At 41.4% G+C, this 72089-nt stretch overlaps 2 protein-coding genes across 3 annotated transcripts in view; one reads left to right on the forward strand and one right to left on the reverse strand.

Moving 5' to 3' along the window:
- The window catches only part of cdk10 (cyclin dependent kinase 10), a 41064-nt gene extending 30670 nt beyond the window's left edge, over positions 1-10394 (forward strand). For both annotated transcript variants that reach the window (XM_072595969.1, XM_072595970.1), the window contains 6 exons: positions 3273-3332; positions 3505-3628; positions 5254-5393; positions 6306-6358; positions 9114-9236; positions 9926-10394. In XM_072595969.1, the coding sequence (XP_072452070.1) occupies positions 3273-3332; positions 3505-3628; positions 5254-5393; positions 6306-6358; positions 9114-9208 (472 nt within the window). In that variant the 3' untranslated portion in view covers positions 9209-9236; positions 9926-10394. The remainder of the gene's footprint in view (positions 1-3272; positions 3333-3504; positions 3629-5253; positions 5394-6305; positions 6359-9113; positions 9237-9925) is intronic.
- Positions 10395-22657: 12263 nt separating this feature from the next.
- Positions 22658-37067, reverse strand: spata2l (spermatogenesis associated 2-like). Its single transcript, XM_072595971.1, has 4 exons — positions 36963-37067; positions 31347-31648; positions 24452-24761; positions 22658-24136 (listed from the first exon to the last, which is right to left on the reverse strand). The coding sequence occupies exons 3-4, from the start codon at positions 24758-24760 to the stop codon at positions 23108-23110; spliced, it is 1338 nt and encodes a 445-aa protein (XP_072452072.1). The 5' UTR covers position 24761; positions 31347-31648; positions 36963-37067; the 3' UTR covers positions 22658-23107.
- Between the last annotated feature and the right edge of the window lie 35022 nt (positions 37068-72089).

Consider the following 72089-nt stretch of genomic DNA (forward strand, 5'->3'; position numbering starts at 1 on the left):
ACCTTTTCCAAGCCATGTATTATTTTGTACGTCTCTATTAAGTCTCCCCTTAATCTTCTAAACTCCAACGAATACAATCCCAGTATCCTCAGCCGTTCCTCATATGCTAGACCTGTCATTCCAGGGATCATCCGTGTGAATCTCCGCTGGACACGTTCCAGTGCCAGTATGTCCTTCCTGAGGTGTGGGGACCAAAACTGGACACAGTACTCCAAATGGGGCCTAACCAGAGCTTTATAAAGTTTTAGTAGTACATCTCTGCTTTTATATTCCAACCCTCTTGAGATAAGAGACAACATTGCATTCGCTTTCTTAATCACGGACTCAACCTGCATGTTTACCTTTAGAGAATCCTCGACTAGCACTCCCAGATCCCTTTGTGCTTTGCCTTTATTAATTTTCTCACCATTTAGAAAGTAGTCCATGCTTTTATTCTTTTTGCCAAAGTGCAAGACCTCGCACATGCTCACGTTAAATTCCATCAGCCATTTCCTGGACCACTCTCCCAACCTGTCTAGATCCTTCTGTACCCTCCCCACTTCCTCAGTACTACCTGCCTGTCCACCTAACTTCGTATCATCGGCAAACTTCGCTAGAATGCCCCCGGTTCCCTCATCCAAATCATTAATATATAATGCGAACAGCTGTGGCCCCAGCACCGAACCCTGCGGGACACCGCTCATCACCGGCTGCCATTCTGAAAAAGAACCTTTTATCCCAACTCTCTGCCTTCTGTTAGACAGCCAATCCTCAATCCATCCCAGCAGCTCACCTCGAACACCATGGGCCCTCACCTTGCTCAGCAGCCTCCCATGTGGCACCTTATCAAAGGCCTTTTGAAAGTCTAGATAGACCACATCCACTGGGTTTCCCTGGTCTAACCTACTTGTTACCTCTTCAAAAAATTCCAACAGGTTTGTCAGGCATGACCTCCCTTTACTAAATCCATGTTGACTTGTTCTAATCAGACTCTGCTCTTCCAAGAATTTAAAAACCTCATCCTTAATGATGGATTCTAGAATTTTACCAACAACCGAGGTTAAGCTGATTGGCCTATAATTTTCCATCTTTTGCCTTGATCCTTTCTTGAACAAGGGGGTTACAACAGCTATCTTCCAATCATCCGGGACCTTTCCTGACTCCAGTGACTCTTGAAAGATCTCAACCAATGCCTCCGCTATTTCCTCAGCCACCTCTCTCAGAACTCTAGGGTGTATCCCATCGGGGCCAGGAGATTTATCAATTTTAAGACTTTTTAACTTTTCTAGCACTATCTCTTTCGTAATGGCAACCATACTCAACTCAGCCCCGTGACACCCTTTAATTTTTGGGATATTACTCATGTCTTCCACTGTGAAAACTGACGCAAAGTACTTGTTAAGTTCTCCTGCTATTTCCTTATCTCCCATCGCTAGGCTTCCTGCATCAGTTTGAAGTGGCCCAATGTCTACTTTTGCCTGTCGTTTGTTTCTTATGTACTGAAAGAAACTTTTACTATTATTTCTAATATTACTGGCTAGCCTACCTTCATGTTTGATCCTCTCATTTCTTATTACACTCTTTGTTATCCTCTGTTTGCTTTTGTATCCTTCCCAATCTTCTGATTTCCCACTGTTCTTAGCCACTTTATAGGATCTCTCTTTTTCTTTAATACATTTCCTGACTTCCTTTGTCAGCCAAGGTTGTCTAATCCCTCCCCGGTTAATCTTTCTTTTCTTGGGAATGAACCTCTGTACAGTGTCCTCAATTATACCTACAAACTCCTGCCATTTTTGCTCTACTGTCTTCCCGGTTAGCCTCTGCTTCCGGTCTATTTTAGTCAGTTCCTCTCTCATGCCCTCATAATTACCTTTATTCAACTGTAACACCATTACATCCGATTTTGCCTTCTCCCTTTCAAACTCCAGACTGAACTCTACCATATTATGGTCGCTACTTCCTAAGGGTTCCCTTACTTTAAGATCTTTTATAGAGTCTGGTTCATTGCAAAGCACTAGGTCCAGAATAGCCTGCTCTCTTGTGGGCTCCATGACAAGCTGTTCCAAAAAGCCATCCTGTAAGCATTCCATGAATTCCCTTTCTTTCGATCCACTAGCAACATTATTTACCCAGTCCACCTGCATATTGAAGTCTCCCATGATCAATGTAACCTTGCCTTTCTGACATGCCTTCTCTATTTCCCGGTACATGTTGCGTCCCTGGTCCTGACCACTGTTAGGAGGTCTATACACAACTCCAATTATGTTTTTTTTGCCTTTGTGGTTCCTCAATTCCACCCACACAGACTCCACATCATCCGACGCTATGTCATTCAATACCATAGATTTAATTTTATTCTTAACTAACAACGCAACCCCACCCCCTCTGCCCACCTCTCTGTCTTTTCGATAAGTTGAAAAACCATGGAGGTTTAACTGCCAGTCCTGACCCCCCTGTAACCAAGTCTCTGTGGTGCCTACTACATCATAATCATTCACTATTATCTGTGCCATTAGTTCATCAGCTTTGTTATGAATGCTACGAGCATTCAGGTAAAGTGCCTTAATGCTAACTTCCTTATCATTAGAGATGTTGGAAGTCATATGTCCTAAGTTATCCTTGCTTTTTTCTGCATTCTCAGTCTGCCTCAATTTTAAATCCGCCTGGATACATGCTATCCTGCTGCTTATCTTTCCATTTACCTCCATACTCCCTGTTGCTTTCACTTTCCCTTCCCCCCAACTCAGAAGTTTAAAGTCCTACTGACCACCCTATTTATCCTCTTCGCTAGAACATTGGTACCTGATCGGTTCAGGTGGAGACTGTCCCAACAGTACAGATCCCCCCTGTTCCAAAACTGATGCCAATGCCCCATGAAGTGGAATCCCTCTTTCCCACACCAATCCCAATCCCTAAGGTGGCACGCATCTTGGATACTTCAACACTTCAAGCAGCATAATCCTGCCATCAGCATGAAAGATCTCTGAGAGGTTTTCTTGGCCTATTGTTGCAAGTGTTATGGTTTGAATGTTCATCCTCACAGCAGCACTATCAGTAATTAGTCAAAGAAACTAAATGGACAATTTGTCAATCAGAATCCACAGACTTGTAGCAATATTACACTTCCATGTTTGCAACTTCTGCCATGTTCCAGTTGCAATTATTTTACAAAACCAAAGACCCCATGACTTATTTTGCCTATTTTGACTTGTGAAGTGTTTAAAAATAGAAGATGCTTGTGAATATTTGGGAGCTCTGAAATTCTGATTGAATATTGCATGCTTTGTTCTTAGGTACAGAGCTCCAGAACTACTATTAGGAACAAAGACTCAGACTACAGCTATTGATATGTGGTAGGTATCTTATTTAGTGTAAGATAAGCAATATAATACCATGGAAATTATCAGTAAATGAGCAGCATCTGTGGCAAACAAGGTATTCTTTTACTGGGCCTTACTCCGACTTTTGTTTGTTGCAAACCTTGTTGCAGATTTTCTCATAATTTGTTCTTTTTGTTGTTTGTAGGGCAGTGGGTTGTATTCTTGCAGAACTGCTGGCTCACAAACCTTTGCTTCCTGGAAGCTCTGAGATCCATCAGATTGATCTGATCGTTCAGTTATTAGGGACTCCGAATGAGAATATATGGCCAGTAAGTCTTGGTGTGAACTCATCAGAGATTTGCCACCTCACTGTAAAAATGTTTTAATAACATTTATTAAGATACAGTGAATACTGTAGAGCATAACTCTCTAAGTGTGGTAAGTTACAGCTTGAAAGTGTAATTTCAACTTGTTAGCTTTTAAGTCATTCTTCCCTCGTATAAAGTCAAGGCTTTGTTAGAAAATTCAGATACAAGCATCTCTTGTACTAGTGATCATTCTGACTAATTACATGCAATGGGGGTATGGAGGTTTAAAGATCTTGTCTCTGTATCATAGATGACATAAAAACAAAGTATAAAAGCAAAAAATAACTCAACACGTGAGGCAGCATCTGTGGACAGAAACAGAGTTAATGTTTCAGGTTTATGACCTTTCATCAGAACTAAAATTGGAAAGGCAACAGTTTTAAGCTGAGGGAAGATGGGGCGGGGGGAGGAAGAATGCATCAAGGTATGAAGCAGGAGTAGGTCATTCAGCCCCTTGAACTAGCTCCGACTTTCAATAAAGTCAGGGTCAATCTATTTGTGTTCCAAATGCCACATTTCTATCTTTGCCTAACAACCTTTTGATTCCCTTGCCTAACAAGAATCTATCTACCTCTGCTTTTAAAAAAAATTAATGATTCTACCTTCACTGCTTTCTGAGACAGAGTTCCTAACGTGGTACAACCCTCTGAGAGAAAAGTATTCACGTCTGAGTCTTATAAAAGTGACTCTTAATTTTAGCACAGTGCCTCTAGTTCTGGACTTACCAACAAGAAGAAACATCCTTTTCACATCCACCTTAGGCCCACCCTTTGAAGACTTATTAAAGACTTAAAATGAAATGAAGTTGCAGCTTCCAGGCCATCATTGTTGAAGGTGTGTCCCTGTAAAGGACGACTTGTGGCTGCAGCTAGCACAATCTTGCAGTTGTGTCCACAGAGAGAGAGAGAGAGGTATAGAGAGACACACAGAGGAAGTGGAGTGAAAATTTATAGCAAGAATGGTGGCCCTTTTTGGAATTTTGCTGGTATCCAGCTCATCCAAGATTCAGTCATCATGTGATGCCTGACTGCCAACTGAAAGATTCAAGTCAGCATTTGTGCTGTAATCTTAATGGCACATTAAGGGGTATAATTGGCTTTCCACCAATGTGTGCAAGTAGCCATTGCCTGCCAAATTGACATGTTTCTAGAAGTTTCCTTAAAGTGGGAACATTCCATATTATCTGCTGGTGGTGGGAAATTGCAGGCCATCCACCTCCATGATCAGTAAAATCTTTGGCCCTTTAACTCTGTTTCTCTCTCAGATGATCCTACATCTGCTGACTTAATTGCAAGAATTTGTGCTATTATTTCAAGATTTTCAGCAACTGCACTATTTTTCTACATTATCATTTAAAGTAGGTTTGAATGTAGCTACTAGTTTTTTAAAAAAAATAAAAGTTACTTTTCCACATATTGAAGTCTGTTCAACCTTTCATTTCTGTGCTTCTGCTCTAAGATTTCCTTTTTGTCTAGTTTTGGGAGTATTTCCCTGATTAAGTGGTCATGTAGATGTTAACACACTGCTTTTGATACTCCTCCCATTTTGTTGAATTGCTATTTGTCTGTATTTATGATGTGCTCTAGGGTTTCTCCAACTTGCCGTTAGTGGGTCAGTACACTCTGAGAAAACAGCCTTACAATAACCTGAAGCACAAATTTCCATGGCTGTCAGAAGCCGGTCTCCGACTTCTCAACTTCCTCTTCATGTATGATCCAAAAAAGAGGTATTCCAACATCTCTTTTATATATGGTGATGGATTTTTTTTTGTGTCCTGATGGAAATAGGGTATTTGGGGAAGTTAGTGCTTCCATGTATTATATCACTATTTTTGTTGAGATAGCACAGCAAAAGAAGATTAGACTACATAGTTCAGCATAGGGTCAGGTCGGAATATTGGTTGATATTGGATTACATGTCCTGGTCTAAAAGTATTTTACTCTTTACGACAAAAGTTACTACGAAACTTCCAGTTGTAACACCTATCCTTTAGAAATTTTCAACTGATATGATGTTGAAATAAATATTTTTGTCACAGTAATAAACCAATATAAATGCTGTAATAAATACTTTATTATCACATTTATGGTATTTGATGAATTTAAAATAATATTACTTTTGACCTTTTAGTATTACTGTAGTATTAACACCACTACGAACAAAAATAAACTTTTAGTCTGCTGCTATAAATGTGAAGGTTGGGATCGTTGTTTCATTGTAACAGAAAATTCAATGCGATTCATCTTGTCCCATAAAGCCCACTTGATCCTGAATATAACCATGTGAATTTTATCTTGGATATCCACCATCTCTGTATCTGAGGATGTTTGTTTTTTGGTTTGGGCTTTTAGTCTGGGTTGAGTTTGTTGATGAAGATCATTGCGTCTCATACATGTTTGTTTTTAACATTTTTCCCAATGTTCTTTCACTGGTCAAACTGCTGCAAAGTTACCCTAAGCATGCATTTCTGTTTGCTGGGTTGTTGATTATTCAGCAACTTGAATAAGTAATTGTGAAATGAAGATAGAATTTTACAAAGCATTGTGCAGATCTGCAGGATTGTGCATGTGTATTTTATAGCACTGTGCTTGTGTGTTTAGCATGTGATACAAGATGACGGATACTATTCTATGTTTAGGGCAACAGCAGAGGACAGTCTGGAGAGTTCCTATTTTAAAGAAAAGCCATTACGTAAGTAATTTCAGACATCTTTTGCATTTTCTTTTTATCATATAAAAACACTACAGACTTCATTCTGAATATGCTCATTCCTTTTGCAGAAATTATAGGTATCTCAGTGGATCTTGTATAGACTAGATTAAATTCCCTACAGTGTGGAAACAGGCCCTTCGGCCCAACCAGTCCACACTGATCCTCTGAAAAGTAACCCACCCAGACCCATTTCCCTCTGACTAATGCACCTAACACTATGGGCAATTTAGCATGGCCAGTTCACCAGACCTGCACATCTTTGTACTGTGGAGGAAACCGGAGCACCTGGAGGAAACCCACGCAGACATGGGGAGAATGTGCAAACTCCACACAGACAATCACCCAAGCCTGGAATCTAACCTGGGACCCTGGTGCTGTGAGGCAGCAGTGCTAACCACTGAGCCACTGTTCCTTTTGAGTTGTGAGGTAACAAGCAACAAGTCATTGCTTTTGATGGGCTGTCTAGATCTCCCCTTGCTCCTGTCCAGATTTTCAAAGTTTCAAACCCAGCTTCCTTGTTGAAAAACAGCAATATTTAGCAGTGAGGGAATTGAAATGTTAAATGCAAAATTACTGTTCCAGATTGACTAATACTGCATCCTTCATTCCTGATGAAGGGCTTTTGCCCAAAACGTCGATTTTCCTGCTCCTCGGTTGCTGCCTGACCTGTTGTGCTTTTCCAGCACCACTCTAATCTAATACTGCATCAGGTCATTAGCGAGTAAAATCAGAGTGTATGCATGTGAATATTTGGTTTCTAAAGGCCTGTTTCTTTATATATGCTGTTAGAGCTAGCTATTAATATGCTATTATTGTTCTTTTAATCAACTTGTTCAAAAATTTAATAAAGACTGTCATGACTGCTCAGGCCTAATTTACCAACTAGATTTGGGGTTCTTATTTAAGGTGGGTACTGTCAGCTATTGTATTGATTCCCCACCACAATCTCAAAACATTTTTAAAGAGAATGGCTTAGTGTTGGAGCAGCAACACTGTTAACAAGCGGCAGGTGACTTTTTTTTAAATCAGCAAATTAATTTACTTAAAGAGCTTATCATAATCTCATTTCCATACTAACTGGGATTTCCAGTCAGTAATATGGGCACAATAACCTTGTGGGTGGCACAGTGGCTCAGTTGTTGGCACTGCTGCCTCAGTGTCAGGAACCCAGGTTCAATTGCCTATGTGAAGTTTGCACATTCTCCTCGTGTCTGCGTGCGTTTCCTCTGGTTACTTTGATTTCCTTCCACGGTCCAAAGATGTGCAGATTAGGTGAATTGGCCATGCTAAATAGCCCACAGTGTTAGGTGCAATAATTAGAGGGAAATGGGTCTGGGTGGGTTACTGTTCGGAGGATCAGTGTGGACTTGTCAGGCTGAAGGGCCTGTTTCTACACTGTAGGGAACTTAATGTAAAAGAAAAATCCAATCATGTGTTTAGAATGGGGGACATAGTAGCTCTGATTCTTTGTGCAAGGACCTATCTCACCACTGCGTATGTAAGGACCACTGGGCCATGCCTGGAGGGCTTCCTCTCCAGGATCAGGCAGGGCAGCTGTAGCCTTCTTTTTAAAAAAAAAACAAGAAGTTAACTTCTCCTCTCGTGCTCCATAGCTGGCAGGCTACATCCTATCCAAGGGGCTGCTAATCCAAACGATTAGCCCTCTAGCATCATGAGCCCCCCCACACTCACCTTAATTAGACGGTGAGGCCACTCTGTTCTTTAATTGTCTCCCCTTTTCAAAGTAGTAGTGGGCATATATGTAACACATGTCAGGTTCTTGACCCTGAATGAAAATTTAGCTTAGTATAATATAGACATGCTTTAAAATAATGCAAGGATGGGGCAGGGTAGACACAAGTAGGTCTGTATTCCATTGTTGTAGAATCTAGAGAGAGCAACCATAGACGTGAGCTGAAGTGCAAGAGATAAAGAAGAGAGTTTGGTGAGTGGTGAAGCTGTGGTAACACTTCCAGAGTTGAAGCAGAAACTTTTGTTAATATTTAAGTTAATATTGGATAGCTGGATATGGAAACATAACTGATGCTAATCACAGTTTCTTAGTAAGCTAATTAGCCAGTTTCACGATTGTAACTGGACGGTTGATTGAAGGGATAGTTCCATAATTCTACTTTAATCTCAATCTCACATTAGAAAAAGTAGTTTCTGAAAGGTACAATCACATCTGAAAATGAATGGGAGTAACTGTCACTGACCAGCAGAAAATCCTACATATTTAGCCCTTGGTGTTCAAACAAAAATGCCAGATTTAAAAGTACACAGCTGCAGAAACACCATCATTGACATTTCAATGCAGCACTTTTGAGTTCTGGGAGTAGGTTGAACAGGATCTTGACGAGGGCAATTAGGGATTGGTAGGAAGTGTTACCTTAGCTGGCAACACAATTATTTAATTTTTTAATGGCAACTTCATGCCTTCCCATCTATTTCAATAAAGAATCATTGAAGGACAGTCAGGTATAGGAAAGATTTTGGAGAAAGAGTAACTTAGACTGTAGCTTCCTGATATTCTTGTCATTACAAGTAGGGACCGTTGCAAAATGAGTTCAACATCTTGAAATGCCTTTTCAACATTAAGTGTGGTAAGTGTCAGGTTTGAATTGCCAAATTCACTACTGTTCAGGACAGAATGGAAAAAAGAGAGAAAAAGATTGAAATTCAGGGAGGTGCTATTTGATCTATTATGAACTAAACCAAAACTATTTCTCTTAAGCATGTGAACCAGAGCTGATGCCTACCTTCCCCCATCATCGTAACAAGCGGGCAGCTTCTAGCATGGACAATCAACAAAAACGTGTGAAAGTGTAATGTAAGGAACCTGCTGAAACAGTCGCAGGTACAGGGCTGATTTTTGCATTGACATGCAGTAGTTTTGTCTTTTGTTGGGTCTATTGTTTTCTGTCTGCATTGCAGTATTTTGAATGCAAGTAATATGGCATCTGTTGCTGTAGTCCCATTCTAAACATTCGTTTTTTTTTAAAAAACGTTCTCTGAATCGGATGTCTCTCTCATTGTTTGGTTTCAAATTTCACAGATCCCATTCCTTATTTTTCCCCTCGAACTGAATTGTATTTATCAATCGGTAGCTCATTTTTAAAAAGCATTCAAATAAAATGATCGATTGCACTATTAAGAATTAACCTTTCTTTGATAATGTGCATATTTTCCACTAGTCTATGACTTGATTTTTATTTTACTCATTTGATTTTAGATAGTAATTAAATGCAAGTTTATTTATAATCAAGAAAAGTCTGATGGCTGGTTTTTGCTTGCAGTAGTTTTACTGTTCTTCTACTTTTCAAATTTTGTGCCAACTTCTGTGCAAATCTTTCATATACTATTATAGATTACATATCTAAATAGTACATCAAAACTTTATTTTCTATGTGAAGATATTAGAGCATTATAACATTTGACTAAAAGCTTACTACTGCAATAACTTAGTGTCTATAATTATCGATCTGAAGTAAATTATCAAAATATTGTAATTTTTAAATTCTATATATTATTTATTCTTTTATTCAGATTATTATTCAAGGGACAAGGAAGAATGTGCTTTATTTGATGGTAACTGGGTTGAAGTGACTCTTGCTATGAGCAACCTAAGGAAATGATCTAGCGAAAATCAGTGCTCGGAATTGAATGTGATCTAATGGAGAAAAAATTAATCAAGGATGTGACTGTATCCAAAACATGGTGGGGGGAAGAAAAAGAAACATTTATACGAACAAATAAAAGACTTTAAAAAACTTCATTGTTGTATAAAATTAATCCACAATCTTTTAAACTTTGCTATTCTGTTGCCTGACAAAGTCCACAAACTGAACAATTTGCCAACGTTTTGTTTGACTACATTGTCATGAGGTGATTACGTTGAAAACTATGCTGTGTCTGGATGTAACATTTTTGAAAAGTAATTTTAGGATATTTTTGTATATGTAATGTTACAGAATGTTTTGATCAGAACTTAATAAATCTGCTATATGCTTAAAAATGCATTTTGCTTGTCATTTTTCTACATGTTGTGGCATTCATTTCTATAATTTGTTTAGCAAGACTTGAGGAATATTCAGCATCATATTTGAGGACAATACTATAAAAGTTGCTGAAATCTATTACTTACTTAACAGGGATCAACAGAATATGATAACCTTGATTCAGTCTTGAGCCAAAAAGCAGAAGTGACAGAACAGTCCTAATAATGTTTCTGCTCTTAAATTTGATTGGTCATATCAGAAGTTAATATGGATTTGGGGACGATGATGTCAGATTTATTTGAAAACATTACCAAAAACTTTGAAAATCCTAATGTACCCATCTACACACCAGAGGTTAGTAAGCAAAATTAAAGTATGTGAGATTCAAGTAACATATTAGCACAGTTTTTAAGGATTGCTTAATAGGTGGAAAGCAGAGAGAGTAGGAATAAATGAGTCATTCAGGTTGGCAGGCTCTGACCAGTGGAGTGTTGCAAGGATCAGTACCCACTCAGACTGGAGGCCTGTGACCAGTGGAGTGCCACAAGGATCGGTGCTGGGCCCTCTACTTTTTGTCATTTACATAAATGATTTGGGTGCGAGCATAAGAGGTACAGTTAGTAAGTTTGCAGATGACACCAAAATTGGAGGTGTAGTGGACAGTGAAGAGGGTTACCTCAGATTACAACAGGATCTTGACCAGATGTGCCAATAGGCTGAGAAGTGGCTGATGGAGTTTAATTCAGATAAATGCGAAGTGCTGCATTTTGGGAAAGCAAATGTTAGCAGGACTTATACATTTAATGGTAAGGTCCTAAGGGGTGTTGTTGAACAAAGATACCTTGCAATGCAGGTTCATAGCTCCTTGAAAGTGGAGTCGCAGGTAGATACGATAGTGAAGAAGGCGTTTGGTATGCTTTCCTTTATTGGTCAGAGTATTGAGTACAGGAGTTGAGAGGTCATGTTGCGGCTGTACAGGACAGTGGTTAGGCCACTGTTGGAGTATTGCATGCAATTCTGGTCTCCTTACTATTGGAAAGATGTTGTAAAACTTAAAAGGGTTCAGAAAAGATTTACAAGGATGTTGCCAGGGTTGGAGGATCTGAGCTACAGGGAGGGGCTGAACAGGCAGGGGCTGTTTCCCCTGGAGCATCGGAGGCTGAGGGGTGACCTTATAGAGGTTTACAAAATTATGAGAGGCATGGATAGGATAAATAGGCAAAGTCTTTTCCCTGGGGTTGGGGAGTCCAGAACTACAGGGCATAGGTTTAGGGTGAGAGGGGAAAGATATAAAAGAGACCTAAGGGGCAACATTTTCACACAGAGGGTGGTACATGTATGGAATGAGCTGCCAGAGGAAGTGGTGGAGGATGGTACAATTGCAACATTCAAGAGGTATTTGGATGGGTAGATGAATAGGAAGGGTTTGGAGGGATGTGGACCGGGTGCTGGCAGGTGGGACTAGATTGGGTTGGGATATCTGGTTGGCATGGACAGGTTGGACCGAAGGGTTTGTTTCCATGCTGTACATCTCTATGACTCTATGATCCCTAACTTTTCAAAATCTGTACCAATGGTGTGAATGTGAGAGCTAATTGCAATATATTTCCAAGTTTCTAGATCATACAAAATATGGTGCGAAAGCATATTGAGAGGAGGGTAAAGAGACTTGTAAATTCTTAGTTACTAACAACATCAAGAAATATGGGGATATCGTCGAAAAAAAACCACTGAAGTGAATGTTCCTGGAGCTCTGCTTTTTGCAGCAGAGAGCGGTGGGAGCTGGGCAGAAGTGATGTCGGAGCGCAGAGGCGGCTGGGAAGGTGGGTGACTGTTATTTAAGTAGGTGTGTTCTAAACCCAAGGTCCTACACGGTAGGGCATCCTCTAACCTAAATTAAAAGTCTGCAGACTTGACCCAAAAAAAGGGGGTCCAGAGAAGTTTCTGTTGAGAAAAGAGTGAGTCTTTGGCTCAGGAGTCTTTGACAAGGAGGTTGAGTGAAGTGATTACGCCACAGTTGGAGAGGGTGAAGACATGACTGCCAAGCTGATTCAGTGTACTGCGTGCATGATGTGGGAGATCAAGGACTCTGGTGTATCTGGCTCGTATAACTGTGGAAAGTGTGTACAAGTTCAGCTTCTGTCAGAGCATATTGCAGCACTGATGAAAGAACTCGATTACCTCAGGCTCATCGGAGAGAATGAAATCTTTCTGGACAAGACCTTCAGTGAGGTTATTACACCGACCATACCAGAAGAGAGTAGAAGGGAGAAGACGATGAGGAAGGCAGAGAGGAGACAAGTGCAAGAGACCCCGGGGAATGTACCTGTCAGGAACAGGTTGAATCTCTTGGAAACTTGAAACTTGGAATCTCTTGAATCTCTTGAATCTTGGAGACAGATGATACTGCCAGTCCGAGAGGCGGTCAGGTCTGCCAATCAAAAGTTGGCGTGGAGGCAGAGCCGAGGAGTCAGAGATCGCACAGATCCGTGGTGATAAGGGACTCCATAGTGAAAGGGACTGAACGGGGTTTCTGTGGCAACAGGCGGGATTTGAAGATGATGTGTTACCTTCCTGGTACCAGGATTAAGGACATCGCAGACAGAGTGCAGGAAATCCTCAAGGGTGAAGAGCCAGAGGTGGTGGTGCATGTCGGCACAAATGATGTCGGGAAGAAGAGGAGGGACATTCTACAGCGGGACTTCGGAGAAATTGGAAGAAGGCTGAAAAGCAGGACATCCAGGGTGGTTATCTCCGGTTTGCTTCCAGTTCCTCGGGCTGGTGAGGACAGGAACAGGGAGATAATGGACTTGAATGTGTGGCTGGGGAACTGGTGCAGGAAGCAAGGATTTAAATTCTTGAATCACTGGGGTATGTTTTGTGGTAAGGATAAATTATACAAGAGGGACAGGTTGCACCTTAATAGGTGGGGATCAGCATTCTGGCAGGCAGGTTTGTCACTGCAACACAGCTATGTTTAAACTAAATAGCGGGGGGGGGGGGGACAAACTGAAAGTTTAAGAAGGAAATTGAAGGGAAAGTTAGAACAAGAGAAGTCAAGAAAGACAACGGTATCAATGGAGCAGAATTGGGGGATGTAGAGTCAGTATGGATAGAGCTGAGAAATTCTAAGGGTAGAAAGACCCTAAAGGGAGTTATCTACAGGCCCCCAAACAGTAGCCTGGATGTAGTGTGTAAGTTGAATAAGGAGCTGAAATTGGCCTGTCGCAAAGATATTACTACAGTTGTTATGGGGGATTTCAACATGCAGGTAGACTGGGAGGATCAGGATGGTACTGGACCCCAAGAATGGGAGTTTGTGGAGTGCCTCCGAGATGGATTCTTAGAACGGCTTGTGCTGGAGCCTACCAGGGAGTAAGCAATTCTGGATCTGGTGTGCAACGATCCGGATTTGATCAGGGACCTCGAAGTAAAGGAGCCATTAGGAGGTAGTGATCACAATACAATAAGGTTTAATCTGCAGTTTGAAAGGGAGAGGGTAGAATCAGAAGTAACAATATTTCAGTTGAATAAAGGGAACTATGGAGCTATGAGGGAGGAGCTGGCCAAAGTTCAATGGTGCAAAACCCTAGCAGGGATGGCAGTGGAGCAGCAATGGCAGGTATTTCTGGGTATAATGCAGAAGATGCAGGATCAGTTCATTCCAAAAAGGAAGAAAGATCCTAAGAGGAGGCAGGGGTGGCCGTGGCTGACAAGGGAAGTTAAGAAACATATAAAGTCAAAAAAGAAAAAGTATAACATAGCAAAGATGAGTGGGAAAACGGAGGACTGGGAAGCTTTTAAAGAACAACAGATGATAACTAAGAAGGAAATACGCAGAGAAAAAATGACGTACGAAGGTAAACTGGCCAAAAATATAAAGGAGGATAGTAAAAGCTTTTTTAGGTATGCGAAAGGAAAAAAATGGTTAAGACTAAAATCGGGCCCTTGAAGACAGAAATGGGTGAATTTATTACGGGGAATAAAGAAATAGCAGAAGAGTTGAATTGGTACTTCAGATCTGTATTCACTGGGGAAGACACAAGCAATCTCCCAGAGGTAATAGTGGCTGAAGGACCTGAACTGACAGGAATTTATATTTAGGTAAACACCTCATCCGAGTTTCAAACTTCCAGCTCAGCACTGTCTCCTTGACTTGTCCGGACTTGTCCGACCTGCCTATCTTCTTTTCCACCTATCCACTCCACCCTCTCCTCCTTGACCTATCACCTTCATCTCCTCCCCCACTCACCCATTGTACTCTATGCTACTCTCTCCCCACCCCCACCCTCCTCTAGCTTATCTCTCCACGCTTCAGGCTCACTGCCTTTATTCCTGATGAAGGGCTTTTGCCCGAAACGTCGATTTCGCTGCTCGTTGGATGCTGCCTGAACTGCTGTGCTCTTCCAGCACCACTAATCCAGTATTTGGTTTTCAGCATCTGCAGTCATTGTTTTTACCACTGCTCATTGGATGCTGCCTGAACTGCTGTGCTCTTCCAGCACCACTAATCCAGTATTGTTTTTACCTTGTTGATTTTAACCCTACTGCGAATCCTCTTGCAAGGATGCCTGCCTTGAAGAAGTTTTCCTCCTCTCTCTACAAGAATCTCAGGGAGTCCCTCTCCCACTGCAACTCCCAGGTCATTTCCTTTGCTCTGAAGCTCTTCAACCATGTTGTGAAACAAACTCAGTACCACAGCCACATTTGCTTCCTCAGTGCACGCCTCCGTAACCAACTCATCCCACACGGACTCCAGACCACCTTTAAACCAGCAGAGTTCGGACCCGAACAGGACAAACAGTACAGACTACAGATTCAAAAACACCAGCAACAGTTCTCCTTCAAGATCCTCCGCTCCAGGCTTGCAGCAATGCGCCGGCACCTAACCTCTATCCAGTCAGCCCTGCCTCAGCTGAGGGCCACACTCTCTCAAAATTGCAAAGGACCCACTCTGTACTACATCCTCAGGAGAATTCATACTCTCAACAAACAGTATTTCAATTCCATCTCAAACATCAAAAACTGTAAGTACAACAAACTTTTATCCACCCACCTCCATAACCAGCGCTCCTCAAACATTCCAGTAGATTCCCCTGTCCTCAGAAACGCCATTAGCCATGCGGCTGACGCAGCTACCACCCCCACGCTGAGTGATGATGTCACTTCTGGCCCTCACATCATCGCTGATGCCACACGCTCAGTGACTTCCCCCACCCCTATTGCCATGATCACCACCACTTCCGCCCCTACCAGTGCCACTCACCTGCATTCTGCTGACACGCCCCCCCAGAGACCCCACTGTCACTATCCCCACCCCCCAGAACCCCGAGGGCAACATTACCCCAGCTCATGCCTCCACCCCCATTCCCCCCACCATCACACCCACTCCAGGTACTGGCTCCGACCCCACTCCCAGCTCCACACCCACACCAGATCCCAGCTCCCGGCCCTGCCGAGTTTTCACCATCCTTCCAGACCTCCCACTCACTGAGGACGAACGATCAGTCCTCAGCAAAGGACTCACCTTCATCCCCCTCCGTCCACGCATCAATGAATTTAATACACGACGTGACATCAAACAATTCTTCCGTCGCCTCCGCCTCTGAGCTTACTTTCACAATCAGGATTTCCGCCCACCTTCCGAGAACTCTTCGCCCACCTCCAACACACTGCATCCACTTGGATACCCCGTGCTGGCCGATTACCTGCCCTCGACCTCTTCATTTCCAACTGCCACCGGGACATTAACTGCCTCAAACTATCGACCCACGTCCCCCACTCCAACCTCTCACCCTCACAACGCGCAGCCCTCCAATCCCTCTGCTCTAATCCCAACCTCACCATTAAGCCAGCGGATAAAGGGGGCGCAGTGGTAGTCTGGCGCACTGACCTCTACACCGCTGAAGCCAAACGCCAACTCGAGGACACCTCTTCCTACTGCTCCCTCGACCATGACCCCACCCCCCATCACCAAACCATCATCTCCCAGACCATACAGAACCTCATCACCTCAGGAGATCTCCCACCCACAGCTTCCAACCTCATAGTCCGGGAACCCCGCACTGCCCGGTTCTACCTCCTTCCCAAGATCCACAAGCCTGACCACCCTGGCCGACCCATTGCCTCAGCATACTCCTGCCCCACTGAACTCATCTCTACCTACCTTGACACTGTCCTATCCCCCCTAGTCCAGGAACTCCCCACATATGTTCAAGACACCACCCACGCCCTCCACCTCCTCCAAGACTTCTGTTTCCCCGGCCCCCAACGCCTCATCTTCACCATGGATATCCAATCCCTCTACACCTCCATCCGCCATGACCAGGGCCTCCAAGCCCTCCGTTTTTTCCTCTCCAGACATCCCCAACAGTACCCTTCCACTGACACTCTCATTTGTTTGGCCAAACTGGTCCTCACCCTTAACAATTTCTCCTTTGAATCCTCCCACTTCCTCCAGACCAAAGGCGTAGCCATGGGCACACGTATGGGCCCCAGCTATGCCTGTCTCTTTGTTGGCTATGTAGAACAGTTGATCTTCCGTAATTACACCGGCACCATTCCCCACCTCTTCCTCCGCTACATTGATGACTGCATTGGTGCCACCTCGTGCTCCCGCGAGGAGGTTGAGCAATTCATCAACTTCACCAACACATTCCACCCTGACCTTAAATTTACCTGGACCATCTCTGACACCTCGCCCCCCTTCCTGGACCTCTCCATCTCCATTAGTGACGACCGACTTGACACTGACATTTTTTACAAACCCACCGACTCCCATAGCTACCTGGATTACACCTCTTCCCACCCTATCTCTTGCAAAAATGCCATCCCGTATTCCCAATTTCTCCGCGTCCGCCGTATCTGCTCCCAGGAGGACCAGTTCCACCACAGAACACACCAGATGACCTCCTTCTTTAGAGACCGCAATTTCCCTTCCCACATGGTTAAAGATGCCCTCCAACGCATCTCGTCCACATCCTGCACCTCTGCCCTCAGACCCCACCCCTCCAACCGTAACAAGGACAGAACGGCCCTGGTGCTCACCTTCCAACCTACAAACCTTCGCATAAACCAAATCATCCGCCGACATTTCCGCCACCTCCAAAAAGACCCCACCACCAGGGATATATTTCCCTCCCCATCCCTTTCCGCCTTCCGCAAAGACCGTTCCCTCCGTGACTACCTGGTCAGGTCCACACCCCCCTATGACCCACCCTTCCATTCTGGCACTTTCCCCTGCCACCGCAGGAACTGTAAAACCTGTGCCCACACCTCCTCCCTCACCTCTATCCAAGGCCCTAAAGGAGCCTTCCACATCCATTAAAGTTTCACCTGCACATCCACTAATATCATTTATTGTATCCGTTGCTCCCGATGTGGTCTCCTCTACACTGGGGAGACTGGGCGCCTCCTAGCAGAGCGCTTTAGGGAGCATCTCCGAGACACCCGCACCAATCAACCAAACCGCCCCGTGGCCCAACATTTCAACTCCCCCTCCCACTCTGCCGAGGACATGGAGGTCCTGGGCCTCCTTCACCGCCGCTCCCTCACCACCAGACGCCTGGAGGAAGAACGCCTCACCTTCCGCCTCGGAACACTTCAACCCCAGGGCATCAATGTGGACTTCAACAGCTTCCTCATTTCCCCTTCCCCCATTTCATCCTAGTTTCAAACGTCCAGCTCAGCACTGTCTCCTTGACTTGTCCGGACTTGTCCGACCTGCCTATCTTCTTTTCCACCTATCCACTCCACCCTCTCCTCCTTGACCTATCACCTTCATCTCCTCCCCCACTCACCCATTGTACTCTATGCTACTCTCTCCCCACCCCCACCCTCCTCTAGTTTATCTCTCCACGCTTCAGGCTCACTGCCTTTATTCCTGAAGGGCTTTTGCCCGAAACGTCAATCTCGCTGCTCGTTGGATGCTGCCTGAACTGCTGTGCTCTTCCAGCATCACTACTCCAGGAATTTATATTTGCCAGGAAATGGTGTTGGAGAGACTGTTAGGTCTGAAGGCTGATAAGTCCCAGGTACCTGATGGTCTACATCCCAGGGTACTGAAGGAGGTGGCTCTAGAAATCGTGGATGCATTGGTGATCATTTTCCAATGTGCTATAGATTCAGGATCAGTTCCTGTGGATTGAAGGGTGGCTAATGTTGTCCCACTTTTTAAGAAAGGAGGGAGAGAGAGAGAAAAAGCAGGGAATTATAGACCAGCTAGTCTGACCTCAGTGATGGGAAAGATTAGATTAGATTAGATTACTTACAGTGTGGAAACTGGCCCTTCGGCCCAACAAGTCCACACCGCCCCGCCGAAGCGTAACCCACCCATACCCCTACATCTACATTTACCCCTTACCTAACACTATGGGCAATTTAGCATGGCCAATTCACCTGGCCTGCACATCTTTGGACTGTGGGAGGAAACCGGAGCACCCGGAGAAAAACCACGCAGACACGGGGAGAATGTGCAAACTCCACACAGTCAGTCGCCTGAGGCGGGAATTGAACCCGGGTCTCAGGCGCCGTGAGGCAGCAGTGCTAACCACTGTGCCACCGTGCTGCCCAAAAGATGCTGGAGTCAATTATAAAGGATGAAATTATGACACATCTGGATAGCAGTAACAGGATAGGTCAGAGTCAGGATGGATTTATGAAGGGGAAATCATGCTTGACTAATCTTCTGGAATTTTTTGATGATGTAACTCTGAAGATGGACAAGGGAGATCCAGTGGATGTAGTATACCTGGACTTTCAGAAAGCCTTTGATAAAGTCCCACATAGGGGGTTAGTGAGCACAATTAGGGCATATGGTATTGGGGGCAAAGAACTGAGTTGGATTGAAAATTGGTTGGCTGACAGGAAACAAAGAGTAGTGATAAATGGCTCCCTTTCAGAATGGCAGGTGGTGACCAGTGGGGTACTGCAGGGATCAGTGATGGGACCGCAGCTTTTTAAAATATATATTAATGATATAGAAGATGGTATTAAAAGTAATATTAGCAAATTTGCTGATGATATAAAGCTGGGTGGCAGGGGGAAATGTGAGGAGGATGTTAGGAGAATACAGGGTGACCTGGACAGGCTAGGTGAGTGGACAGATGCAGTTTAATATGGATAAATGTGTGGTTATCCACTTTGGTGGCAAGAACAGGAAGGCAGATTACTACCTAAATGGAGTCAAGTTAGGTAAAGGGGCAGTACAACAAGATCTAGGTGTTCTTGTACATCAGTCAATGAAAGAAAGCATGCAGGTACAGCAGGCAGTGAAGAAAGCAAATAGCATGCTGGCCTTCATAACAAGAGGAATTGATTATAGAAGCAAAGAGGTTCTTCTGCAGCTGTACAGGGCCCTGGTGAGATCACACCTGGAATATTGTATGCAGTTTTGGTCTCCAAATTTGAGGAAAGACATTCTTGCTATTGAGGGAGTGCAGCGTAGGTTCACAAGGTCAATTCCTGGAATGGCGGGACTATCTTACGTTGAAAGATTGGAGCGACTGGGCTTGTATACGCTTGGGTTAGAAGGCCGAGAGGGGATGTGATTAAGACGCATAAGATTATTAAAGGATTGGACACTCTGGAGGCAGGAAGCATGTTTCTGCTGATGGGTGAGTCCCAAACCAGAGGACACAGTTTAAAAATAAGGGGTAGGCCATTTAGAACAGAGTTGAGGAGAAACTTCTTCACCCACAGAGTGGTGAGTATGTGGAATGCTCTGCCCCAGAAGGCTGTGGAGGCCAAGTCTCTGGATACTTTAAAAAAAAGAGTTGGATAGAGCTCTTCAGGATAGTGGAATCAAGGGTTATGGAGATAAGGCAGGAGCAGGATACAGATTGAGGATGATCAGCCATGATCATAATGAACGGTGGTGCTGGCTCGAAGGGCAGAATGGCCTACTCCTGCACCTATTGTCTATTGTATTTACAGCAGTGTACCTCCATAGATGTTTACATTTTTTTGCCTGTTTATGTGGTCATGGATTATTTTTGCTCATTGTTTCAGATTTGCATATGCACAAGTGATTTTACAACATTTAAACATTAGGTCTATTGAACTGTGTAAAACAACTAATTCAGCACAAAGAAGCAGAACATGTTGCAAAGGCTGTCTTTTATGTTAAATGCTGAGGTCTTAGCTAACTGGTACAAAAAAAAAGGCCAAGAATTCACTCTCTGGAAATAGCCTGTTACAATGGTGATTGAACAGTGGCAGGAGAGCCTGGGATCAGACTGGAACAACAAAAGCATAGCTGGTCAATTAAAAAAGTTATCAAGTGGTATGTTGAAGGGTTTTTGCAAAAAGAAAGAGATAATACTTGGAAGTGAATGTACTGATCAATCTGGAGCTCCATTTTGAAGTATGAGACAAGTCAGACCAGTATGTCACACTCATTTTACTAAATTTCCTGGCTGGCCAGCAATTCAGACTTCAACAGGCATTCTACTAGCTACATATGACAACCCTCTTCTTTCTCACTTCTCTACTACCATCATGTGAGAAGACTACCAGTTATGTTGATGCAACTGTTCATTTGAGTGATTGAAGGCTCAAAAAAAGTGATGTCCCCCAACAGCACTGATATTGTTACTGGAGAGTTAACCACTCCAGTCCATTAGAGCTTGCCCACCTGGTCTCAGCACAAGAACAAAAAGTTCCCTTTCAATGTCAGGGTACCTCAGTTCACGCACACACATTCTTCTTCCCATTTATCTTGACAACAGCTACGTCTCTTGTCACAGGACATTGGGATTGTTCTAACAGACAATTGAAGGAAGATTGTTTCCACTGGCAGGAGTGTTAATAAGAATACTTGCAGGACAGTGTAAACTTTGTTATTGGACTCCTAACAACCAGTCTTGCACCTCAGAATGACAATGTAGGGATATCTCACTTTGTGGTCTTTGGTGCTCCTTAAAAAAAGCCAAATCTCAGAGGCAACACTATCTTTTAACAATTGTGCCATGTCCCTGTTCCATTGCTTTGCTAACTTTCTAAAAATAAATCTTTCTCTAGTATTTCCATGTTAACTATCATATACTCTGGGAACAGTTTAGCAGTCAATAAAATGTTACTGTAATTGTTAAAAGAAAAATGTGAAGAAATATTTAAGATGGTGACTGCTTTCATCGACAGCATACAGCCAAGAGTAACGAGTGTGATTCAATAATATGCAATAGGAAATTTGTCAAGAAAAAGGGATGGAAACCTGGACCAATGCAGGGAGATTAAGATACAAAACTGCCACAATCTTGAATGGATTAAAACAAAAATGAGAATTTTCATTTGAGTAGTGTAGCATTTGATTGAAAAGTTGGTTGTTATTTAACACTAATTTACTCTATGTTAAACTTGTATTATTATGTGCTCAAATGAACAGAAGCAGCCTTCTCAGTAGTAATGTGCCAGTCATTTAAAAATCTCTGACCATGTGTAATAGCAGCAACAATGTAGTAAAGCAAATTATTTCCTAAAAAGAAATTTAAAATATGCTTTGTAAGTACATCTGAAGACAGAACTGCAGGATTAGCCTAGAATTTGACACAAAACCATGAGCTATGACAACTATGATCAAAAACTGTCCAAAATAAAATGTTCAAAAAGGAGTGCCAAGTTATTTAAGGAGAGTATCTTAGATTCAACAGACCTTGACAGCTGAAAACATGACTGCAATTGCTGAGGTGAAGGAAATCTAGGTTGCACAAGAAAACCAGAAACCGAACAGGTAGCTCTTGGAAGATTGTAAAGCTTAAAAAAAGTGATGGATACAGGGAGAGTCGTAAAGGAGTCCGAAAATAAAATTCTCCTTAACTTGGACTCTGATCAGATTTACCTGCAGAATGCCCTGGGGCTTTTTCCCACCCCCCCACTCAATTTCCTATCTTCTAAGTGAAGCCCACTTTAAGATAAACGTCTATTCCCGATATGAAACTCACAGTTGAGAAGCAATTAAAAACTAAAAGAATTTGAAATTGCGATAAATCAGGTGGTGAAGACTAATTAGTGTTGAATTGGGAGATGTGGAACTGTTCATTTAGATTCCACATGACATTTATGTATTTACAAAAGTACTGCCAGAAACAATACTGCTTACATTATAAAAATCCTTAATTTCAGGAAAGCATTTCTGATAGAATTGAAGATTTTGTCCAATGGCTGCAATGATATTCTTGCAACTCCGAAGTCAGAAACTTTTACTAGTCACAAAATAAAATTTTCCATGTTCTTATATTTTGCTTTCTTTCATGTAAAATAATAAAAAAATTGCACTCCATCCAGTAAATACTATTCATACATATATTTGGAATTAGGATTTCAAAGTAGAAAATCAGCTGTAAGTCAGTATACATTTTTCCAAGTAATACATTACATTTTTCAAATTGCAAACGAGAAAAAAAAAGTGTCAATTTTGAAAACAAGTCCAACACCGATCAAAAATAATTCAGCTTGCATCGAAATGACTGTGCAAAATGGCTTGCAATAAAATGATAATACTGTGCATACTTAGAACAGCATTTAATTTACAATCAGCATAATTCTTTGGTTATTTCGAATATTTCCGAAGCAAAAATTGATATTGTGAGGAAAATGGTGTTTAATATAGGTTTTTCAAAGCAAATCACAATTTTATCAACCCTTCACATAAAATTACTTAATTGTATGAAGATTCATTTATGCTATTCAATATCAAGCTATAATTGATTGCTTTTAAAAGTAGGATTCAAGCTTATGAAATGCTATTTGAAATGCTATTGCCACAGATCTTGCAGATCAAAATATTTTTATAAGCGCAGTGAAAACATACACGCATACCACATTTACAAAGAAACCTTACAGATTCACAACTACAAATACCACAGTTTGTGTCTGATTTTGCCATGTCTGCACATGATAGCTGTTTTAAATCGCTATTAGAAGCATCAGCTTCTGGCAAACATGTAGAGCTCTGAGCACCAAAAAATGTCAAGGAATGACCATGACTGATACACTTTTTAACAGCTTCACACATAATGGTGTGCAATGAAAGACATGTTGTACAACAGAAGTGAACAGATTCACCATTATTAAGGCAGCAGTGCTGTTTATAGTTTTTAGCATCAATGTTTTCCAACAATACCATTTTTTTATCTCTAACTGTCTGCAAGTTACTAATGGAGTTAAACTCATATCCATCTTTTGCTTGGTGTTGGTTCATTGAAGGAACACAATTTGTATCAGGGATCCCAGTAAAGTGTTTGTTATAATCACCATCACCATCCTTGCACTGGCATTCAGGAGTAGGCCACACTGATTTCCATGTTGGCGAATGGATTGCATTTCCATCATAGTCCCTCTGGGAATGAGAACCAGCTTGATTTCTTATACTAGAAATCCCTAAGTCCTTGCCAACACTATCTTCAGCGGAGGGTGTCTTTTTGAGTAGGTTTTCTCTCAGGTTTCTGTCAGTAGCACAAAGGCGCTTCAGTTTACTCACACAAATATCAATGTTTTCCATCAATTTCCTTTCTTGAAGCAATTCATCAACTGAAACTTGGTAGTGGTCCAACTTGATTACTATTTCCAACAAGATTTCACATTCAATTCTCATAACAAAGAATTCAAAGGCCAACCTAATCAATTCCAAAGAATGTGGTAGGTCTTTAATTTCTAGTTGGAAGTTATCCTTTAATGTATAGCCCATTTTCTTAAAGAATCTTATAAGATCTTCATTACATATTGCAGGTTTTAGGTAGTGCACATATGCTCCTGAAAACATCTAAAAGGAAAAAGATTAAGACATTTATTTATAGAAAACTATTGAACAGTAGGGTCTAGCATAGAACCCCAAATGAGATACTTTTATCCCTCACCCCAGTGTATGTTGGAAATTGCTAGATAATCAAGAGTACCCAAATTTTGGACATACATATGATAAAGGAATATGCATTTTGAAAATGAAAGTGAACATAATGAAAGTAAGAGATTTAAAATTGATGTTCCAACTTATTTAACATTGCAATATCAATCTAAACTGTGCAAGAGAACAATAAAAATAGCAAGTAACTGTATGAACATTCGGGAAGGAACTTACTTTAATTGTTTTGAACTCATTTCTCCATGGGTACAGGAAGAGGTTGACAGCAGCTAACTCCAGTAATTCAAAAGCCCTAATCAGCAACTTTAATGTACTTGTGTAATTCATTGTCTTGTGCAAAGACTTGGAAATAATTTCAACCATATCATCCTGTAGTAAGACGGCTAAATCCACAACCCTTTCTATTAACTTCTGTTTGACTAATCCTTTTAATTCTGCATCCTGGCAGGTTATATTTTGCCCTGAAGGACCATCTTCGTAGAGCTTCTTATATTGATCAAAAATAATTCTAAATCCAGTGCTCATTCTGAAAGAAAGAAATCCAATATCACAATTATTAGGATAAATTTCAGATCAATAGATTTGTTTCCATTACTTCAATATGGTACTGAAAAGATAAAGTATGCCTGAGACAGACAGCACTGAAGATTTACCAAGAGGTAGACAGAAAACATTGATTAAAATTTTCAGACTACGTTTGTAATTACCACCATAATTCTCCCCTTTGATTGAAAAGGGGTTTGAATGAATAACCCCCTACTTTGCAATGCATTCCTTTCCTACTGCACCCACTCTTTCAACCACCTTTTTCTCTTATCTGTTTCCTCCTTTTTTGTCCTCCGCCTATGACCATATCCTCTTCACCCCAATGGGAGAAGATGGCAGTAAGCTTTAGATACAGATCCACAAAACAGCCCCCACTATCCAAACTTGCAGCGCAGATGCAGATCAGTGCAAATCCCTCCTGGTTCTGTTCCCTTGTCCAGATCAGGAGCCAGGGGCAAGACACACTGCCTGTTGCACATGCTGCTTGGATTCAGCTCTCAATGCAACTGGCCACTCCTGGCCCAGCTGCATCACAGTGCAAGATGCTCCCACCAACAAAAGGCATAGGCCCCAGTATTTAGCACCTTGTGCACCCATGCCCTGTATTCCACGGAGGTGTAATAAACAAACACAATTCAGGTGACTTAACAGCAAATGATGACAGTATAGTTTTGGAATGTGATCTCATCACGTCCCTTTTCATTTAGCACAAAAATATGAAAAACAAAGTATAGTTTCTTCACTTCTCCAAGACGTGAGGAAGGATAGATCGTCAGGGTACTAGAAAAAGTGGAAAGGTAGCTTTCTCTACAAATTATAGCATTAAAAAAAAGAGAAGGATGATTAAAGTTCAGGACTGCAAAAGCAGTTTGAGTGGTGGTGAGAAACAATGTAGACAAGAAGTAACTTTTGGGAGTATGGTATGGCCACTAACAGTAATCACACAGGAGGATAAAGCATAAAAGAAAGAAATAATGGAAGCTTGTCGGATGGGGTATTTTTTAATTTAACACCGACTTGGAAAAGATTGGATAGGCAAATTGTAGCATAACTGAGGAATCTTGTGTTTTGAGAATGGATTCTGAGAATAGCATGCTCTAGAGCCAAGTAAAGTGCATACTTCACTAGATCTGATACTGTGCAATGAAATAGGATTAATAAATGGTCTAAGCGAAAAAGGTTGGAGATCAGGTGACTTGTTTCATTATCTGACATTTAAAGCCACAATCCCATAATTTAAAAACATCAGTTACAACATATTCCAGTTATCAACTTAATGAAACATTCATTCCTAGTGCAAGTATATCTCAGATACAGGATCAAAATTTTATTGGATATTTCAGGTGTGACTGCAGTGACTTTACAACTGCGGTAAGACATTCTTCTTTCCATATTCTAATTTCTTGGCAATAAAGAACTTATTTTCAGAATAGTTTGTAATATCTGCATTTTAACTTTATGCTGCACCTCCAAGAATACTCAAAGTATTCTAAACTCCTCTCACATTAAGTTATTATTTTTTGAACAAAACAAATAACCATATTGTCCCACATTAAAAGAGCCTCCTGTCTTCCTGGACGTATTATTCTGGGAAATTGTCTCAAATCTATACCATGAACGTATCCTCCAAAAGACTTTTATCTATTTAATTTGACAAAGTTGCTAATGATTGCCAAATTACTTTTACTTACTAGTTCCTTCTCTATTTCAGAGATTCTTGATTAATGCTCTGTCCAACAGAAAAATTGCTACAGGGAGGCCTTCTACCTCCTCCTATGTTTGATGACCCTTCTTTCTCATCTCCTCAGTACGTATTCTCTTCTCTTTTGGATCCTTCCTCATGACACTCCTTCTACATCCCTTCATCAAGGCTTCTCCCAACATTTTTTCCATTACATCCATCAGGTTGAAACGTCAACTACACCACAATATTTTTTCTCCAACTTTGTCTGCCATGCAACCATAGCCACTCAATCAAGTCAACTTACCTTTATTTGTGCCACTGGTTTTCCTATTATTTTAACTACTTTGTGCATTCTGATTCCAGCACCCTTGATTTTTTCATTTTCCCAGTGTGTCCTTATTCACTACTGGACTTCATTGTTACGTACCCTGTCCTTTCTCGATAGACTTAAGCTTTCTTTGTCCAAGTTGCCAGGTTCGCCATATACTTCAAACTCCTTCACTTGTAAATTCTGACCACACTTGATCCATATTAATTTAAAACACTAGTTATTAGGTTTAACATGACAATGTTTCCAGCCTGGTATAAGTGGAGCTGGACTCAAAGAATCAGTACCCTCCTTCCAGAGTACAGATGCAAGCACTCAATGAATCAAAATTTCCCATATCACACAGAACTACATTTTCAACTATGGGCTGTTTGGTCCACCAGCTCCAGATTCAATACCACAATTCCAAACAAACTCATCTCTAAACTCTGAGACCTAGGTCTCATCGCCACTACCCACATCCCCCCTCCGCGAGGTTAGATCCTTGACTTTCTGATCCATAGACCAAAATCAGTAGAAATAGGCAACAACATCTCCTCCATCATAATCCTCAACACTGTTGCCCCACAAGGCTGGGTACTCAGCTCCCTTCTATATTCCTTACAAACTCAATTGTGTGGCCAAATGCTGCTCCAACTCATTTACAAGCTTGTTGACAACACCACCATTGCAGGTCAGATCTCAAACAACGACAAGACCGAATACAAGAAAAAGATTGAGTACTTAGTGTCTTGGCGTAAAGACAACAATCTCTCCAATGTCAGCAAAATGAAGGAGTTGGTCATTGACTTCAGGAAGTGGAGTGGAGGGCATGCCCCAGCATCAATGGTGCGGAGGTGGAGATGGTTGAGAGCGTCAAGTTCTTGGGAATGATCATCACCAATAATCTGTGCTGGTCCACCCATGTCGATGCAAATATTAAGAAAGCACAACAATGTCTCAACTTCTTCGGGAGGCTAAGGAAATTCAGCATGTTCACAAAGACTCTTACCAACTTTTACAGATGCACCATGGGAAGCACCCTATCTGGATGCACCATAGCATAGCATGACAACTGCCCTTCCCAAGAACACAAGAAACTATAGAGAGTCATGAACACAGACCAGTCCATCACGCAAACGAACTTTCCATTTATTGACTTCTTCTATACTTGCTGCTGCATTGGGAAAGCATCCAACATAATCAAAGGTCCCTCCCACACCATTTATACTCTCTTCCATCAGGCAGAAGATAAAGAAGTTTGAATATACAAATACTCAAAAATACAAAAGTCTGATAACCAGTTGGGGAGAAGCTGTTCTTGAATTGACTTCTCAAATGTTAATTCTGATCTCTCTCTGCACCTGTAATACGGTATTCTGCACTTTGTAATGCATGATTTGTCTGGTTAGCACACAAACCAACACTTTTCACTGAATCCTAGTACGTGACAACAATGAATTAAACTCAAACCTTAAACCTGAGTGACACTCAGGTCACCAGGGATTATTACCTTTGAAGTTCATGACATGAATTACCAATTCAATGATCCATTAATTTAAAAGGAATTTAAAGTGCTTGTTTTAAGTGGTATTTAAGGAACTCTCTCTTTGCATATTTTCATGGACATAATGGTTTGTTGACTGCAGAAATGAAAAAGAGTGACGAAGGCCCATATTCGCACACTTCTGCTATGAATAAATGGATATAAAACAAAAAATGAGCTTAAAGCCCCAGCAGATGCATTTCTGAGAAGGAGAAGGCTGACATCTAGCAGCTCAATCTTGCTGTTTGTTACTTTCACTTTCGGAAAGACCACCTAGTTTTGAAAGAGAAAAGCAAAACTGGATGATGGAAATCTGAAATGATAGAAAAAAGAAGTCTGGAAAAACTGAGATCAGGAAGCTTTTACAGAGAAAGATATTCCAGAGCAATGAAACTTAATCAATCAAAACCTTAATTCTATTCTGTCCACAGATGCTGCCTGACGTGCTGAACTTCCGAAATCATTGTCAACTGCAGTACCCACTTTTGAACATGAAAAGTCCAACTTTGGTCAGTTTAATATGCAAGCATATTTGAAACAAAAGAGAGACTTTGAGGTGCAGGTACACAGCTCTGAAAATGGCATCACAGATAAACAGGCTGGCAAAGGTGGTGTTTGGCACAAAAGCCTTGATGGGTCAGAACAGAGCACAGGAGTTGGGATGTGGTGTTACAGCAATACAAGACATTGTTAAGTCCACATTTACAGTATTGTGTACAATTCTGGTTTCCTGGCTAAAGGAAGGAAATTATTAGACTGGAAAAGGTGGCTGGAGAGGTTGGAACCTTTTCTCCCTGGAGCGTTGAGGGGTGACCTTAAAGAGGTTTATAAGATCGTGAGGTGAATGAGATTACATGAATAGACAAGATCTTTTCCCCAGGACAGGGCAGTTCAAAACTGGAGGGCTTAGGTTTAAGATGAGAGGGAAAAGATTTAAAAGGGATCGAGTGACAACTTTATTTTTTTTTACACAGAGGATGGTGTGTGTATAGAACTAGCTGCCAGAGGAAGTGGTGGATGCAATTACAGTTACAAAATTTAAAAGACATTTGGACAGCTACATGAACTAGCAAGATTTAGAAAGATGTGAGCCAAACGCACGCAAATGGAATTATGTTCAGTTTAGGAAATTCAAGTTTATGTATTAAATGTCCCAAGTTGAGTAATTTTATTAAGAATAAACATAAGTGTCGAGAAACTTGAAAACCTGGTAATGTCTCAAACTAATACTAGACTGAAATGAGCCTTCTGCTAAACAGAAGGGCTGGAGATGAATATGGAAAGTAAGTGTCATGTCAGATGTACAGAGGAACCTCGATTATCCAAATGAGATGGGCGGGCACTATTTCATTCAGATAATTAATTTCCTCTGGGGCTCAGAGTTTTCTGTGAAGTCTGCTCCCCGCTCAGGAGACTTGGCAGGCAGCAGCACATTGCGCACGAGCCCCAGTCTGCCCCCAACCCTGTTCGCCCCAGCCAGCACCCACTCCAAAACCCTATGGGGAGGGGGAGGGGGAGGGGGAGGGGGAGGGGGAGAGATATCAACTTTAAAAAAAAAAGATTGAATAAAAAAAAATGATTGAAAATTCAATTGTAACAATACTTTTATGATGACAGGAAAACCTAACAACAGCTTTGTACTAAAATATATGTCATAACATTTCTGAAAGCTGTTGCACATGGAAGTTATATTTATATTTGCTGAAACTTTATTATACAGGCTCAGTCTAGTTCACAGACTTCATTACGCCATTACATGAATAGACAACTTTGAAGCGATGAGAATCATAATGAACTGTAAGTTATTTGTCCCACACTAATATATTGCTAAAACTATACTGAAACACTTTTGACTCACTTCATAAACTTTAAATAATTACTTTAACATTGCAGGGGATAATCCAATTTAAAGTTCACAGCCACAGTCATCACAAAGTGAAATTACGATAGATAAGTGCAATGATTGATTCCTGATTGGAATTAGCTGATTTCAGGCACTGCAATGGTACTAATGTTATATAAGTATTTTATAGAGCACTGCCAAAAATACTTCACACAAATTGTTACTGACTAAATTATAATTTTGATGCTTTATACTGACTAGTAAATGAGGTGAAATTCATCATACTGCTTCCCAAGAACATTTAGTACAAGGGCACAATTGTATCAATTTTTTAATATCAATATCACTCTCTTCAGCCAGAGAGTGGTGGGCCTGTGGAATTCATTGCCGCAGAGTGCAGTGGAGGCCGGGACGCTAAAAGTCTTCAAGGCAGAGATTGATAAATTCTTGATGTCACAAGGAATTAAGGGCTACGAGGAGAATGCGAGTAAGTGGAATTGAAATGCCCATCAGCCATGATTAAATAGCGGAGTGGACTCGATGGGCCGAATGGCCTTACTTCCACTCCTATGTCTTATGGTCTTTTAATTGAAGTCACTTGTCACTTTTTGCTGCTGCATCACAAAAATCAAGTCCTGTGGGCCTACAGAACTGTGGTTCTTCAACAGCTCTGGTTAAATGGACCCAATTCCAAATGGATTAGGAATGATGAATGTCCTACCCTACTACCACCACCCAAGCAATTTATAGCTGTGTTTCAAGTTCCTTGACAAATTTTACACTCAAGTCTAAACATGACCTTAAGAGGTATTTGGGATGAGGTTTTGCAAGGGCAGTCCAATATGACCGTTGACATGATGTGCTTGATGTGAAAATTATTATCTTCCCTTCAACTAAAGAGGTAACATCATAGGTTGAGCAACTTGGCTATGGAATATTCTAACCATGACACCAGTGTGCACTTTGTGAAACAGGACTGGCCTTGTTGGCTCCTATTAGAAAATTGCCACAACTTCAAGTGTAACCTGCTGTAATATAAAGGGTTAAGTCTCTCTCTGATATGCTAAAGAGGTAGTGTCCATCTTGGCAGCGATGTAATTTCACATGCTTTTTCTGTCTTGCAGCTTCAACAAAAGATGAAGCTACGCGAAGTTGTTTCCTAAATAAAATGAATGTTTTGCTTACCTCAGCAGAATCTAAATATTCTTTTGTAGCACAATAAGACCAAGGTTATTATATGGTGACAGTAGATGAATGAATATAGAAAGCTCTCCTTAGCAGGTTGCAAGTGTCAATCAAGCTGATGCACGGGGTGAATTGATACTGAAGATTTTCAAGGTATTATTGCATCTAGCCTAGCTTCAAAACCAAGTACAGAGCAGGTCAGTATGATATTGTACTTAATGGGTGGTCAGCAGAAGATATCCTTATCAGGCAGCGATCCAAGACTGAACGAAGTAATAAAAGCCCTTGATGACTACTTTAATCTGCAAAAACAAAAAGCACTATTAGAGAAGGCTAAATTTAATAAGCATACAGCAATGACAAGCAAAAATAATTAATACTTATAACCAATAGTCTGTACAGATATGCAGAGAATGGAGTATGGCACCTTAAGAGTACTAATCAGGATAGAATTGTTGTCAGAGTCTTAGATGATGCATTGTCTGACAATTTGAGGATGAAGGTTGACTCAACATTGTCAAAGGTAAAATCAGCTAAGCAGGCAAGGAGAGTTGAGGAAACAAAAATAAAAATCAAATTGACAATTCAGGGTGACAGAGTGAACCATAATCAGCTCCCAGTACATGTTAAATAAAAAAGGGAAAGAAATAGACATTCAGAAATAGGAGAAGCAGGAAGAACATGCATCAACTGTCCCACTAACTTTTGCACTGGCATAGACAGCAAAAACTTTACAGATTAAGCTAAAGGAAAAGTCTCAAAAGATGGCAAGATCCAAGAGATAGAAGATATCAATTATAGTGAATGTTGATCCTTAGAGCCAAGTAGAAGCTTCTCTAGTGCAGATATCCTAGCAGAGAGAAGCAAGACTAAATGCAAGTGTAAATTTATGCAAGTGTAAATTTTTGCAACTTAACTGTCAAGATCCTTCTGCCTATTGTGGATGCATCCAGTGTCAGAGTTAATCCAGACAAGAAAGAAAAATACAAACATTTCCAGTTCCTCCATGTGGCTGAGCTCCAGAGACTCATAGGTACAGTATGGTATGCATAGGTACGGATGGCGATGGTTAGTACAACATAGCTTACAATTGAGGAGTGATAGATAAAGGACTGATGTCAGAGGTAGTTTCTTTACTCAGTAGTAGGAGTATGGAACACACTGCCTGCAACAATATTAGATTCGCCAACTTTAAGGGCATTTAAATGGTCATTGGATAGTTATATGGATTAAAATGGAATTGTGTAGGGTTAGATGGGCTTTAGATTGGCATCACAGAACAGCACAACATCGAGGGTCAGAGGGCCTGTACTGTGCTGCAATGTTTTATGTTAACTTAGTTGAAATGTTCTTGCCCAACCCAAATGTGCGCTTAGGGAAGATGTTTAATATTTGAATTGAACAGCTCATTATTCTTGGTTGGCTAATTTTGTGTCAACAAGCCACTACATTAACCATTCTGACAAAAACTGCACAGTGTTTACAGGAGCAGAACACGGAGGTGGTTTAAGAAAAAAAATCAAAAAGATCTGGTGATATCTAATTACAGTGAGGAAACAGGCCCTTCAGCCCAACAAATCCACACGAACCTGCCGGAGCACAACCCACCCAGACCCATTCCCCTACATTTATCCCTTCACCTAACACAATGGTCAATTCACCTAACCTGCATATTTTTGGACTGTGAGTGGAAACCGGAGCACCCTGAGGAAACCCACGCAGACACGGGGAGAACTTGCAAACTCCACACAGTCAATTGCCTGAGGCGGGAATTGAACCCGGGTCTCTGGCGCTGAGAGGCAGCAGTGTTAACCACTGTGCCACCGTGCAGCCCACGTTTTTATACAGTTGCCCTAAGGTATATACACCAAACTCTTATACTGCAAACCCCTTGAAATAAGGAACAACATTCCATTCCCCTTCCTGCTTTGAGAGAGCAGCCAACATAATTAAGGAAACCTCCCACCCCGGTTATACTCTCTCCCATTGGAAATAAGATACATAGTCTGAAAACACATACGAACAGATTCAAGAACAGCTTCTTCCCTGCTGTTGTCAGACTTATGAATGGTCCTTTCATTAATCTGATCTTCTCGGCACCTTCTTTGTATCCTTAACACTGTATTCAGCATTCTGTTTTACCCCGATGTACTTATATGATGCATGATTTGTTGGGTTAGCATGCAAAGCAATACTTTTCACTGCATCTTGGAACATATAACAATAATAAATCATATCATCTGAGCACATTGTTAAGCACATTGCAAGCCAGGGCTGCCCAATATCATTGCTGATGCTTCTCCTATAGAAAAGGGAGCAATACCGTTTCATATACAGACGGATGGAGAGAGTGCAGATTAGTTCACTATGCAATTCAATATCAGAGACTGACCAGAGATTTGCCAGCAAAAGAGAAGGTAGTATTAGTAGCTCCATGGGCCAATCAAACCATCATAGATGATGTCCTTCAGCTTGACTACAAATACTTGGTTCAATCTTAAATTCTGAGTATAGCAAAAACAGCTTCACAAATTCAGCCAAGGGATGACAGTGTTAATGGAAAGACAGAGCATGCTCTGGGAAGAGGCAGACTGCAGCAGATACTTTGCCCCTGAAAACAACAATGGCTGGTCACAGCGGGTCAGATAGCATCCAAAGAGAGCATGCATTTCAAGTCAAGACAACTCTTCATATCTTGGCTGAAGAGTCATCTAGGCTCAAAATGTTAGCATGCTCTCTCTCCATGGATGCTGCCTGACCCTCTGTGATCTTGAGCATTTGTTGTTTTCAGTACAGATTCCAGCAATCGCAGTAATTTGCTCTTATACATCATCCCTTCTCCATGTAGCAGGGCCTAATCAAAAGGATGCCATTTTTCCTGAATCACAATTGTGATTGTGTAGAAGGAGGCCAAACCTTTACATCAACTACAAGCCCAATTTTACCAGTGAGGCAAGGAAAGCTGATTAAGAATGCACTTGAGTCAGACAGTATAGCAAAGGATGACCAACATACAAGCTACACAATCCCATTCTCAGATCGTACAATGAACGGTGAGGACAGATCAGTGTAGTAGATGATTTATTCATTTATAACAAGAGATCGATCATTTTGAAGGTTGATATGCTACATTAAGGAGACCTTTAACAGCACAATGAGACCAAGAATATTATATTTTTGCAGTCATTTATTAGTGGATTTGGAACAGGGACTAAATAAAATAAAGTAAAACTGTTGTAATAAAAGGAAATTAAGAGAATTAAAGAGTGACAAAGGTCTGGGACCTGACATTTTCTATTTGAGGATGGAAAAGGAAGCATAGGTACCATATTGTAGATGCCCTAACTATAATCTTTCAATGTTCCCTAGATACAGCAGTGATCCCTTTGGATTGAAAAATTGCATATCATTCTGCTTTTTAAGAGGGACAAAAGAGGAAATTCAGTCAATTACTGACCAGTTAGCCTCATATCTGTTGTAGGGAAATTGTTGGAGTCTATAATGAAGGATGGGATAACTGAACACCTTGAAACTTTTCAGTTGAATTGATGCTGGCTGTCCCCAATGTATGACAGGTAGGTTGTTAAACCTCAATAAATGCTTTGAAGAGGTGATTAAAGTAGCAGACAGGGCAATTGCCTATGGGTCTTGTTTATTTGAACTTCCAGAAGATATTTGATAAAATCCTGCATAACAAACTGTCAACCAAGATAGAAGACCATGGAATTGAGGACATGGTTAGAAAATTGGCAGGCAACAAAATACAGGGATAATGGGTAGGAACTCAAATTGGCAGGATGTGATCAGTGGTGGCCCACAAAAATCTATGCTAGAACCTCAATTATTCACATTATTTATTAATGACTTGGATAATGGCACAAACAGTTACATATTCAAATTTACTCATGACAAAGTTCAACAGCATTGTAATTTTATGTTATCATACACACTATCTACAAAGGCATATTTATTGAGAGGTTAAGTGCAGTTTTATAACTTCCATGTTAGATGTCACTTGAAGTACACAGTGCAAATTTGGGCAACACTTTTACATTGGTCAAAAGGAAGTACAAGAATGATACCCGGATCTCAAGTGATGAGGACAGATTATGTAAAGTTGGCCTGCTTTCAAGTATTTAGAAGGTTAAGAGGTGATCTGATCAAAGTATTCAAGATATGAACAGAAAAAGACAGGGTAGATAAAGATAGACTATTTCCACTGGTTAAGAATTCCAGTACAGAGGACATCGTCTGTGAATCAGGGCCAGACTGTTCAGGCAAGATGTTAGGATGCACTTCTACACGAAAGGATGGGAGATATTCGGAATGCTCTTCCATAAATGGCAGTGGATGCTGGTTGAGTTGTTAATTTTAAATGTAAGATAGCTTTTTTTTGGTTAGACAAAAGGTATTAAAGGCAGGTATATGCAATTAGGCCACAGATGACCTCATTGAACGGTGGAACATGATTCAGGGGGTGAACGGCCTACTCAAGTTCCTATATAATCTAATAATACGATACACTTTTGCAATCAAAAACGCAGTTTCCAGGAGCAAGTCTAGACTCCTAAAATGTGAAGCCCGCCCCTTTTACGTCCATGCCTGAGAAAGTTATGTCCATCAACAATTTGAAAAACTACAGTGGAAGTAAACTTTGAACAGATTGATTATGTGGGATATAGGTAAATTAATGTTACTTCTGCAATTCTGCAATTCCATTTTACAAAGTAAGGCCAGAAATAAGCATTTTGTCACAGACAAGGCCGGATAAGGCAAGAGATAAACAGGAGTAATGGGTGCCGGTCTTAGGGAAGTGGAAGATGTAAACAGGGGAGGAGCAATGTAAAACAAAAGAAATCAAATTTATATAAAAGGTTGTGTATGAATTGAATGTGTGTGTACGTCCTCTGCCTTATAGAGGCTGGACATCACACCCACTTGCAAGTGTAAAATAAATGACACTACTGATTCAGATCTTGTCTCGGACTGAAATTATATTGAAGTGAGTGAGCTTTGTTTCTCACAATTAGAAAAAAAAAATCAGGTTAAACTTGGAAACCGTGGTTACCAGAGATATTTAGGGTTTGGTTAACCAATTGTTTGGTGTAATTTGGGTGAAAACGTAACAATTATCCACCAACTCGATAATACTCAGGTTTAACGAGCAGCTACGTGTGTTAGGCGTGGACAGTCATGCAGGCGGAAACAAATCTAGTCCAAGTTTCACTTTGCATCCCAACTCTCAAACAAAAACCCGACAGGATCAAACACATACCGTAGGTAACAAAACTGCGTTTAAATAACCTTTCACTCCAATTTCACTTTGCAATTACCCACGGGAAATCTCACGATTCTGCTACACCAGCACATCACAGATTACAATGTAAACCATTACCAGACTGGTTAAACACCGCGAGAAAAACAGAAGAGAGAAAGGTACAGTAATACAACTGATCTCAGTTCTGATACAAAACTGCCTAAAATGCTTCCTTTTTTAAAAACAACCCTTCAGTAGCTCTTTGGATTTAAACAACCCGCAAGAATTTGCTCAAACGTGAAACGTCTTCTGTAAATACATATTTGGGAGCTTGATATTGATCGGGATTTCTTACTCACTTGTACACCACCCGCAAAATATCTGCGCTTCAGATGAAGAACACAAAATAACTCTCAGTAAACTTCACATGCAAAAATAGGTCCTACTGAAATTGTCACTTCCCGTTCATGTGATACAGATAAGTCCACCTCCAGATGTTCATTGGCAGGAAAGAATGATTGACAGGTTGTTGTTGCGATCAGTCCTGTCGGGCTAAGTGCTGTCTGGATGCTTTATCATTGAAATAGTCATTTTTTTTTGGTGCGTGCCAGAGTCGTACAGTGTAGAAAGAAGCCCTTTGGCCCATCATGTCTAACCCGACCAACAAACATCAAACTATACTGATCCCATTTACCTCAGTTTTTGTGAATAACTTACCTCCATCTCTCCCCATCTGATTCTGAGAACATTGGCCATTCCTTTTTCTTGGAGACTCTCCTGGGGCAATTTAGGGCCAGGTCAGGTTCCTCTGACTTGGAGTCTGATATGGGCTACATGTAATGGATGGGAGCTCACCTCTTGCACCAGGACCACCTTCGTACAATTTCACTCTCGTCCTCCATCTACAATGACTAAGAACATTTACCCCATGGAAGGATCTGTACAGTTGACGTGTAACTGAGTCCAGGGTTTACCCAGCCATTCCAATGGATGGGGGGAGTTCCTGGCAGTACCTTTGTCCTCGTTGGCACTCTGGACGTCGCTCCACCAAAGCGGCCATGTTTGCATCTGGTCCTGGTCACCAGACGTAAGTTAGAGTTGTAGAGTCACAGAGATGTATAGCACGGAAACAGACCCTTCAGTCCAACTCGTCCATGCCAAACAGATATTCCAACCCAATCTAGTCCCACCTGCCTGCACCCGGCCCATATCCCTCCAAACCCTTCCTATTCATATACCCATCCAGATGCCTTTTAAATGTTGCAATTGTACCAGCCTCCACCACTTCCTCTGGCAGCTCATTCCATACACTTACCATCCTCTATATGAAAAAGTTGCCCCTTAGGTCTCTTTTATATCTTTCCCCTCTCACCCTAAACCTATGCCGTCGAGTTCTGGACCCCATCCCCCACCACCACCCCTCTAAGGAAAAGGTTTTGTCTATTTATCCTATTCATGCCCTTCATCATTTTATAAAACTCTATAAGATCACCCCTCAGCCTCCAGGGAAAACATCCCTAGTCTATTCAACCTCTCCCTATAACTCAAATCCTCCAATCCTGGCAACATCCTTGTAAATCTTTTCTGAACCCTTTCAAGTTTCACACCATCTTTCCGACAGATGGAGACCAGAATTTCATGCAGTGTTCCAACAGTCCTGTACAGCTGCAACATGGCCTCCCAACTCCTGTACTCAATGCTCTGACCAATAAAGGAAAGCATACCAAACACCTTCACTATCCTATCTACCTGCGACTCCACTTTCAATGAGCTATGAACCTGCACTCCAAGGTTTCTTTGTTCAGTAACACTTCCCAGCACCTTATCATTAAGTGTATAAATCCTGCTAAGATTTGCTTTCCCAAAATGCAGTACCTCACATTTATCTAAATTAAACTCCATCTGCCACTTCTCAGCCCATTGGTCCATCTGATTAAGATCTCGTAATCTGAGGTAACCTTCTTTGCTGTCCACTACACATCCAATTTTGGTGTCATCAGCAAACGTACTAACTGTACCTCTTAAGCTCACATCCAAATCATTTATATAAATGATTAAAAGTAGTGGGCCCAGCTCTGACCCTTGTAGCACTCCACTGCTCACAGGCCTCCAGTCTGAAAAACAACCCTCCACCACTCTCTGTCTTCTACCTTTGAGCCAGTTCTGTATCCAAATGGTGAGTTCTCCCTGTATTCCATGAGATTTAACTTTGCTCACCAGTCTTCCATGGAGAACCTTGTCGAACGCCTTACAGAAGTCCATATAGATCACATCTACCAATCTGCCCTCATCAATCCTCTTTGTTACTTCTTCAAAAAACTCAATCAAGTTTGTGAAACATGATTTCCCATGCATAAAACCATGTTGACTATCCCTAATCAGTCCTTGCCTTTCCAAATACATGTGAATCCTGTCCCTCAGGATTCCCTCCAACAACTTGCCCAGCATTGACATCAGGCTCACTGGTCTAAGGTTCCCTGGCTTGTCCTTACCACCTTTCTTAAACGGTAGCACCACGTTAGCCAACCTGCAGTCTTCCAGCACCTCACCTGTGACCATCGATGATACAAGTGATGGCCCAGCAATCACTTCTCTAGCTTCCCACAGAGTTTTTAGGTATACCTGATCAGGTCCTGGGGATTTATCCACCTTTACCCATTTCAAGACATCCAGCATTTCCTCCTCTGTCATATGGACATTTTGCAAGATGTCACCATCTATTTCCTTACACTCTATATATTTCATGTCCTTTTCCAAGTAAATACTGATGCAAAATACTCATTTAGTATCTCCCCCATTTTCTGCGGCTCCACACAAAGGCTGCCTTGCTGATCTTTGAGGGGCCCTATTCTCTCCCTAGTGACCCTTTTGTTCCTAAATGTATTTGTAAAAACCCTTTGGATTCTCTTTAACTCCATTTGCCAAAGATATCTCACGTCCCCTTTTTGCCCTCCTAATTTCTCAACTATACTCCTTCTGCCTTTATACTCTTCCAAGGATTCACTCGATCTATCCTGTCTATACCTGACATATGCTTCCTTCTTTTTCTTAACAAAACCCTCAATTTCTTTCGTCATCCAGCATTCCCTAAACCTTCTTGCCAACATTTTAATTTTGAAAACCACTGGACGAACCTGGTGGAGTTCCGTCAGTATCTGGCAGCAACCTTTGCTCAGAACAATCATTCTTGCTCCCCATAATAATGTCATCTTCCACTGTGAGCTGGTATCTCCTGGTCCACAAAGATTTCAGTTCTAATTGTGATGGCCCTTTGATTTCCCCCATCATCACCAGTTGTTTCAGTTTTGAAAGGACTAGATCTTTCTGCATTCAAAGTCTTGATATTGTCAGCTGTGACTGGGAGTGTGACCAGAAAATTTAAAATCTTTATGGACTGTTCCATTGAGTGTACCATCAATGGTATATCTGCTAATGGGAGGCAGCTCTCAATGCATCCACATTCACTACGTGGCCTCCCGAGTGGTGTTCTAACTTGTAATTATAAATGCTTCGTATTAGAGCCTACTGCTGAATGCAGCCTGAAGCTATGAGTGGCAGTACCTTGTCCTCCTTAAGCAGACCAAGTAAGGGTTTGTGGTCTGTTATTATCACAAATTTTCATCCATAAACGTGTTGGTGGAGCTTCCTGTCTCCAAATATGATTACCAATCCTTCTTTCTCTATCTGGGTGCAATTACATCCTGCATTAGCCAAAATCCTGGATTCATATGCTATTAGGCATTCTTCTCCATTGGGCCACCTATGAGCTAATATTACCCTGATGCCATACAGGAAGGCATTGTATGTCAATACCAGATCTTTCTTGGGATCATAGTGTGCCAACACCTTAGAAGATGACAGTGTTTCTTTCCTTCACTGAAGGCGAGGGCTTGTTTATGCATTTCCAATGCTTGCCCTTTTTCAGGAGTCAATACAAAGGTGCCAGGATGGAGGCCAGGCTATATATGAACTTTCCATAATAATCTACCAGCTCAAGAGATGACCTAAGCTCCTGGACAAACACGGAAACTGACACACCTTTGATCGCTCTCACTTTTATCTTCCAATGGGTGTAATCCGGCCTTGTCAACTCTGTAACCCAAGTGGATCATTCGCAGGTCTGGAACACACACCTTTCTCTTCTTAGGCTCACCTTGAAAAAGCCCCTTCGAGCTATATTGAAATTCTCTTAGTGTTCACTATTAATTTTCCCAGTTATTAGATCATCATCTAGGTAAATGATGACTTAAGATAAACCTAGTAAAATGTTCTCCATCGTCCACTGAAAAATAGCACAGTCTGACGATATCCCAAATGGCAGTTTTGTATAGTGGTACAAATTCTTATAAGTATTAATTGAAGCATATTTCTGGTAAATCCTTGTTGAAATGGAATTACAAATACACATGGCTCATGTCCAGCTTCGTGAGAGACTGACCCCCTGCCAGCTTTGCATATAAAACACCTATGTGAGGGACTGGGTATTTACCCAGCTGTGAGAAACAGTTTAATAGTTATTTAAAATCCCCACAAAAGCGAACCCACACATTGGGCTTCCAACTCAGTACAAACAGTGCTGCTTATTCTTCAATCAGGACTGGTTTGATGATTCCTTCACTTTCTAGCCTTCTGTAAGGCAAATAGCACTGGGTGGGCAGCGCGGAATCATGGAATTGCTTTATGGGCAACATCCAAGGTGTCTTTGGCTTCTTTGATAGTCTGTAGACCATCCTAGAAGATTTGCGGGTATTTAATTAGGACATCACTCAGGCAGCCATTTTATAATTGAAAATATTGAAGCAATCTCAATGAGCCTACAAGCATTGCCAACTAAACCACTTGCTTTTCATAGGAGACCAAAACCAAATTTGTACCCTTAATCTGTAAATATTCCTTGGTATAGGTTCTCAGTCTAACCAAGGTCTTGCGCAAACTTAAGAGTTGGAGTCCAGTGTGAATCTTGTCAAAAACCAGTTCTGTGATCACTGAAATAGCTGCACCAGTATTGTGCTCTATTAGAACTGGACGACTGTTTAACCAGACATTTAATTTGATTAGTTCTGATTCTGATGTTGCTAAACAATTTAACTGCTCCAAACCAGATGGACTTTCCAGGGTGTGCACTCTCCTGGATATCTCCTATGAGCTATCTTACTCAATTTAGGTCTAGTGGGACTCTTTAGTTGTCAAGTTTGAATACTGGCAGCAATTACAATCCTGAAGAAAATTTTAACCATTTGGCTGAGGCTTGGCTTTGATTTAGGGTTTTGCTGTGGGCTGACTTAGAGTAACTCAGATCAGGATATGTCCTGAGTGAGGCTATGCAATTGCTTACACTCAAGTGGTGTTCCCCAAGCTCAGTCAGTCTGTCAAGGTTGTCCACTTCTTCTGGAATACCCTGCAACCCATATGCTTCATGTGCTGCATTTTCCAATGGTAAAGCCAGTTGTCGCACTTGTTTGAAGTCTAGTTCAGCTTCAGCAAGTTGGTGTTCTTGCATGGTTACATCATTAATCTCACATGCCAAATGGTCTCTAAGTATCTTATTAAGAGTTAAACCAAAGTCACAGGCTTCTACCAGTCATCTTAACCTAGACAAAGATCCCAATATGGATTCCCATGATTCTTGAATTGTCCAGTAAAAATGGCAGTGTCTCAGAACTAGAGGAGGCTTGAGGTCGTAATATTCCTTAATTATGTTCATCACTTCTTGAAAGGTTTCAGTATCTGAAGCCTCAGGGAAACTTAGGCTCCTAAAAACAGAAAAAGCCATGGCTCTGCAGGCTGACAGGAGAATTAATTACTGTTTTTCATCTGCCATGATGTTATTTGCACAGAAAAAAAAATTGCATTCTTTCCACATTCTGGGCCCAGTCCTCGACAACAAGGTCAAATGAGTCAAACTTCCCAAACAAAGGCACGATGTAAGAAAAGCTTACTCCAACTCAAAGACAACTATTGTGAGTGAGTTTCTTCAGGATAATGCTTTACTCTCGTCGCCACTGAAATAACTCGACACAGGCCGGTATCCTGTCACCATGTCACCCTACATTTACACATGCAGTACTAGACTTTCACATTATATCTTCCAAGTCAGCTCCCAGGATACCAATATCACTGACACTCCCCTTTTTTTCTATCAGCCAGGGCTCCCTGATTAGACCAGATTAACAGTCCCAATCATATTCCATGAGGTTCAACAGGTTGACCTCATTACAATCATTACACAGACAAAATCTAGGTGGAAAGGCAAGCTATGAAAGGAAAATTGAGAAATAATGATGGGCTATATAAATAGGCAAAAGTTGGTAAATGGTATATAATGTGGGAAAATGTAAAGTTGCTCATTTTGGAAGGGAGAACAAAGAACAGAATATTATTTAAACGGAGAAAATCTGCAGGAAGCAGATGGTGAAGGGTGGCTGGAGAGTATAAAGTGGGATCAGTGACAATGAGGCATCATACAGGGATCCAAGGGAGGATGGAGGGTGAGGTTGGAGGACTTGGAGGAATGAATTGGGAAGGGTCTGGTGTCTAGGCTGTATTAGGGAAAGTCAGGGAAGATAAGAAAATATAAAACCTAAAGAACAGTGTCAATATTGTCTAAAAGTAGGCCCATCACACCATCTTGACTGACAGAGTCCTTACAGGGTTTTCATTCATCTAAAGCATCTCAATCATTGTGGCTAAGAATAATCACAGACAGTGTCCTTTATAAAACTGGGAGAGAGGGCCAGAACAAACATTCCTGATTCCTGATGAAGGGCTTATGACCGAAACGTCAATTCTCCTGCTCCTCGGATGCTGCCTGACCTGGTGGGTTTTCCAGCACTACACTTTCAACTCTGATCACCAGCATCTGCAGTCCTCACTTTCTCCCAGAACAAACACAGCATTGTTTCGTTTCACAATAAATACTTCCCTGTTACTATCAATGTGTGCCAAGCATATGGGCATTCCTGTGTCTTCTGCTCTTTAAGTTAGGCTCAACAAATCATGATGTGCACAAAAATAAATTGAAACCAATCTAATGTGAATTATTTACCAATGAAACCTGAGATTGAAAAAAAGCAGCAGCTTGACCTTTGTGCTCACAAGAAGTCTTACCCTAATTACAATGGAATTGGACAGAAACTTTGTGGCCATTATACATAGCCTCCCTGTTTGCATATAAGTCTTTCTTATAACCTACCTGTACCTGCTGCAGTATCATTTTTGTTCACTCAGCTATGTCTCCAATGCACATCATCAAACACTTTAAATTTCGATTTCAATCTCATGGGAAATGTGACACACGTTCTCGTTTTCCCAATTGGGAACAATTTTCAAAACAATTCCAGAGAGTCACTTTAAGTTAAGATCATCAACAAAGGAGAGAAGGGAGCGGTTTGGAGAATAAAAAGAAATATGGTATATACGTTATTGGAAGTTTGTTAGTAGTGTCATGAATTGAATAAAGACAAACTGATATTACTTATCTGCGTATATACTTAATGACTGTTTTAATAACCTATTAAACAACCAGACAAAATGGCTATTATAATCACATGACTGAACTCAGCAATGCTTTTCTGGAAACTTCTCAAAGGTCAACATCAGCCAGATAATGACTGTTGTAGATCCTGATGAGGCTACAACATACCACATCATACTGCATCATACCACACCTACTGACAAAATCAACACCCCTGTCTCTGGGCTATTGCATTATAAGCTGACAGAGAGATAATTGCTTCAGGAAAACCTTCTACTCAATAAAATTGTGAGTTAGAGCTGAAAATGTGTTGCTGCAAAAGCGCAGCAGGTCAGGCAGCATCCAAGGAGCAGGAGAATCGACGTTTCGGGCATGAGCCCTTCTTCAGGAATGAGGAAGTTACACTATCTTATAGGAAGGTATTCTGAAGACTTTCCATTTAAACAACTGTCTATGGGCCATTCCATGGGATATCTGCAATGCAAGCCTTTGACTCCGGCATATCCAAGCTGACAACCAATGCAGAAAGGGGGAATAGTTACTTGAGTCCCACAATATTGAACAGGGCTGCTTTTTTAACTGTAAAATTTTGAAAGGTAGTTCAGGGGTCAGTGCTGCATCATACCACACCTACTGACAAAATCAACACCCCTGTGTCTGGGCTAAAAAACAAAAAAGTTTGACCTGTAAAATGTAGCCACCAGCTGATACTTGTCCACTCTGCAAGGTAAAAGCCTTTTTTCATCAAAACAGTGAAGCAGAAGTCACATTTCAGCAAAACATCGTCAGAAGACTTTTAAAAGGATTTTTGAACAGAAGACACTGCCTATAATTCCTCAACTGCTGGCCAACCAACCAATCCGTCCTAACAAAGAATAACCACACTGTAACCTCCAACTTTGGACTTTTGGGCGTCATCTTAAAAAGTTAGTACATTGATAAATGGGTAACCCCCAGACATTTAATATATAAATCATTACAAATTGAATAATCCCTTTATCAATCTAAATTCTGTTGTCTGGTTATTATGAGGAGCGACAATCCCAGGACAGAGCTATGTATTTCTAGTCTGGAAATCTGATCCTGGCTCCTTCAGAAATGTGAAATGCCTTCAGAATATATAATTTCAGTTACATCACACTGTAAACTCTTGCTAAAAATTCTGTGTCTTACAATCCTATACTCCACAACCACCTGATGAAGGAGCAGCACTTTGAAAGCTAGTGCTTCCAATTAAACCTGTTGGGCCATAAAATGGTGTTGTGTGATTTTTAACTTTGCTTAAGGTAGGGCAGGGAGATGGGTGCGTTGTGGTCAGTGAGTTGGAGGGATTGTTGGGACCAGTGGGCTTCTCCAACAATTATCTAGTCATCAAATATCAAAGCCAATATTTCCTCATATGTTTGTAAATGCATTATTTCGCAAGACTTTCACTAGACTATAAGAATGTGTGAAATAAACTTGACTTTTAGTTTAACTTTATTACTGTGTTGTTGTGGGGGAAATATGCACACGCTATTTAAAAAGAGGGGGATCAACAGAATCACAATCTGTTTACAGACGAGTGGTGTGAATAGTGTGAGAGGTTTGTTTCAAAACTCACAATTGTGTGTAACAGCAGGAAAGATACAAAGCGTAAGGAATATAGGCAAAGGGAAAGTCTCATAGGAACATAGAGCTGCTCTCAATTGAGAGATGGTTTTGTAGTGATTGTAATGAGGTCAGCCAGATGGACCTCATTGAATATGAGTTCCCTGATTGGGGATTGTTAATCTGGTCCAATCAGGGAACCTTGGCTGATGGATTGGGTGGTTATGGTAGGGGATTTTAACTTTCCAAACATAGACTGGGACTGCCATAGTGTGAAAGTTATAGATGGAGAGGAATTTGTTAAGTGTGCACAAGGAAACTTTCTAATTCAGTATCTGGATATACCTACTAGACAAGGTGCAAAACTTGACCTACTCTTGGGAAATAAGGCAGGGCAAGTGACTGAGGTGTCAGTGGGGGAACACCTTGGGGCCAGCGAACATAATTCTATTAGATTTAAAATAGTGATGGAAAAGGATAGACCAGATCTAAAAGTTGAAGTTCTAAATTGGAGAAAGGCCAAATTTGATGGTATAATGCAAGAACTTTCAAAAGCTGATTGGGGACAGATGCTTGCAGGTAAAGGGACAGCAGGAAAATGGGAAGCCTTCAGGAATGAGATAACGAGAGTCCAGAGAAAGTATATTCCTGTTAGGGTGAAAGGAAAGGCTGGTAGGTATAGGAAATGCTGGATGATGAAAGAAATTGAGGAGGAGAAAGTGAGGACTGCAGATGCTGGAGATCAGAGCTGAAAAATGTGTTGCTGGAAAAGTGCAGCAGGTCAGGCAGCATCCAAGGAGCAGGAGAATCGACGTTTCGGGCATAAGCCCTTCTTCTGAAGAAGGGCTTCTGCCTGAAACGTCGATTCTCCTGCCCCTTGGATGCTGCCTGACCTGCTGCACTTTTCCAGCAACACATTTTTCAGTAAAGACATTGAGGGTTTGGTTAAGAAAAAGAAGGAAGCATATGTCAAGTGAATCCTTACCAGAGTATAAGGGCAGTAGGAGTATAATTAAGAGGGAAATCAGGAAGGCAAGACGGGGACATGAGATAGCTTTGGCAAATAGAATTACGGAGAATCCAAAGGGTTTTTACAAATACATTAGGAACAAAAGGGTAACTCGGGAGAGAATAGGGCCCCTCAAAGATCAGCAAAACGGCGGTTGTGTGGAGCCGCAGAAAATGGGGGAGATACTAATCGAGTATTTTGCATCAGTATTTATTATTGAAAAGGACATAGAAGCTATAGACTGTAGGGAAATAGATGGTGACATCTTGAAAAATGTCTATATTACAGAGGAGGAAGTGCTGGATGTCTTGAAGCACATAAACGTGGATAAATCCCCTGGACCTGATCAGGTGTAAACTAGAACTCTTTGGGAAGTTAGAGAAGTGATTGCTGGGCCTCTTGCTGAGATATTTGTATTATCAATAGTCACAGGTGAGGTGCTGGAAGACTGGAGGTTGGCTAATGTGGTGCCATTGTTTAAGAAAGGAAAAGGCAGGAAACTATAGACCAGCGAACCTGACGTCAGTGGTGGGCAAATTGTTGGAGAGAATCCTGAGGGACAGGATGTACATGTATTTGGAAAGGCAAGGACTGGTTAGGATAGTCAACATGGCTTTCTACGTGGGAAATCATGTCTCACAAACTTGATTGAACGTTTTGAAGAAGTAACAAAGAGGATTGTTGAAGGCAGAGCGGTAGATGTAATCTATATGGGCTTCAGTAAGGTGTTTGACAAGGTTCCCCATGGGAAAGTTTGATCTTATTGAATACAGGGAGAACTCACCATTTGGATACAGAACTGGCTCAAAGGTAGAAGGCAGAGGGTGGTGATGGAAGATTGTTTTCCAGACTGGAGGCCTGTGACCAGTGGAATGCCAAAAGGATCAGTGCTGGGTCCACTAATTTTAGTCATTTATATAAATGATTTGGATGCGAGCATAAGAGGTACAGTTAGTAAGTTTGCAGATGACACAAAAATTGGATGTGTAGTGGACAGCGAAGAAGGTTACCTCAGATTACAACATGATTTTGATCAGATGGGCCAATGGGCTGAGAAGTGGCAGATGGAGTTCAATTCAAATAAATGCGATGTGCTGCATTTTGGGAAAGCAAATCTTAGCAGGACTTATACACTTAATGGTAAGGTCCTAGGGAGTGTTGCTGAACAAAGAGACCTTGGCGTGCAGGTTCATAGCTCCTTGAAAGTGGAGTTGCAGGTAGAGAGGATAGTGAAGAAGGCATTTGGTATGCTTTCCTTTACTGGTCAGAGTATTGAGTACAGGAGTTGGGAGGTCATGTTGCGGCTGTACAAGACATTGGTTAGGCCACTGTTGGAATATTGCATGCAATTCTGGTCTCCTTCCTATTGGAAAGATGTTGTGAAACTTGAAAGGGTTCAGAAAAGATTTATAAGGATGTTGCCAGGGTTGGAAGATTTGAGCTGGAGGATTTGAGCTCTAGGGAGAGGCTGAACAGGCTGTTTTCCTGGAGTGTCAGAGGCTGAGGGGTGACCTTATAGAGGTTTACAAAGTTATGAGGGGTATGGATTGGATAAATAGACAAAGTCTTTTCCCTGGGGTGGGGAGTCCAGAACTAGAGGGCATAGGTTTAGGGTGAGAGGGGAAAGATATAAAAAAGACCTAAGAGGCAACCTTTTCACGCAGAGGGTGGTATGTGTATGGAATGAGCTGCCAGAGGAAGTGGTGGAGGCTGGTACAATTACAACATTTAAGAGGCATTTGGATGGGTATATGATTAGGAAGGGTTTGGAGGGATATGGGCCGGGTGCTGGCAGGTGGGACTAGATTGGGTTGGGATATCTGGTCGGCATGGACGTGTTGGACTGAAGGGTCTGTTTCCATGCTGTACATCTCAATGCCTCTATGATTATGACTCTATATGAACAGGAGTGTCAGAGATTCTGTTATTCTGAGAGCTAGTTCTGAGGAAGGTGGACCACTGTCAAGTACTCTCCACCTATAAATAAAGGGTATCTTGGTGATGGGCTATCAGTCTCTGTGGAATTGTTTCAGTTCAACCTGAGGGTTACAATGCCTCAGACAAGTGGAGAGATTGAGGAGGCAGGATCGTCATGGCAACCTCAACTGATATGGAAATTGAACCTGCACTGTTGGCATCACTCTGTATTGCAAACAAGCCATCTAACTAACTGAGCTAACATTTACCTTATTGGCTGCAAACAAATCCTTGTAACTTCTTTTTAAATATGTTATTCATTTTTTTGCATTTTTAGTCTGTATATTCAAAACATCATAAAGATATTGTTTCTTACAAAGGTCAATCCTCTCAACCTGGTGACAAAACTGAATAAATTTCTGTGGTAGGGTCCTCGGCCCACCTATCCTCAGCTACTTTATGAATTATCATTCTCTAGCATATGATCAGAGGAGAGACTGTTGATAATGATTGTGTTCTGTTCAGTACCAATTGTAATTCCTCAGATAGTGAAGCTGCCCATGCCCACATGCAACATGACTTTGACAACATCCAGGCTTGAGATGATGTGTGCCAAGAAACACTTGCAGAGAGTTTTTATATTTTATTCATTCATGGGATGAGGGCATAACTGGCTCGGCAACATTTATTGCCCATCCCTAATTGTCCAGAGGGCACTTTTAGAATCAACCCACATTGCTGTGGATCTGGAATCACATGAGGGCCAGACCCATTAGGAATAGCAGATTCCTTCCCAAAAGTACACCAGTGAACCAGGTTGGGTTTTCTGACCATCAACAATGGATTCATGGTAATAATTAGACTCTTAATTCCATTTCTTTTGTTGAATTCAGTTAAACCATCTGCCATTCCTTCCTTCACCATTGTGATTCCCTGTGCATCCCGGCATTTTTACCTCAAACCTCAGAACATTAACTTGATCTCTGGATTAACAGTCCAGCTATAATACCAGCTATATAGCCTTCGCCTAAGTGTGAGGCATCAGAGAAAAGATGGTGATATTTATATTGGCAGAATGGAGAAGAATATTGATCTTCTTCCTCCAGTGCTGTGTATTCTGCCAGGGAGCTGACCCTGCACTGACCTGGGTGGCAATCATGGATTGTCTGATGGTCGCAGCCTCCCCAACCAGTCATGGGGGACATCCCGCCTCTGTGTCACCCCATCCACCAGAATTCCAGGCCCCTGCCCACAAAGCAGGGCTCTGATGTCCCCCGCCTGCCACCTCCAGGACAAATGTCAGGAACTGTGCGGGGCAATTACAGACTGGCAGTGCTTGTCTGACTGCACAATGGGCATTAAAAGATTGTGCAGGTGCAAAGGAAGCTGGTGAATTCTGGGGTGTCTTCTGAGAGGTGAGTTGTTCTGGAAACGGCACATAGTGAGATGGGGCATAAATTGGAGGATGTGAATGATGCCGTAAAGGCAAGGTAGATCATTAATGAGGCGAGATAAGATACAGTAATAGAACCCATTAGGCCTCATGACAAACAACCTCCAAAACTTCAACACAACTCAAATTTGCCAAAAAAGTTCAAAATTTGGCCTAACGTTTTAATTGTCGTTTATCGTGTGATTTGGCTGCTTGTTAAAAAGCCTTAAAAATCCTTATTGTGACCAACCAAAGGGGTTTAAAATCTCATCCTTACATGGTTGCAATCATCTCTACTCATTTAAAAAAAGCCTGGCCTTTCCAGTTCCACTTTGATTTTGCTCCCTCCCCTCTCTCTCTACCTCTTCTTCACCTTTGATGATTTGCCTTACTGTGAATGGACTTTACACGTAAAATATTCACTTGGAAAATGTGGCTGATTTGCTGGTGGTGGTTAATAAATGGGGAAAAAAATAACACGGGTGATTTGATGATGAAAAAAATTCAGTTGTGTGCAAGTGCATTTCTGATAAGGAGAGAAAAAATAAAAATAGCATGCACGCATCAGTGAGATAAGATAAAATATTTGTCATAACAGTTACAATCGTTATTTGTTGACATGACTCCAAAGACTACCTTATGTCATTTTTAATGTTTGGCGGCTTCAACCAACTGATGATTACCTTCATATGATATCACAGTTTGCTGGCAGCTCAAAGAGCATAAAGGATTAACTGGGCCAAGTTTTGGCTCCTGCGGCAGATAACCGGAATAAATATTTTGGTTCATGGTGTCTATCTTAGTAGAACCTCACACAAATGGTGGAGCTTCTGCACTGTGGCAGTAGGTGCAGGATACTGAGTTTGGGCTTCCTGCCTGTGTGATTCATGCACTGTTCTCTTTCACCTACCCATTAAAAAGGGATCACTTGAAAATGGGCAGGAAGCCTCTGGATTCGGGGACTATCTATCATTCTAGAGTAAAAATTCAATCCATTGTGTTATGAATACCAATTTGTTGGTTGTTACAAGGAATTGAGTACTTGAGAATATATAGATGTTTGGAATGGCTTGATTAGATGCCTTGAAGAAGTTCTCCTCCTCTCTCCACAAGAATCTCAGTGAGTCTCTATCTCACTGCAACCCCCAGGTCATCTTCTCTACCCTGAAATTCTTCAACCATGTCTCGAAACAGACTTGCTACCACAGCCACATCTACTTCCTCAGTGCTTACCTCCACAATCAACTGATCCCACGTGGACTCTGGACTACATTTGAACCAGCACAGTTTGGATCTCAACAGGACAACCAGTACAGACTACAAATTCAAAACCACCAACTATGGTTCTCCTTCAGGATCCTCCACTCCACACTCGCAGCCATGCGCCTCCACCTAACCTCTCCACAGTCAGCTACGCCTCAACTGAGGGCCACACTCTCTCAGAACTGCAAAGGACCCCTTCTGTACTATCTCCTAAGAAGAATTCACACTCTGAACAAACAGTATTTCTACACCATCTCAAACATCAAAAACTGTAGGTACAACAAACTTTTACATACCCACCTCCATAACCAGCACTCCTCAGACATTCCAGAAGCTTCCCCGCCTCTGGAACAGCTCAGCCACCATTAACCATGAGGCCGATACAGCCACCATTCCCACGGCGATCAATGATGTAACTTCCGCCCCCCATCACGACCACTTCTGCAGCCACTTCTGCCCCTCACGATTTCACATGCACCACGCGTGACATCACTTCCACCCTCACGTCATCGTTGATGTCACGCATTTCCGACTTCCACCCCCCACCACTTCCGCTCCCATGAATGCCACTCACCTGCATACTGCCAACACGCCCCCACAGATCCCACTGTCACCATCCTGCACCCCGCCCCGACCCCTGAGGGGAATATCACCTCTGCTAATGACTCCAACTCCATTCCCCCTATCACCACTCTCAATCCAGTTACAGGCCCTGCCCCCACTCCCAGCTCCACACCTATACCAAATCCTAGCTCCCAGCCCTGCCGAGTTTTCACCATCCCCACCAGACCTCCCCTTCACTGAGGATGAATGATCAGTCCTCAGCAAAGGCCTTTCCTTTATCCCCCTCTGTCCACGCATCAATGAATTCAATATGTGTCATGACGTTGAACACTTCTTTCGCCGCCTCTGCCTCTGAGCTAACTTTTTAAATCAGGACTCCCGCCCACACTCCGAGAACCCCTTCACCCGCCTCCAACACACTCCATCCACCTGGACACCCACTGCTGGTATATTATCCACCCTCGATCTCTTCATTTCCAACTGCCGCCAAGACATTAACTGCCTCAACCTGTCTACCCCCCCTCCCCCACTCCAACCTCTCGCCCTCATAACACGCAGCTCTCCACTCCCTCTGCTCCAATCCCAACCTCACCATCAAACCAGCAGATAAAGGGTTTGCAGTGATACTTGGCATGGTGATTTCTACACCCCTGAAATCAGGTGCCAACTCAAAGACACCACCTCCTACTGCCCCCTCAACCATGACCCCACCACCCCCCATCACTAAACCATCATCTCCCAGAATATACATAGTCTCATCACCTCAGGGGATCTTCCATCCACAGCTTCCAATCTCATAGTTTGGGAACCCTGCACTGCCTGGTTCTACCTCCTTCCCAAGATCCACAAGCCTGACTACCCTGGCCAACCCATTGTTTCAGCCTGCTCCTGCCCCACCAAACTCATCTACACCTACCTCGATACTGTCCTATCCCCCCTAGTCTAGGAACTCCCCACATATGTTCGAGATAGCACCCACACCCTCCACCTCCTCCAAGACGTCCGTTTCCCTGGCCCCCAATGCCTCATCTTCACCATAGACATCCATTCCCTCTACACCTCTATCCACCATGACCAGGATCTCCCAGCCCTCTGTTTCTTCCTCTACCGACATCCCCACCAGTACCCTTCCACTGACACTCTCATTTGTTTGGCTGAACTGGTCCTCACATGTAACAATTTCTTCTTCAAATCCTCCCACTACCTCCAGATGAAAGGGGTAGCCATGGTCACCCGCATGGGCCCCAGCTATGCCTGTCTCTTTGTTGGCTGGGTGGAACAGTCCATCTTCTGTAGTTACACCGGCACCACTCCCCACCTCTTCTGCTACATTGATGACTGCATCAGCACCACCTCGTGTTCCCGCGAGGAGGTTGAGCAGTTCATCAACTTCACCAACACGTTCCACCCTGACCTTAAATTCACCTGGGCCATCTCTGACACCTCCCTCCCCTTCCTGGACCTCTCCATCTTCATCAATGACAACTGACTTAACACTGACATTTTTAACAAACCCACCGACTCCCACAGCTACCTGGATTACACCTCTTCCCACCCTACCTCCTGACAAATGCTAACCGTATTCCCAATTCCTCTGCCTCTGCCATATCTGCTCCCAGGAAGACCACCACAGAATACACCAGATGGCCTCCTTTTTTAAAAATCGTTATTTCCCCTCCCACGTGGTGGAAGATACCCTCCAACACATCTCATCCATGTCCTGCACCTCCGCCCTCAAACCTCACCCCTTCAACCGCAACAAGGACAGAACACCCCTGGTCCTCACCTTCCACCCCACCAACTTCCACGTAAACCGCATCATCCACTATCTACAAACAGACCCCACCACCAGGAATATGTTTCCCTCCCCACCCCTAACCACTCTCTGCAAAGACGGTTCCCTCTGTGACAACCTGGTCAGGTCCACGCTCCCCCTCCCCTCCCCTCCTGGCACGTTCCCCTGCCACCATAAGAATTGCAAAACTATGCCCACATCTCGCCCCTCACCAACATCCAAGGCCCCAAAGGAGCTTTCCACATTCATCAAAGTTTCATCTGCACATTCACCAATGTCATTTAATGTATCCGTTGCTCCCGATGTGGCCTCCTTTACACTGGGGAGACTGGGCACCTCACAGAATGCTTTAGGGAACATCTCCGGGACACCTGCACCAATCAACCCCACCGCATCGTAGCCGAATATTTCAACTCCCCCTCCCACTCTGGCGAGGACATGCAGGTCCTGGGCCTCCTCCACCACCACTCCCTCACCACTCGACACCTGGAGGAAAAAGTCCTTCATCCCCACCTCCATCCAGCTATTGGTCTCTTAGCTACCTTCTCCCCAGCCTCACAACCTTCCCATTTATCTCTCCACCCCAGAGGCTCCCTGCCCCATTCCTGATGAAGGGCTTTTGCCTGAAACATCAATTTTTCTGCTCCTCAGATGCTGCCTGACCTGCTGTTTTTCCAGCACCACATTAATCTTAACTCTGATCTCCAGCATCTGTAGTCCTCACTTTCACCTTTATGGAATTGGAGTATGTCCTTGTACTATAGTCAACACTGTAATAGACCTTTATTTCATTATTACTGAAATGTATATTGTTGCTAATCTGCATCCAGGGTGACTCCATGCTGGAATCGTAGAATCTCTATAGTGCAGAAAGAGGCCTTTTGGCCCATCAACTCTTCACCAACTCTCAAAAAAGCATCCCACCCAGACCTAGCTCCCCATCCCATCCCAAAAACCTTGCATTTCCCATGGCTAATGCACATCCCTGGACAGTATGGTAATTTAGCATAGCAATCTACCTAATCCGCACATCTTTGGACTGTAGGAGGAAACCAGAGCACCTGAAGGAAGCCATGTAGACACAGGAAGAATGTGCAAACTCCCCCCTCAGACAGCCACCAAAGGCTGGAATCAAACCCAGGTCCCTGATCCTATGAGGCAGCAGTGCGAAACACTGAGCCACCTGCAACCTTACTCCCCAAAAGAAGATCCCACTATTTGGATGAATTTCTCCTGAGGCAGATCGGGTGAGTGAGGAGATTTCACAACTTCCCCTACACAACTCAGGAGTAAAAATCTGGGCTTTGTAGATAGGGCTAGATGAAATGGGGCTGAAGGGAGCCACTTGTAAACTATAAACATGGACATCAATCATTTGGACCAAATGGCCTGATCTAAAATGTACATTCTCTGTAATAACAGCTAAACTTAACACATTAAATAGTTTGTATTTTTTTCTCATTTTACATCTACCCCTCCTTTTCACTGCTATGGAAATGGGTTATCCCTGGTGTCATGATCTATATTTTTCCCTTAGTCAACTTCACAAAAACTGATCAGCCGTTATCATATTGCTGTTTATGGGAACCTGCTGAGTACTGATTGACTATTGTTCTTTCTATATTACAATAATGATTGCATTTCAAAAGTAATCAATTCCATTGATGGCAATGTACTTTGTAGCATCCTCAGATTGTGAAAGGTACTGTAGAATGATATCTTTCTTTCTTTCTCGATAGTTTCTACTAAAACAGTGACTAATATTTTCACTTTACAGTGAGCAGGTGCCACAGTTTACACAGGGTTTTGTTGGATGGGTGAATGACTGAAAAGTGATTGAGTACGTGTGTGCATGTGTGTCTGGATTAGTGATATTGCTTCAAGAAATAATCAGTCTAAGGCCTAGAAAATATACTTACAGAATAGCAAGTAAGAAGCCTCTTATCATTTAATGACATTACCATCACTGAATCCCCCACTGGGACCCTGGGGTTAACATTGACCGGAAACTCAACTGGGCCTGGTATAGAAATACAGTGACTGCAAGATCAGGTTCAAGTCCAGGAAAACTGCAGCGACTAACTCACCTCTTGAATTCCCAAAGCCTATCCACCATCTGTAAAGCATAGTTAGGAGTATGATGGAATACTGCCCTGGATGAGTGCAATCCATTCAGGACAAAGCAGTCCACTTGATTGGCACCATTTCCACAAGTATCTACTCCCTCTATCACCAGCGCTCAGTAGCAGCAATATGTACTATCTACAAGAGACGTTGAAGAAATTCACCCAAGATCCTTGGACAGCACTTTCCATACCCACAACCACTTCCATCTAGTTGGACAACAGCAGCCGATATATGGGAACACTACTAACTGCAAATGCCCCTCCAAGCCACTCACCATCATGACTTGGAAATATATCACCATTCCTTCAATGTCACTGGTCAAAATCCTGGAATTCCCTCCCGAATTGCATTGTGGTTCAACCTACAGCACATGGCCTGCAGCAGTTCAAGAAGGCAGCTCACCACCACCTTCTCAAGAGCAATTAGGGATGGGCAATAAATGCTGGCCCAGCCAACGATGCCCACATCTTACAAATGAATAAAAAATACACTGATATACCAAATGGAACTTTTATTCTTGTGTTATTGGTTATTCAGTTGCCTACTCAACTGCTGAATAACAAAATGTTTCATTCACTGCAACTTAATTTGGTGTAATATCTTAACAGATTTGGCATGGTTGGTTAAAATGACTTTGGTGAGGAGGTTGAAGTGTGGGTTAATAAGTTTACAGATGACACAAAGGTTGGAGGTGTCGTCGATAGTATAGAGGGCTACTGCAGGCTGCAGCGTGACATAGACTAGATGCAGAGCTGGGCTGAGAAATGGCAGGTGGAGTTCAACCTGGATAAATGTGAAGTGATGCATTTTGGAAGGTCGAAATGGAATTCTGAATATAGGATTTAAGACAGGATTCTTTGCAGCGTGGAGGATCTGGTTATGCAAGTACATAGATCCCTCAAAGTTGCCACCCAAGTGGATAGGGTTGTTAAGAAAGCATATGGTGTTTTGGCTTTCATTAACAGGGGGATTGAGGTTAAGAGCCGCGAGATTTTGCTACAGTTCTACAAGTCCCTGGTGAGCCCACACTTGGAATATTGTGTCGAGTTCTGGTCACCCTACTATAGGAAATATACAGAGGCTTTGGAGAGGGTGCATAGAAGGTTTACCAGGATGCTGCCTGGACTGGAGGGCTTGCCTTATGAAGAAAGGTTGAATAAGCTCAGACTTTTCTCTCTGGAGAGAAGGAGGAAGAGAGGAGACCTGATCGAAGTATACAAGATAATGAGTGGAATAGATAGAGTTAATAGCCAGAGACCTTTCCCCAGGGCAGGATTGACTGGTACGAAAAGTCATAGCTTTAAGATATTAGGAGGAAGGTATAAAGGAGACATCAGAGGTAGGTTCTTTATGCAGAGAGTTGTGAATGCATGGAATGTGTTGCCAGCTGTGGTGGTGGAAGCAGAGTCATTGGGGACATTTAAGCGACTTCTGGGCATGCACATAGAAAGCAGTGAGTTGAGAGGTGTGTAGGTTAAGTTACTATATTTTACATTAGGATTAAACCTTGGCACAACATCATGGGCCAAAGGGCCTGCTCTGTGCTGTACTTTTCTACACTCTATGTTCTAAAATAGATAAGTAAAATTCAATGTTGGAAATGTTTTGCCACATTTGCGTCTACTTTTCAAAATATTGAACTTGATTCGAAGAAATCAGAAGGTTAAAACAGAAATTGGAAACTTGATAGAGTTCAGAAAAGATTTACAAAGATGTTGCCATGGTTAGAGAGTTTGAGTTATAGGGAGGGGCCGAATAGGCGGGGGCTGTTTTCTCTGGAGTGTCAGAGGCTATGGGGTGACTTTATAGAGATTTATAAAATCACGAGGGGCATGGATAGGGCAAATAGACAAGGTATTTTCTCTGGGAGGGATGAGTCCAGAACTAGGGGGCAAAGACTTTGAATGAGAGGGGAAAGATATAAAAGAGATCTAAGGGGCAACTTTTTCATACAGAGGATGGTGCATGTGTGGAATGAGCTGCCAGAGGAAGTGGTGGAGGCTGGTGCAAGTACAACATTTAAAAGGCATCTGGATGGATATATGAATAGGAAGGGTTTAGAGGGAAATGGGGCAAGTGCTGGTAAATAGGATTAGATTAGGTTAGGACATCTAGTCAACATGGACGAGTTGGACTGAAGAATCCATTTCCGTGCTATACATCTCTATGACTCATTGAATCTGAGTGTCTGTTAATGTTACAGGTCACAGTAAAAATGTTTATACTCATCTTTGAGAGCACTTCACATAAAATACAGAAGATGGCACTCTCTGAACATTTATCAGCCATCAGGCAGCACAAACGTAATACTGAGTGCTGTTGTTAGCTGTGTGCTGAATATTTGCAAGCCATGAAGTCATTTTTCATCAAATTTAAATTTGAAACTAAATCAAGTAACATCTAAATCTTTTGCTATTTGATGTGTTAACTGTCTTGTGCAACAGATGTAAAGTTATACTACGCAGTCTGACCTTGTGAGAAAGTTCACAGCCAGTTTTAGAATTTGACTTAGATAATAATCAATGAATGATGTTACATAAACATATGACGATTCTTCTTGGAATAAAAAGCCATGATCTCATTTCAATTCTATTTGCATCAATTTTGTTATGTAATAGTCATGAAATGGTTGAATTAAATTTCAACAGAAGGGCAAAAAGAGTGAAGTTATTATGTAACATAACCAAACTACAACTGTTTGTTTTGTGTGAAATGACCAATTTGTTTAGAAATAAATTATTTTTCAGGCAGAGACGTGGACATTCCTGGTAAGGTCAGAATTTACTGCCGGTCACTAATTCCTTTGAGAAAGTGACGGTGAGCTGCTTTCTTGAACTGCCACTGTATAGCTGGTATAGATACAAACTGTGACATTGGAGAGCGAATTGCAGGAAGTTGACTCAGTGACATAGAAGAGATGGCGATTAATTCCCAAGTCATATGATGTACAGTTTGGAGAGTGTCAGCTGCCCTTGTCCATCTTGATGATAAATACTGAGAACTTGAGAATTGTTGGAGAACAGTGGCTCAGTGTTTAGCACTGCTGCCTCACAGTGCCAGGGACCTGGGTTTGATTCCAGTCTTGGGTGACTGTCTGTGTGGGGTTTGCACACTCTCCCTGGGTCTGCATGGGTTTCCTCTGCTTTCCTCCCACAGACCAAAGGTGCGCAGGTTAGGTGGATTGGCCATGCTAAATTGCCCATAGTGTCAGGGGATGTGCAGGTTAAGTGGGTTAGCTATGGGAAATGCAGGGTTACAGGGCTAGGGTGGGATGCTCTTTGGAGGTTCAGCATGGACTCACTGGGCTGAATGGCCTGCCTCCACACTGTAGGGATTCTATTGAAATCTGAATAGGTTGTTGGAGTGTATCTTGGAAATTGCACACACTGATGTCATGTGGTACCAGTAATGGAGAGAGTAAATATTTAGGATGGTAGTGCTGTGATATACAGTGGTTTACACTCTATCCAATATTCACCACACACCTCAATGGAGTGGAAAAATGGACAATTTGTGAAAAAGGAGGTGAACCTGATTGTGTTAGTTTCCTAATGGGCAGGTTTGCTTCCCCTCTGGCTTCACAAAAAAGTCAATATAAATCACTTGCAAACAATAGTCACATTTTCATAGAAGCGGTCCACACTGATTTTCTGAAAAGCATCTCACCTAAACCCACCCCAATCCTCTGTTTTTCATGACTAATCCATCTAACCTACACATCCTGGACACTTTCAGCAATTTAGCATGGCCAAACCCACCTAATCTGTAACATCTTTGGATTCTGGAAGGAAAACACAGCAGCCAGAGGAAACCCATGCAGACACAGGGAAAATGTGCAAACTGCAGTCACCTAAGGATGTATTTGAACCTGCTCTGAGGCAACCTTGCTAACCACTGAGCCACAATGCTACCCTTTTTTGTTCCAATACTTTTTGTAGATGGTCACCTGTTATTACAATTTATTTAGCTAGCAGTTCATTCCACGTATTGACTCGTCTTTCCGTGAAGAACATTGTTCTGAAACTAATATTCAAATTATCCTGTATTCATTTGAGGTTTTGTTTCCTAATTCTACTCCCGCAAGTTCATTTAAAGTAATATTCTGAATTAACATTCCTACATTCTTAATGTTTTGTATTAATGATATCTGTATCACATCACTTCAGATTCATTTTCAGAAGGAAAAAGAGCAAATTCTTTCAGCTTTTCCTCATAATTCAGTCTTGTGTTTAGTCTTTCTGCCATTCTCTTATTTCTTGGTCTTCAGAACTGGATTTCAAGCTACAATCTGACCAGATCCCTTATTTTGAAATGCAGCTTTGAGACAGTTTGATGAATTAATAGTTACGAACAAGAACACAATTCACTGAGAGATGATGCATAACTTTTTCTGGATTACATGATCAAAAGACCATGCAGCCATTCAGTGTTTCCAACCATAGAATTGTAAAATTAAAATCTTTCATTGCTAATAACAATAGATAAATAAAATATCAACTCAATATTTCTCTTCATTCAGTTCAAGCTGATAGCTATATTTCCATACTTCCTTACTTTTTTTTCTCCTTTCAGTGAAAAAGACAAGGAATTATCAATGTATGTTCTTCTTTAAGAGAAAAAGGACATTGACAAAGTTAGTTGCTTCATAATGATTTGACTGATCATTTTGCAAACATAGCTGGCACGGAAAAAGAAGATTCACATTGACAGTGAAATTAAAGAAATGTTGACAATTTCTTTGTACTTAAAACTATGCTTTAATAAGAGATTTCTGAGATTCGTGGTCCTCGGGTTGCGACCGAATAGGAACCCAATTCCTAACTGGTGTTTTTAGAATATTCTCTCTGAATTATTGTCTTTAGGTCAGTCTGTTGGTTGGTGTTACTGTGGTGAAATTAGTGAGATTAAACACCATGGCTAAATGTTGCCCTGCCTAGGTTGTTTGTTCATTTATCTCAGCACAAGCGTAATAGAGAGAAACATTAGGCTCCCAAATCATAACAAACAAAAGGGAAAAGAAGGTTAAAGGAGAAGAACTGTTTGAAAGATAAGGTAATAATGCATCCTTAAAGACTACATTAACAATAAAGTATCCTCTTAGTCCATTTTAAGATACTTTTTTTACAAATGTAAACATCAGAATGAGTCTTGCAAGTGTGAAACAACTGATGAACTTCCTTTGAGTCTATTTTCTAGTTTTGATATATAAATCTTGTGTTTAAGACAATGGAATGTTTAAGAATTAATTATGTTTGAAATATATTTCTTTCATAGATAAACTAATTAGAACCTTTTTGAGTTCCATCTCCAATAAACAAAGAAACAACTCTGAAGTGACTTGGATTTTGAAATTAAAAGTTCATTTCACTTCAATTTCAAAGACAGGAGTATGACTTTCAAAAATTGCTGTACACTTTATCGCTGTCAGCTGTTGCGTTTATAATCACCAAAAGAATTTTGAAAGTAAAATTAATGGCCTACACTGGGTTCATCTTTTAACATATTGTTGCATCCCTTGAAATGGTTTTGTTAATACTTTTATGGAGCATTGCAATTTAATATTTTGCACAATACTTGCCACCAAATTGAACAGCTTAGAAAATTATGTTGGTAAGTGTGCCAGCGCATCATTTCAACCAATGATAGTTGTTGATGGTCCTGTTATTCATTCATTGTCTGATAGTGAATCAGAAGGCATAACAAGTGTGGTACTCTGCAAGTGTGGCTTTTGAGGGAAATATTTGCAAAATACAAAACTTTTAGTATGTAGTAGTTGGTGGTTTCATTTGATTGCAAAAAGTTGATATATTTGTCTTCCCAATCTATCAGTACAACATATCAGTATTTATTAAAAAGCATTAAATTGAAGCTTATCATATTTGCTTGCTGAACCCTCACAGGGATCCTTTAGGCAGTTTTCAGACTTCTTAAATCCAGGTAGCAAGTATAAAATAAAAATGACAAAGTAGAAACCATCATCATGTACAGGCAAATATGTGAGTTACCTTTTTGCACAGCTTTAAATATGCATGGATGAGAGAAATATGTCTTAAGTTCTCTCCTTTTATTTTAACTTGTCTGTTAAATTCTGGAACATAATTAATGCAGAAGTAAAATACTATTAATTTTGTTGCTGCTGGCATAAGGACTGATGGTAATGGTATGGTAATGATTGAGGGGAAACATTTTCATCTACCCATTTGACATATTGGGTAAGACTTTCTAAATAGAAGCTCTAGTTAAAATTAATAAATTGCGCAACAGAATCTCAAAAGAAATAAATAAAGAAAACAGACCATAACAATTATTATGTTCATTGTCTCGTAATTTACAGTCCCTTAACCACTGTGGTATGTAATTAAATTCATCTGAACTAATTGAAGTGTTTGTATCAGTTCACAAACATAATTCACCATTTAGTTCTGCAAATGCTTCATCTGCTTCCTCTATTAGATCTGTCTCCTTTCCACTTGGGAAGAAAAGTGTTTTTCACTTTCTCAATCTGCCCTGTCATCTTCAGTGATTTGCTCACATATGCCCCAGGTTCCTCTGCTCTTACACCCCTTTTAGAACTGCAAACTTTATTTTATATTGTCTTTCCTCATTTGTCCCAAAGGCAAAACAGTAGAAACAGCATGTTATAGAAAGAGTTAAGTGATCCCACAGGAAAAGAATCATTTCAAGGTTCTGGAGTTCTGCCACATCCAGTCGTGAATGATAATGAGCACTGAAATAGCGGCTGGGAGAGGACACTTCATGATCTTCCCCAACTTCAATGGAGCTAAAGTAATTTGCTTGAGTTGAAAAGGCAAGGCTGAAGTGTTTACAATTACTTAACCAGAGATATTAGATGAAGAAACCATCTCAGATTCCTCCTGAGATACTCAGCATCACAGATTCCAATCTTCAGAGAAGTTGATTTAATCCATGTGATAAAAAGAGATGATTTCTAATACTGGGAACTGCAAAGGCTGTGGATCTCAACAACAGTGTTAAAGATTTGTTTTCCAAAATCAGCCTTGCTCCAATCCAAGTTGTTCCAGTATAGTACAGCACCGACCTCGATTCAATAATGTGAAACATTGCTCAAGTTTGTTCTGTTTACAAAAATCTATGACAAATCCAATCTTTCCAATAAGTGCCTTACATAATTAGTCGAAACTAATAAAGTAATGGAAAGTGTTGTCAGCTGTGCTATCAAGTGGCACTTATTTACTCATAATCTTCGTTTGGGTCCCCCCGCCACCCCGGGTTGGTCAACTTCTGATCTCATTACAGCCTTGATCTCAAAATATACAAAAGAGATGAATTCCAGAAGTGAGGTGAAAGTCATGTCCTTGACATCAAGTCAGCATTTGACCATGAAAAACATCAAGGAGCCCTAATCAAATTGAAGCCAATGTGAATTAGGGTGAAAACTTGCCAATGGTTGGAGTTATGGCTCACACAAAGAAAAATTGTGGCTGTTGGAAGCTAATCATCTCAGCACCAGGACATCATTCCCTCAATCATCTTCAGTCACTTCATCAATGAACTTCTCTCCATTATAATGTCAGAAGTGCAGATATTGGCTCATGCTTGTACATCATGAAAAACTCAACCAAACATTAGTCTGGGAATATTTTCAGTGGACGGGCTATTTGACACAAGGTGGCAGTTCATCATTGCCTTCTTTAAGGCAATTAGGGATGGGCAATAAATATTGGATTTCTCAACAAATCTAATGAATGAATAAACAAATTAAAGGGTGAGCAATGTAAGGAAATATTAGGACAGATGATAAGTTTGGTCAAAGTGCATACTTGAGGTGCTCAACAATTCGTCAAATAATTTCTGTCATTTTGACAAGTGTACAAAAGATGAACTATCATCTCAACTTTATGCTTTCTGATTTTCTTTCCTTTAAGATCACCTTTAATGAATATTATCATTTTTAATATCGTTCATAATTATCACAAAGTAATAAAATTCTGCTTTCAATTCGCACGTAAAAGTGAGCATTTTTATATATCTATCATATAGGTCATCATGATGAACAGTGAAAACTACTATCTGTTTTACATGAAAATTTCCGTGATAGTTGCTGTGTTTAATACTGCTGATCTATCAATAAGAATGTTGATTATTATTGTAAGCATAAATCACCACGGTAATTAATGTCAAACAACTGACTCTCTTTAAGATTTAGTTGTCAACACTATTCACTCTTTCCTCAAGCAATCTGGAACTATACCAAAATACATTGTAATCCAAAGACAGTTTTGAATTCGTAGTGCTTGGTAAACAAAACTGTGCAATATCATGGAGCTTTACTTTTAAATGAAGCAAAATCCAGAGCAATTCTTCCATTTTTAACATTCAGAATGTTATTATAACATTATGGTGTCTGCACAGAAAAGGTATAATGATATCATGTTTCTATTTTGCCTGTGCAACTGTTCACAGCCCATTAGAGGAGTGAATTGGCACTGCTCTGGATATTATAATTATGCTAATTATAGATAATTAATTTATGTTAATCAAATCAGTGAGAAACTGGAGCTCCCCTAGGTCTTGAAAGTCCTGTCTCTGGAACCATGGAGAGTATAATTGTTATGTCATTATAAATGATTCCTTAACAATTATACTAATTGAACTTGATATACATGTGTGCCTTAGGTTAATTTGAAGAGAAACCTTTTCTACATTCAAAAATGAAACAATTCAAAATATTCCGAACATAATTGAACAAAGGAAAAAGCTCATTAATATCTCTATATATTAACATGTCTATAGTAAGCCCTAGGTTTCTGAGCTCTATGCTGTTGCTTCTTACATTTTTATCAGCCAGTTAAAATTTGCACTTAGTATTGCCACAGGTAAGTAAGATCATCATTGACCTAATTATAATGGATAGCACACCATGGTACAACAGAAGTATTCAATGCTATTTAAACTCTGCTATATCAAACTGAGTCGGCAATCACTCTATTAAATAACATTAATTAAACCAATGTCGCGCTGAGGATATTTGGTTATATAATATTCCCAAGCCACACTGAATTGTTTTACATGTTAAAGACTCCACGATTAAAGATTGGCAGTGAGCCAGTTCCTGTGTAAATGGCATATTTTCCTTTCTTTGTTCTCTGTTTAGAGTGTATGCTTCATCAGTTGGTACTCAGATGACAATTTTATTTTTAGAAGACGTAATTACTGAGGTTAAAATAAGGGAGAAGTCTGCCAGGCTTCATGATTTAAGTGTTCTCAGGCATCACAGTATGCTATCTTAGGGACACAAGTCTTTAGGTAGAGAAAACAAGATTTTCACTGAGGAATTAGTGGAGGTGAATTGGAATGGGGGATAGTGCTGTCTCAAGTCTAGTTTTGCTCATTCTCCTGCTTTATCTCATAGTCCTTGATTCCCTTCCTGATTAAAAATATATCCATCTGAACCTCAAATACACTCAACCCAGCCTGAACAGCTCTCTGTAATAAGAAGTTCCACAGATTGATTACCGTCTGGTAGAAGAAATTCCCCCTTATCACTGTCTTAAATGGGTGATCCCTTATTCAAGATTATGCCTTCTGATCCTGGATTCTCCCACAGGGGCAAACACCTTTTCCAACTCTACCCTGTCAAGTCCCTTAAGAATCCAAATATTTCAATACGGTTTCCTCTCAATCTTCTAAACTCCAACCAGGACAAGCCCAACCTGTTCAGTCTCTTTTCATAAGAAAATTCCTCTAGACTTGGGATCAACTTAGTGGTCCTTCTCTTGCCTGCCCACAATAACAGTATATCTTGCCTTAGATAAGGGGACCAGAACTGTTCACAGTAGTTCAGCTCTTGTCTGACTGTTTCCTTGTATACTTTACCAGATCTCACTATTTCAATATTCTATTCCTTTTGAAATAAAGGCCAATAGTTCACTTATTTTTTCCTATTACCTTCTGAACAGGGTGTTTACCTCTATATTTTTCACAAATTGATTTATCCGCTTGTTTGAAAAGTGAAACATTTTTGTAAAATGGTCTTAGAGTTTGGGCAATAGCTCCTGACCACCAGCGTTGTAGCCTTCTATTGAAATGTTGTTCGACCTGCACAACTTGTTGCTCTTCATCAGTTGGATTATTCATCCGTTTCCTTTTACTCAATAAATTTTGTATCCACATTGCTACTGTCCCTTTTATTCCGTGGCCTATAACGTACCTCACAAGTCTGTAGTGTGGCACTGTATCAAACACCTTCTAGAAGTCCCTGTATTACCTCATTCAGCCTTTCTTCAAAAGAGCTCCAGGAAGTTAGGTAAACATGATTTTCCTTCAGAAATCCAACTGTCTTTTCCTAATCAACCCATCCTTTTCCATGTAACTACTAGTTCTATCCTGAATAACTGTTTCTCGAAGTTTTCCTACCACGGGAGTTAAACTGACTGGTCAGTAATTGTTGAACTTATCCATACAATGTTTCTCAAACAAGGATGCAATTTGCAATTCTCCAATCTTCTAGCACTACTTTTGAGTCTAGGGAAGAGTCTAGGTTAGTGCTCCTAAAATTTTCACCCTCACTTCGTTCAATATCCTTGGCTGCATTTTATCTAGGTGAGATACTTGTCAACTTTAACTACCAACAGCCTGATCAATTTTGAATGCCTTTAGTGACAGAATTTACTCCTGTGCCTCTAAGTGTAAATCCCCTTTATGATATCTAATCACTGTCCTCTTCCTTCTGCCATGCTTTTACAATATATACATTGGTAAAAGACTTTGGTACACCTTGTTGGCTGACAGTCTTTTCTCATAATTTCTATTTGCTTCTCTTACTTGCTTTTTCACCATCTAACTGAATCTTCTGTGTTCCTCTTGGATCTCAATTGTATTTTCAATCTGACATCTCTCATAAATATACTTTTTCTTCATTATCTTTATTTCTATCTCCTTTGCCATCCATGGAGCTTCGGATTTGTTTGGCTTATGTTTCCCATTTGAATAAATATAGTATGACTGTAACTAAACCATCTTCACTTTGAAGGTAGCCAATTGTAAAGTTGCAATTGGTAATCCAAGGTGGAGAGCGGGAGAAATTTCTGGCTGTAACAGCTGCTCCTTTTTTGAGGTATTTTAGGTGTTGGAGATGGTTTCCTTGAATTCCAGGAGTAGCAATTACTGTTTTATATGCTGTTGCATTGTTTCGGAACTTTGAAGAGAAAAAAAGTCAAAACAACAACACTTTTAAAAAGGGAGAGGAACAAAGGGAGCACACAGTGAGGTCAGTGCAGGAGAGAGAGAGAGGGAGAAAGAAACCCACATTGTTAACTGACACAGCAATGAACCTGCACAGTTACTGCCTTTGCTGTTTGAATTCATGTATTGCTGGACATCGGAGTGTGTCTGGGAAAATTAACAAAGAGTGAAATTCACAACTAATCTTGGACTAACCTGTTTGGGAGAGGTCACAGCACAGAAACAGATCATTGGATATTTTAAGCATGGCCTTGAAGTAAGTCTGGATTCTTTCTTGATTATATGTTTTATTGAGCTATGTCTCTTGATTTAACTTAATATATAAGCCATAAGTATTAATATAACCTGGTGCAGTGTTTTGTAGAGGAACAAGACAGTACTATTTTCTGGGTCTGTAGATTGAAGGAAGCAAAAATTGCCTTGAGTAGAGTGATATGCTCTTCTTGTTGGATATGGGAGTTTAGGGAGAGATTACGGGTTACTGAAGATTATATCTGCAATAAATGCTGTTGGTTGTGAATCCTATCAGATCGAATGGATCAGTTGGAGAGATAGTTAAAGGCAATGAGGAATTTACAAGACTAAGGGGATGTGACAGATGGCAGTTATAGGAAGGGGGTAAAGTTGCGGATATGGTCACATAGTTGGGTTATGTGACCAAGGAGATAGTGAGGAAAGAAATCAATCTGAGACTGGTACAGTTGAGAACAAGGGCAGGCAGGGAGAAAGCAGAGAGCAAGGTAGGTCTGATAAATAAAACTGCATTTATTTCAATGCAAGAGGCCCAACAGGGAAGACAGATGAACTCAGGGCATGGTTAGGAACATGGGACTGGGACATCATAGCAATTACAGACACGTGGCTCAGGGATGGACAGGACTGGCAGTTTAATGTGCCAGGATGCAAATGCTACAGCAAGGACAGAAAGGGAGGAAAGAGAGGAAGAGGAGTGGCGTTTTTGATAAGGGATAGCATTACAGCTGTATTGAGGAAGAATATTCCTGGAAATACATCCAGGGAAGTTATTTAGGTGGAATTGAGAAATAAAAAAGGGATGAGCATTTTATTGGGATTGTATTATAGACCCTCCAGTAGTCAGGGAAATTGAGAAACAAATTTGTAAGGAGATCTCAGTGACATGTAAGAATAATAGGGTGGTTATGGTAGGGGATTTTAACTTTCCAAACATCAACTGGGACTGCCATAGTTTTAAGGATTTAGATGGTGAGGAATTTGTTAAGTGTGTACAAGAAAACTTTCTGATTCAGTCTGTGGATGTACCAACTAGAGAAGGTGCAAAACTTGACCTACTCTTGGGAAATAAGGCAGGGCAGGTGACTGAGGTTTCAATGGGGAAGCTCTTTGGGGGCCAGCAACTATAATTCTATTAGTTTTAAAATAGTAATGGAAAAGGATAGACCAGATCTAAAACATGAAGTTCCAAATTGGAGAAAGGCCAATTTTGACAGTATTAGGCAAGAACTTTCAAAAGCTGAATGGGGGCAGATGTTTGCAGGTAAAGGAAGGGCTGGAAAATGTGAAGCCATCAGAAATGAGATAACGAGAGTCCAGAGAAAAATATTCCTGTGAAAGGAAGGGTACAGGGAATGCTGGTTGGCTAAAGAAATTGAGGGTTTGGTAAAGAAAAAAGAAGGAAGCATATGTCAGGTGTAGATAAGATAGATCAAGAGAATACTTAGAGGAGTATAAAGGCAGTAGGAACATAGTTAAGAGGGAAATCAGGAGGGCAAAAAGGGGACATGAGATAGCTTTGGTAAATGGAGTTAAAGAGAATCCAAAGGGTTTTTACAAATACATTAAGGACAAAAGGGTAACTAGGGAGAGAGTATGGCCACTCAAAGTTCAGCAAGGCAGCCTTTGTGTGGAGCCACAGGAGATGGGAGAGATACTAAACGAGTATTTTGCCTCAGTATTTACTATGGAAAAGGACACGGAAGATATAGAATGTAAGGAAATAGATGGTGACATCTTGAAAAATGTCCATATTACAGAGGAGGAAGTGCTGGATGTTTTGAAATGGGTAAAGGTGGATAAATCCCCAGGACCTGATCAGGTGTACCCTAGAAATCTGTGGGAAGCTAGGGAAGTGATTGTTGGGCCTCTTGCTGAGATATTTGTATCATCAATAGTCGCAGTTAAGGTGCTGGAAGACCGGAGGTTGGCTAATGTGGTGCCACTGTTTAAGAAAGGTGGCAAGGACAAGCCAGGGAACTATAGACCAGTGAGCCTGATGTTGGTGGTGGGCAAGTTGTTGGAGGGAATCCTGAGGTACAGGATGTACATGTATTTGGAAAGGTAAGGACTGATTTGAGATAGTCAACATGGCTTTTCCTGCTCCCTGGATGCTGCCTGACCTGCTGTGCTTTTCCAGCACCTCTCTGATCTAAACTCTGGTTTCCAGCATCTGCAGTCCTCAGTTTTGCATGGGAAATCATCTGTGACAAAGTTGAATGAGTTTATGAAGAAGTTACAAAGAGGATTGATGAGGGCAAGAGCGGTAGATGTGATCTATATGGACTTCAGTAAAGCATGCAGCAAGGTTCCCCATGGGAGACTGGTTAGCAAGGTTAGATCTCACGGAATACAGGGAGAACTAGCCATTTGGATACAGAACTGGCTCAAAGGTAGAAGACAGAGGGTGGTGGTGGAGGGTTGCTTTTCAGACTGGAGGCCTGTGACCAGTGGAGTGCCACAAGGATCAGTGCTGGGTCCACTACTTTTCATTATTTATATAAATGATTTGGATGTGAGCATATGAGGTATAGTTAGTAAGTTTGCAGACAACATCAAAATTGAAGGTGAAGTGGGCAACGAAGAAGGTTACCTTAGATTACAAGGGGATCGTGATCAGATGGGCCAATGGGCTGAGAAGTGGCAAATGGCTTTAATTTAGACAAATGTGAGGTGCTGCATTTTGGGAAAGCAAATCTTAGCAGGACTTATACACTTATTGGTAAGGTCTTAGGGAGTGTTGCTGAACAAAGAGACCTTGGAGTGCAGGTTGATAGCTCCTTGAAAGTAGAGTCACAGGTAGATTAGATAGTGAAGAAGACATTTGGTATGCTTTCTTTTGTTGGTCAGAGTATTGAGTAAGGAGTTGGGAGGTCATGTTGCGGCCGTACAGGACATTGGTTAGGCCGCTGTTGGAATATTACATGCAATTCTGGTCTCCTTACTATTGGAAAGATGTTGTGAAACTTGAAAGGGTTCAGAGAAGATTTACAAGGGTACTACCAAGGTTGGAGGATTTGAGCTGGAGGGAGAGGCTGAACAGGCTGGGGCTGTTTTCCCTGGAGCGTCGGAGGCTGAGGGGTTGCCTTATAGAGGTTTATAAAATCATGAGGGGCATGGATAGGATAAATAGACAAAGTCTTTTCCCTGGGCTGGGGGAGTTCAGAACTAGAGAACATAGGTCTAGGGTGAGAGGGGAAAGATATAAAAGAGGCCTAAGGGGCAACCTTTTCATGCAGAGGGTGGTATGTGTATGGAATGAGCTGCCAGAGGATGTGGTGGAGACTAGTAAAATTGCAACATTTTAAAGGCACCTGGATGGTTATATGAATATATGAACAGGAAGGGTTTGGCAGGGATATGGGCCGGGTGCTGGTAGGTGGGACTAGATTGGGTTGGGATATCTGGTCGGCCTGGAGAGGTTGGACTGAAGGGTCTGATTCTATGCTGTACATCCCTGTGACTCAATGACTCTATGACTAATTCCAATCTATCCCCCATCCTCCACCATCATCCAAAACCTTATTAGAAAATGATCAGTGTTTCCTAGGTGTACTCCCACTGACACTTGATCCACTTAGCCCACTTCTTTTCTGAGAACCAGGTTCAACAATGCATCCCTTCTCTTGGAGAAGATAAGTTTTGCTGTATGTAGTCTGAATGTAGTCTAAGAACACTTCCCTTTCACTGCCTCTTATACTACCTGTATTCCAGTTTACACTGGATTAATTTAAATTCTCTGTTATAACTGCGTTATAATGTTGTCTACTCAATACAATTACCCACAGATTAGTTTCTCTATGTCCTTTCCACTAATTGGTGGTCTATATACTACACCTAACAATGTCGTTGCATCATTTTCATTCCATAACTCTAGCCAAATTGATTTTGTCCTTGAACCTTCTGAGACATACTTTGTCCAGCACTACTTAAGCAAAACTGCCACCTCTCCTTCTTTCCTTCCTTTTATATATTTTTTGAACCCAATAATATTTAATGGCCAGTCTTTCCCTTTCTTGAGCCATGTCTCTGTTATTTCCATAATATTATATTTCTAATGAGGGAACAGCCCTATCATCTGGTATGATGATGGCAATTTACCTTTACCATATTTCTACATGGTAATCTGTGCCTGTAACTCCCCAGTTCTACTTACTATACTCCATGCATTGACTGCGTGCATGGTAACCCTGGTTTGGACTTCATTCCTGACTTCCTTAATCCAACTCCACCTGTTAACTTGCACTTCTCCCTGCTTGTGCCACCTGTACCTTCAAGTATTTTATGAGCCCTGATATTCTTCTCTACTATCTTCCCTTCATTTCCACACTCCTGCCAAGTTAGTTTAAAGGCCTCCCAACAACACTAGCAAAATACAAAGAACAGAGAACAATGAATGGTACAGCACAGAAATAGGCCCTTTCACCCTCCAAGCTTGTGCTGACACATTTTGCCCTTCAATACTAAAACTGCCTTCCCTTACAGGATCTGTATCCCTCTTATCCATTCTTATTCATGTATTTGTCCAGTATTCATGTACTGAATGCTGCTATTGTGTTTGCTCCCACCACCTCCTCTGGCAGAGTGTTCCAGGTGCTCACTGCCCTTTGTGTGAAAAATGTGCTTCGCACATCTCTTTTAAACTCCAACCAATATCTCCCCACCCCCCACCCCGCACCTTGAACCTGTGTCCCTTAGCAATTAAGGCCTCCACCCTGAGAAAAAGCCTCATAATTTCCACTCTATCCATGTCATTTACAATCTTATAAACTTCCCTCAACCTCCTGCATTCCAGTGAAAGCAAACCCAGTCTATACAACATTTCTTCATAGCTAAA

This window comes from Chiloscyllium punctatum, chromosome 26, assembly GCF_047496795.1.
Source record: "Chiloscyllium punctatum isolate Juve2018m chromosome 26, sChiPun1.3, whole genome shotgun sequence".
NCBI classification, from domain to species: Eukaryota; Metazoa; Chordata; class Chondrichthyes; order Orectolobiformes; family Hemiscylliidae; genus Chiloscyllium; species Chiloscyllium punctatum.

Coding starts and splice junctions, on each gene's coding strand:
- spata2l (XM_072595971.1), bottom strand. CDS start 24,760: ATGAGCACTGGATTTAGAATTATTTTTGATCAATATAAGAAGCTCTAC. Junction 24,137..24,451: donor ATGAGTTCAAAACAATTAAA/GTAAGTTCCTTC, acceptor TTTTCCTTTTAG/ATGTTTTCAGGAGCATATGT.